Source organism: Coffea eugenioides, chromosome 1 (genome assembly GCF_003713205.1).
Source record: "Coffea eugenioides isolate CCC68of chromosome 1, Ceug_1.0, whole genome shotgun sequence".
In the NCBI taxonomy this organism is placed as follows: Eukaryota; Viridiplantae; Streptophyta; class Magnoliopsida; order Gentianales; family Rubiaceae; genus Coffea; species Coffea eugenioides.
Window position 1 is genome coordinate 13,779,337 of NC_040035.1, and position 61,916 is coordinate 13,841,252.

The 61,916-nt window shown below is 38.5% G+C and overlaps 2 protein-coding genes across 2 annotated transcripts; one reads left to right on the forward strand and one right to left on the reverse strand.

Annotated features, from left to right (window-relative positions):
- Positions 1-30,226: 30,226 nt before the first annotated feature.
- LOC113782777 (30S ribosomal protein S9, mitochondrial) lies at positions 30,227-35,514 on the reverse strand. Its single transcript, XM_027328702.1, has 4 exons — positions 34,708-35,514; positions 32,081-32,521; positions 30,998-31,078; positions 30,227-30,684 (listed from the first exon to the last, which is right to left on the reverse strand). Exons 1-4 carry the CDS (start codon positions 35,375-35,377, stop codon positions 30,593-30,595), a joined length of 1,284 nt encoding a protein of 427 aa, XP_027184503.1. The 5' UTR covers positions 35,378-35,514; the 3' UTR covers positions 30,227-30,592.
- An 8,229-nt stretch (positions 35,515-43,743) lies between these two features.
- On the forward strand, positions 43,744-44,421 carry LOC113768290 (protein FAR-RED IMPAIRED RESPONSE 1-like). Its single transcript, XM_027312578.1, has one exon. The coding sequence runs from the start codon at positions 43,744-43,746 to the stop codon at positions 44,419-44,421; it is 678 nt and encodes a 225-aa protein (XP_027168379.1).
- The last annotated feature ends 17,495 nt before the right edge of the window (positions 44,422-61,916 follow it).

Here is a 61,916-nt window from a genome sequence, read left to right on the forward strand (position 1 = left end):
AAATTTCCACCAATTATTGTGCTACCGATCAATTGATTTGCATTACGGCATGGTTGCTCCTCCTTGAGGCCTTGATTCATAAGATTTTGACTTACGTTTCTTCATCGATTTCAGCCATGAGTACCTGCACAGAGAGCTTGCCAAAGTACAACATGAATTTTATTTTAAAATATTGCAACTACTACTCATGGAAAGAGCAGTGTGAATGATTTGAAAGTCTTGCTTGACTCTTTGATGAAATCCTCAAATGGACTATAAAAATATTTGCCCCAGTGTGGGCTTATTTCCCGAAATCTCACAAATAAAATTTGCTCCAGTGATAGGCCCATTTTGCAAAATCTCTTAAATGAAAATTTGTCCCAGTGTGGACCTATTCAATTGCAAAAATGTGTTTGGATGACTTTCCATTTATTTGAACACTATGTTTCCTAATAGAAAATTTCATGATGAATTTCTCAAAATAATACCAAATTACAAATGATTCCGTCCTTACTTTAGCATTGATGCTTGAGGTAATGGGTCACCACTCCTTGTTAGCTCATCTTTCAGGACCAATTAAGTGGGTATTATTTCTGATTTGGAAGTGGCCAAAGGAAATGGGAGGTCAAAATTTGTCTCATTTTTGTGCCCAAATTGTATGTAATCCCTTCAATATCACATCTTAGTGAAAGCAAAGAGTTTGTCACCCTTATTTCTTAAGAAAACTTAGTCAACATATAAGCTTTATAAGCTTGCAACACATGAGTAGAAACGATAGCTAAACATGTGAAAACTGGTCATAGCCTTATGGTCACGAATGATTGATGGACTCCTTAGAAGCATGACCTTTGTTTTGAGTTGTCATGAAGGAATAAGTCAACGATGGACTTTTATGGGCTTGTAATGTGGCTTGAAGACGATAGTTAAAGAAATAATTTTCAAGGACATTGCACCGAAGATCGCGTTTTTCTCAAAATTGCCCTCATTTTGGACTCCAAGATCTTGGACTTTGTTTGACTTTTTTCATCACTCAACAGGGTCTTTCAGCATCAAATCTTTTTGCATTTTTCTTTTGCATTCATTTCGCTCGTTTTTCTTTTTTCTTTTCCCTTTTTTTTTTCAAAAGTGCTCTCGCGGGGTTTCACATGAAGAGCAGTGTCAACCTCACACCTAATCAATTCAGAAATACATTCAAAAAATTTCTGAATCCAAGAAAATTCCTTGACGGAGATATTGCAAAGAACAGAAGCCAGGACTTTCGGTTTTGTAATGGGGTTTGGTGGGGTGCTTAGAAAAGTTAAGGCTTGAAAGCGGAAAACGGGTTTTCCAAAAGTGGTTTAAATGATCTGAGATCGCATTATTGTATCAACCCTCTTTTAGGGTTAAATCAGAACCTGCCCCAATTTATTCTCAATTGAGGCTTTTTTTTTTCATTTTTCCTCTTTTCTATTTTCGGCCTTCTGCCATTCTTTTGAACTTTCACAAAATTTGCCCCAGTTTATTTTTGAACTGAGGTTCTCTTTTCTTCTTTTGTCTTTTGATTTTGTTGCATTATCACTTTTTCACTTCTTAAAACTTTTCCCTTTTCAACTCAAACTTGCCCCAGTGTGGGGTTTGCGATTCTCAGGGGTTGTCAAACGAAGTATTTTATTCTGAAGGTTCAAAAAGGATAACTAGGGATAGAATGTCTGATTGGAAAAGATGAGGGCCTGACTTTTATTCCATTCCTTACATTAACTCTGAAAGGAAACTTTCATTAATGCGAAATTTCTTGCATGTATCTGAATTAACTGACTGAGGAAGACTCTTGTTCATCCATCTCTGTGAAACATAGGCGATCCGCCGGACAAAACTCTTTCTTTTCTTTTCTCTTTCTTCTTCTCAAAATTGAAGCCCAGGTAGAATCAAATTTCCCCAACTTGCAATTCTCACTTTTCTTTTAATTTTATCATTTTTGTTTTTTCTTTCTTTTGAAAAATTCTTCAATCTCCCTCCCCAATGTGGGGTGCGATCGTAAGTGCTTTTGAAAAGAACCACCAATTTTAGCTCAAATGAGGATGCAAGGGATAAATGGTGTTTAGGTCGTAGAAACGATGGCCACAGTATCATTCTTACACCTCATGGCAACCAAAGTAAACGAATGCTCATTGAGAATCCATTCCCTTTTTGATATTTGAGAATTTTCCAATGTGGGGTAATGATCATCGATGCACTTATTTGAAACGAAATTATTCTTTTAAAGGCTCAAATGGGAGAGCAAATGATAAAATCTGTATAGGTAGAGAAACGAATGTTCAAAGTATCATTCCAAATTTTTTAAAACAAACAAAAATAACGCACGTTTTGCTTTCACTTAGATGTGAATTGAATTTGGTTAATCCAGTGGGCATTTCTCAAGCAAAGATCGCCCCAATTTGCAATTTATCAATCAATGTGACTGATTTTATTTTGTGGTTAAGTGAAGGAGAAAAGGTATCTCATGGGGTCTTTTGAGTGACCTCTTTTCAATTTTGAGCACTCTTATTGTAAAGATTTTAAAAAGCATACACTTGTGAATTTTCAGGCTAGAGGTTGAAAAATCTCAGTTTGAGCTTATTTCTTAAAATTCATCATGAAATCTCTTAATGAGCAAAAATAAACAATGAAATGTATATGAATATATATACAAAACAATAATTGTCCAAAGCTTTATTGCTGAAAAAGTTTAAAACAAAAATTCTCGTTCAATTATAATACAAATGAGAAGAGGAAAACTTCTAAAAAACTCCACATATATACACTTTTTGTCTCCATTTCTTTTGGAACAAAATGTATTAACAAATCAAATAAACAGAATTTTCCTTTGAAAAACCAATATAAAGTCTCTCAGAGACTTTAGCCTAGAGCTTTCAGATGGATCTTTCATGTTTTCATTGCAAGGTCTGCCCAAGAATCAAGTAATACTTTCAGACTTTATCGGATCAAAATTGTTATCAGATATAGAAAAATATTCTTTACCTTATTGAAGCATTTTTATGAATGCAGGGGAGGGGGAAAAATAAAAGAAAAATACCCAGAGTTAGTAAGCAAAATTGTAAAATCGGTATGCATGTCCTATGGGGAAGCCCTTTTTGTGCCAAGGGTAGGCCTAGTATGAAAATGCAATCCTCTAGGGTAGGCACTATACAATACCTGATGAATCCGATCAAATGATTGAGTGAAAAATGATTTGAAAATTTTGGCCAATTGGAGTGAGAAGAAACATTTGTCCTAAAAAATGAGGACAAAGTCCGAACGGATTGCTTACTTTGATCAACACATGATATGTGAAAGAGAACTTACTCTTGAAATGATTGCAATGCCTCGATTAATTTATTCAGTGAACTTTAGACTTAAACTCTAAAAAGGAATAAGCGGATCAAGAGGATAGGATGAAATTGATGATTTATTCAAAATTGACTAGATTGCCTTAAAAGGGTAAAAGGGTCAAATGCATTGCATGAAATTTGATTATTTATTCAAAAATTGAATGGGTAACCCTAAAAATGAATTAAACTAATCAAATGAAGTGAATGAAATCAATTGATTAAGTGAAATGATGATTTATTCAAAATCGACCGAATTGCCCTAAAAATAGGTAAACTAGTCAAATGGATCGGATGATTTATTCAAAATTGACTAGATCACCCTAAAAAAGGTAAATTGGTCAAGTGAGTTGAATTTGATGATTTATTCAAAATTGACCGAATTGTTCTAAAAATGAATGAATTGACCAAATAGATTGGATGAATTTTATCAAATGAATGGAAATGATGGTTTATTCGAAATCAATGGAATTATCTCCCCTTTGGTAGTTTTTTAAAAAAATGCATTGCGATGCATTAGCCTATGAGCCTCCTACAATCAAGATTTGGCCTCAATAAGTTTACCATCTCAACAATGAGGAATTATTTGCAAATTTCTTCAAATTAATGTCCTTTAAGCAAGGGATTTTTACCAAATATGTTAAAAATGGCCAAAGAATGATCGTTGGATGCTCACATTCTAATGTACCAAAGATCGCCCCAGGGTCATGGAAAAGATCGGATCCTACCTTACCTTGGGCACTACCCCTTTGGATGGTACAAAAGTATAAACGTGCAAGTCTCCTTGGATTAAATATCCGAGACACAGGGCGGTTTTATTCCTAACACGGGATTCCCTATGTGGCATTCCCTTCTAAGGCGGATGCATGATGCCAGTTTATTAAAGCAATAAACATGCAATTATATCATGACCTAAAGGGACCTTTTGTATGCCAGGGTAGACCTAGAATGATGTGCATCTACAATACTTTGAAATTTAAACATGAAATAACCTATCTAAGAAGGTAGGCTCTACAGAAGATCATGCCAGATCTCTTATTTCTAACGTTTGTGAATGCAAAAGACAAGAAGACAAAGAAACGTTAGTTCAACTCATAATCACATAACACGTTGGGCAATCAAGTAATAAATATAGAAAGCAAAAATAAGGAGAGAGGGTTGGAATCCCTCCCCTCGTGCCTAGTGTCCCTAATTCAGGATAAGGTCGATTCTACCCTAGGCAATTCTATTATGCATGCATGAGGCTTGGTTCACTAATGCATCTAGACTCGATAAGGCTTCGGCTCCCAAGCCTTCAGACCTAAAGGCGAAGGGTCATCACTCCCAGGGCCTTTGGTCGGTGGCTCGAGTGATCCCTTAGGTAGCGCTATGGGCGCAGGGCACACCATCTGCCTACCCAAGGCAATCGATCCTAATCCTACAAGGAGGTGTGGGAAATGCCCACGAAAAAGGAAAAAGAAAGGGTAAATAATTAAAAGTGTATGCACGTATGCTAGTGCTCGTTTGGAGGGGAGGGATCGAGAACCAACGCGAGGCTCTAGGGTAATGTCCCCCCACCCAAATGCAATGCAAAGCGCAGAATTACATACATAAACCAATCATCCATCAAAACAATCGTACGCCAAATGGGTGAGTGAGTGAGTTGATACGCACGAAATGCAAAAATCCTAATAAAAGAAAAAATGCAATCCTAAACATCCAAATGTAATATATAAGAAGGTTAAAAGAAGAAAATAATCGACTAAATCAAATGCTCGGACTCTCTAAGTCCCCAGTGGAGTCGCCAACTGTCGCGCCCCATTTTTTATAAGAAAAATAAATAAATAAATGGTTGGAAAGTGAATTTTTGATTTGAAAAGTGATTTTTGATTTACAAAGAAAGTGGGTCTAAATGGGACTTGAAAATGCGACGATTTGACCCAGAAATATAGTTTAAAAAGGGTTTTTTGAAATAAAAATCGGAGTCGCCACTTGGTATAGAGTTAAGGTGTACCAAGTCACCTAAAAATGAATTTTTTAAAGGAAAAAGATAGAAAAGAAACCCCTTTTAAACGACTCCTAGTCTACGTAAACCAAAGAAAAAGGTTCGGGAGTCACATTTGAAGAGAGGGAAGGCAAGGACGAGGTCCAAGGCACCCTCTCAACCAAGCCAAGGCTAGTTGCGCGATTTAGTCAAAGATTTTCTTATTTTAACCTAAAAATTTATTGCATTTGGATGTACTATATGAATGCAAAACCCTAGATCTAATGATGAATCGAGTGGGACAAATATCTCTTAGAGGTTCGATTGGACTAAATCACATAAGTTGTGATAGCCAAGGATGAGCCCTCCAAGAGGTCACGAATAATGCTAATGACGTAAGAATGAGTGGAATGAATGTATGTAATGCGAAAACATGAGCTTGTGTGAAGTGAAAAATAATAATAAAAGATAATGGTGTATAAGTGAGAGTGTGCAAATGAGTGTGCAATGTGAGGTATGTAAGGTGATAATGTGAAAATGTATGTGTGATAACATAAAGTGCATGTGTGCAAGTGATAGTATATAAAGTGCGAGTGGTAGAGTGAAAATGTGCAAAAATAAGAGTTGTGAAGTGAAAATGTGGAAAAATGGATAGAATATGAAGTAAGAGTGCAAAATGATAGTGGATAAATGAAATGCATGAACCCTAGAGGAATGCAAGCGAGACGGGTACGGGGAGACCCTAAATCGTGACTTTTGCTTTTCCTTTTGGTTAGAAGGGAAAACTAGCGTGCTAAGGCTATGTGTAGCCATACTCGCTCGTTTCCCTTACCAGAAGGGTGACTACCTAACCTACACAAGCAAATGAGCTAATCTAAATGAAAATGTAATCCTAAACGTGTAAGGGAAAGGGAGTGAAGGGTCATGCAAAAATGCAAAAACTAAAAGGAAAGAATGAATGAAGATGTAATGAAGGCATGCAAGTATGTGCTAGCGCGGGGACGGCCCTAATTGGTCTAGCATTGGACTAGCCCTTTACTAACGCTTTTTCACAAGCATTGGACTTGCGAGAGTTCGAGGGGGAAGACCATGACTAGCACTGGACTAGCCACGGTGACGTACATTTGCATCCATCATACACATACGTAAGTAATGTGCATAATTAAAGCAAGTAGACATGTGAGCACGTAATTCACATAACACATAACACATAAGCATGCATATCTAGATGCCAAAACCTAAAAAAGCGATTAAACACATAGCACATAGACATGCAAAACACACAAGGCAATTAAGGCCCTAACTATTACATTTTTGGGGGGAAGGCCTACTACAATCTAAAAGGGGAAATAAAAGGAATAAAATGATTAAATCCCTAACTATTACAATTTTGGCATTCGAGTGCCTCCCAAATGATCGAAATTGAACTAAAATAAAGCAAAAACTAAGCAACTAAAGAAATAAATAAAGTAAAAATGAAATAATCACGTAAAGTCATGCAAATTGCACACATAAGACACATATACACACGTAGGGTCAAATAAAGTCAAAAATAAGGGATAGAATGTACCTCCCTTGAGTTGGAGCCCTAATGGGGTGAGTTACTTATTTACCCTCCAAAATAAAAAGAAAAGGTCAAGGCATCATTTTAATTGAGACAATTAAAGAAAATATGCAAATACAAACTCACTTGATCATAAAGCTCTTAAAACCATGAATTAAGTGCAATTCAAACAAAGCATGATAGTTAATTGAAGCAAACAAGCAACGAAAAGTTGTAAAATTAGAGCTGCCAAAGACCAAATTGAGGAAATTATTCAATTGGTTGGGTCACAGTGGAACAAAGGGAGACTTGGGGGGCCAAAAAGTAATTTTTGAAAGTTTTTCATGCACACTCCATTGAAGTTAACGTAGGAAAACATTTTACAACAAAACTTCAGCAAACTGATGAAGCTCTCGGCAAGGTTCTGCTGCATATTTTCATGCACAAGGTTCCGCAATTTCAGCAAAGCAGATTCATACAACCATCTCAAACCACAAACCCAACCTCTAGTTCCTATCAAGCTTATCATGCATACAAGGGAATGTTAAAACCAGAATGAAGGATTTTCATGCCAACTCCATGCAAGCTACGAAGAAAAAGGATTTCTGCAATTTTTCCTATGCTTTGAAACTTTTCTGGTTCGCTAAAACATTTCATTAACCCGCCAACCATTTGCAAGCTTATCTTCATTTAGCCGAAACAAAATCCCAACTCACTCAAGTATTGAATGCGAGGACTTAAAACAAAGGGGAGAGGGGAGATCTAATGAACCTTTGAACACAAAATGCAATCAAATGGCCTGAAAACTTGCTAAACTTCGACTATTCAAACTTGCCAAGAAAGGGAGATAAAGAAAACTAATTGGCCTTTGCTCCTATGTTCCCAACACGCACACGGCATCACATTCAAAGGGCAAGCAGATCAAACACTCCAAACAGACAAACACCGGCAACCAAAAAGGAAGGAAAGGCTGTCTGTAATAATTTTCTGCCGCAAAAGATGTTTTCTTTTAAGCTCCAACTCACGAACAATGCACAAAACAACAGAAAGAAAGGAAAAAAAACTGATTATCTGACAACTTAACTCACGGACTTCACCAATCATCAAGCTCAGATTCGGAACAACAAAATACAGAAAATCAATATCCAAACAAGTAAAAAACAGGAACGCAATCGTCTTGGCAGAAACTTTCGACAAAGTCTGATGCTTTGGCCTCAACAACCTCAATCAGCACATAAAGCATATGTGTTCAACCATCGTGGACAATCACAGAAAAATGGCAATAACCGATCCACAGAAACATGCTTGGGGTTGGGGATTTTCCAGAATTTGCACTTGAAGAAGTCAAACTGAAATTTAAAGGAAAGAATGACTTACAATGCTTCCTTGGTGAAGAATTTACAGGCGGTGGTGGTGGCTTCCCGCGAGCGGCAGCGGCTTCGGAAAATTCTGGAGCTGGCAAGATTCAGCTCGTCCGCACCGCTTTTGCCTCTTCGCTGGCTTCTTCCCCCTTTGTCCGTTGCTCATTTTCTCCCTGAACAGGTCCCTCATCTGGGCCAGTGACATTGGCGGCCTTGGTACGACCACTATCACCTTGTTCCACTCCAAACTCGACGGCTTCATCCTTGCCCAGACTGCAAAACCCTCCACCGCCGGCCTTAATTCCATAGCGGTGGACGAACAAATTTGTGCCGCTGTCAGTAGGAATGATGAACCCAGAGCTCTTCTAGTCATTGAACCACTTGACACAACCCTTTGCTTTCTCGGCTTGCCTCTGCTCACCGCCCTCCTCAGCAGCCATTTTCTTCCTTCAAACCCGCCACCAGCCCGTAGCCTTTCTTTTCCTTTCTTTGCTTTCAGCCCAACCGAAACTCCCCTCTCTAATTGTTCTTGTTTTCTATTTTTCTTTGCTGCCTTTCCTTTTTTTTCGCCAAAACTCTCCCCCTCTATCAACTCCGCCGCCTCCCCTGCTTTTCTTTTCATCCCCTTACCCTCTATTTTTTCTCAAAAACCTCCGTAGCTTTCTTTTGTCGGCTATTTTCCTTAGCCCCCAACCGAGAGCCTCCTTCTCTGTTTTTCTTAGCCTTTCGTCCCTCTTTTGCTTTTACTCTATTTTTCCTTCGGTTTCTTCCTCTCCTAGCTCTCAGACGAAACCCCCTCCATTTTTTGCTTTGTTCTTGAGCCGCAATCTCTCTCGGCCTTTTTTTCTAGCCGGCTCCTCTCTTGCTTTTGTTTTCTTTTTTTTTTGTTTCTGGCTCCCCCCAGACGAAAACCTCCTCCTCGCTCTCTCTTGCGGCTGTTTTCATTTTAAAGGCACCCCAAAGAAACCTCAACCTAAGATGAAAGGCCAAGATTTCAAACTCCAGAACAGGCTTAGGTGTCTTGTTCTTGTCCCTTTGATTGACTTTTTCTTTTCCTTTTTCTTTTTTGAAAATTTTGTGCAAAAAACTCTTAATTCAATTAAAGTAAGGCAAGAGACACGAATCAAAACAAAAAATCAAATAAAATGAAAACCTAGAATCGAAACAAACAAAAATAAAAAAATTAAATGATTAAATGATTAAAGCTTAATTATATGATAAAAATGACTTAAAAATAAAAGACTAAAAGTAAATGAAATTAATCAAAAAATAAAAATAATAGTAAATAAAATACCTTAAAAATTTGGTGTCTATAGTCGGTAGGATTGTGTCGGGAGTAAGAGATAAACAAACCATGCCAAGAAACAAAGATACCAACAAAGGTACGACTCTCAATTTTGACGAAGCCACACCGCACTTAATGACCCATGAAGAAGTCCAGGCTGACCAACCCCTCACTAGCACCCATGATTCCATGGTTGGTATTGACACTGACACAATGAATATATCAATGGGCAACCTATTGGCTCTTCAAGCTAGGGTTGTTGAGACATAGGAGGCTCGTTGGGAGGCTATGGAAAAGAATCGGGACATGTGCTTGGTATAGATGATAAATAAAATCATCGATCGCATGATCGATAAGTTCAATCAGGAAACCCAGGGGATGAAAGAAGTGTTGATCCAAGCGACTTCATCCTTGGAGGAGGAAGTCTATAAACTCCATCAAGAGACGAGTGACATGGCTAACATGATGGGGTCAAAATTGGACATCTGATGATCTTAACAATTTGCTATGTCATTTGAATCTCAGACTTGGAGTAGGTAAAGATGGTGACAACAAGTCCTACTAGCAAGAAAGCCATAATGGTCCTTAGTAAATCAGCAGGTGATCACAGTCCAAAAGAACCAATTATAATGCAAACATCTAAGCTACGGACTAAGCCTACCGTTGTTGGGAAAGGTAAGATGGTTGTGACCAATGATACCCAATAATCAGACAAAAAATCAAAATTAACCCCCAGGTATGTTGAGGATAGTAGAAAGAGATCACGTTACCGATTGTCAACCCAAGGGCAAAACCAACACCATCAGTCAATTACAAGCAATAGATCGAGAGAAACATATCACCTATTCTCCCTCTTGAGTGATCGACAGAAGTGGGTTGATCAAGTGACGTCAATAAGTGATCAGTAGAGATGGGCCAATCAAGTGATAACAATCTCCACCGATAAAAATGCTATGTTGGTCCCTAATAAACCTATAACTGACCATGTAATGAAGGAGCCCATGGTGACCCACCGGCTTGGATTCACTCGACGAAGGGAAAGAGTGAGTGTAGCAAAGGCCAAGTAGTGACCATAGAGGATGGACACCGATCAGTAGAGGCCAGTTCCTCTCACATTGTAGTAAGTAAGAAATCAAACCTTCCACCAGGCATACTGAAAAATTCAAAGTTGTCACTTACCAAAAATTAGTTTGGAGGCCAAAATCAGTAGTCAAAATCAATCTCAATTGGCAAAACTGATGGTCAATGTGATAAAAGTGATGGCAATTCCAATCTTATGCCGATGGGAAATCAATTGCGAAAGGTTGATCAGGTTAGGCAATCTCAATATTTGCCTAATATGTTAATCAGCCTTTATATGTAATCCTATCCATTAGTGTAGGAGATATCAGCACAGATGCCATCAAGTGTTCCTGGCACCATGATTGCCTGATATTGATAGGAACATTTGATGCACAAAACAACCTTAGCCAATCCATGATATAGCTAAATAGTAGATATAATAGTACTACCCAAGGGTAGCTATTCACCATTAGGATTGCTAATCTGTGAGAACCCGTCAAAGTTCTTATTTTCTAGGCTTTATTTTATTTATTTGCACGCTTCTTATGCCCTTTCTTTATTTGGAAAATTTTCTAGATAATTTTTATGAACAAATAGGGTTTTTAAATTATTTGTCTAGTATAATTTAGTTCATGAGATTTTTGGAGCGTATACCGGGCGTGGGACCCGCTAGTGCAGTAAGTTCGGTAAAATTTGGCCAATTAGGTTAAGTTTTGTGTACTGGGATTAATTTGCTAGATGTTAAGAGATAATTAGAGGTTTCTTAGATGGTTAATGATGGAGAGACAAAAGGATAAGTGTTACAATTAAAAGGTGCTAGGTGTCGCGACCCGATTGGAGTTGGACTTTGACTCAACTTTCTTACCTTTACTAAATACCAAAATTTGACCAAAAATATCCCATTTCTTCTTCCTTCTTGGCTGAACACTTGAGAGAAAGAAAGAGAGGAAAAGTTTCATCTTCAACTTCAAATCCAAGCCAAATCTTAAGTTCCAACCATTGGAAACTCAAATTACTCCATACAAAGTGCTAGTTAAGGAAGATTAGGAACTTGAATGGAAGGATTTTTGGAGGACAAAGCCTAAGCTCCTACCTTTCTTATGGTTTTAAGGTATTTTGCCAAGAACATCCTCTTTACTTCAATTAATTGCTTATTAGTGATTTTTAGTTATTTTAGATGTTGTTTTGTGGAAGATTAACACTTGAATGCATGAATTCCAGATTAGGGTTTCACTAACCCCTGTTCTGCCCGTTTATGTTCGACCAGGTTAGAAGCCGAATTGGCCTTAGTACAAAACATAAAAGTTGTATAGAATGATATTTCTAGTTGCCTGCAAATTTCCAGCCCAATCCGAGCTCGGTAGCCTGAGATAAGACGGAAATACCCTGACTGGTCTAGGTAGGAGTTCAGCGAATAGGGTTGTCATTTCACCCAATCTGACCGTGACTTTTCACCATGATCCTTACCGAATTAGATTTTGGACAAAACATGAAAGTTGTATCCAATAGTATAAAATAGTTGGCTAAAAAATTTCAGTTTGATCCGACCACTGTAGCATGTGAAATGACTGAAATACCCTTGACTGTCCATGAAACCTGTTTCGCGCCCAGAATTCTGTTTTCGTGTAGTTTTCCATTTTTTATCATGAAAATGCATGATTTGGCCTTGGAGGTCTTTATAAGAAATGTAGGGTTGTGTTTTAGCTTCGAAACACCATAAGATACACTTCAATCGGACTTCGGTAGCCTGAGTTGTTGCTGTTTAACAATTGTGTGGTTAGCCAACCTGTTTGTGAGATTCTGGTTTCGTATATTTCAATTTTGACCTGATTGCACTAGAAAATGGACTGAGTAGCCTTCTTCAACATTGTAGTACTATCTCTTAACTTCGAAATGGTGTATCTTGCACCTCCATCCGATAATCGTAGTGCTAATAGTGTAAAAACCGCAAAATGATGTCAAAACTATTTTTATGGTTTAGAGCTTAACTTTCATTTCCAGACTTTTCCCTAGCTTGAATTGTACTTGTACTACTTGGAGCTTACTGAACGGCTATTGAATGAACTTATTTTGTGTGTGGCTTTGGGACTTTGGGACTGGATGAGAAAAATAATGAAGCCATAAATGGCTGGAAATAGGAAAATACAAAGGGCGTGCTGCCCAAATTTTCGCTCAAGGGCTAAACTTCTATTTGAACTTGTATATTTTCGTTTGGCAAAAACTATGCCCGTTTTCCCTCTTAATACATGATACCTTTTCCATTTGAACCTTCAAATGTTTATGTACTACTTCATACCAAAATATCGAGGTATGACCTAAGGTTTTCTCAGTCAAGACATGTAGGCCATAATACCTACTTGAATGTATATCGATTTTGAACCACATACACGATTCCAAAAAATAATATTTCTGAGCCTATCTAGTTGGATTCCGACTTGACTTTGATTCAAGTGTTTTCCATTGGAACTGTTATAACCATTTGAGTTTGGTTTATGACACCCTAGTTGTTTCCGTCCACAGATCCAAATGGCTTTATTTTCACTTTAAAGTCACCTTTATCCGTTTTACTCGTAACTAGTCGAGTTCCTTGATTCCACTTACTTGTTTTGCTAGATGAATTGTAATATTCTTTCTCGTCGAATCATAGGTTTTCTCGGTGACCGAGGGTAAGATCCGATAGGACATTTTGGACGTTATTTTGCATAATTCGGTGAGTGTTCCTTGTTTGCTATATTTTCTTGACTTCATGACTCGTATTATTGTTTGATAACGTGTTAAGTGCTTTCAATGATTTCCAAAACGAGTTTTCTAGGCGGGTGTGTACTTTATCGCACCCGACCTAAATAAATGTGAAATTTTCAAAGATTGAATGATTGGAACGTTACTTGTGCATGAATGTAAGCCTTTTGGCTGAACTGGGCCCTGCCCCTTGTTACCGATCGACTCGAGCCAGAAGCGGACTCGGTCGGGCGATTTGGTGACCTGGGTGAACGTTTGGTATACTCGAGTATTACCTTGTAGGTTGGTGGAGGTTGGTGGAGCCTGGCCAATGTCCAGGAAGGGTTGAATGAAATGAACGAACGAACGAACGAGGGTTTTATTGGTAAATGAAAAATGCATTTGCAAACGAATGAAGGAATAAGGGGAATGACAGGAGAACGAACGAATGAACGAACGAACGTATCCTTTTCATGTGTGACTTATTGTAAATGTTGTAAATGTTTCTTGACTTATTGTTTGATTTATGGCTTGATTCTATGTTCGGAACCTCACTGAGCTTTTAGCTCATCCCTTTAGTTTTGTTTTCCTTAACAGGGGAAGGCGAGCAGGGGCGAGAGCTCTGTATCGACTGGCTAGGTCTAGTTTTGATTTTGTTTTGGTTCTCGCCCTAGTGCTTGGCACGGGCTGGTTGTATGGTGACTTGAGAACTTTTGTATTCTCGACGGTTGTACTTCTTTCTGAGATAGCAATGTATATAAGTTTTGTTTAAGTTTTGGATCCTCGTTTTGCTCTTTCTTGTGGTTCTATTTCTGATTTGTGTGAGTGAACGACTGAGTCCCGGCGAGAGTTGGGCAGGCGGTCCGCTGAACCCTCTGGTTCGCCGAAGGGGAAAGTGGGGCTGTCACATAATCTATAGGTTGTAGCTAATTAGGACCACCACAATATGAGGTGTTAGTCTAAGTGGACACTATTGATAGGTGGAATGGTTAAAGAAATCAATACTGAGCCAATCCATATTCCAATAGAGGAAGTGTCCAAAGAAATACCTGCAATGCAGCAGATGAAGGATAAATAAATTAGCAAGATCTCAAAAAAATGATTGACCACATGGTGACTGGTCCATTTGATGGTGTTACATACACAGATAATCACTAGGGGCATTTTTGTAATAAGCAGACTTGCATTCTTTCTGTAATTGTTTTTCTTGTTTGATTTCTTGTAACTACCAAACAGAAATAGTAAGTGCTATGCATGGGTAGGAAATTAGTTACATACAGGTCACATGCATGGCACGAATATGGAAAGGCGGTGGAGTAGTTATAACTAACTCTCCTTTCACCACCTCTCTACATGCATAAAAGGACAGGAGTTGAAGAAGATAGGCAGCGGATGTTTGGATCATTTCAATTTTTCCAAATTCGCTCTCTCAACTCTAATCTTCAATAAAAAGTCTTCCTTTCATCACCAAGGGGTGTTCTCTATTTCCACCCTTTCTGATAAGGAAATTTGGTCCTTTTCTTTCTTCTGTTTCAGTGGTATCAGAGCTAGTTCATCCCAGCTCGGTAGGAAAGTCCAGTGAGAATGGCAGAAGGCACTAGGGGTTAAGAGAACCAGAAGTTCGAAGAGACTGTCAGGAATTTGCTGAAAGAACAGAGGGAACAATTCGAATGGGAGTTATAAGCAATCAGGAACTTAGTGGTGGAAGTTTGCAGCCAATGGAGTCAATGACAACAAGAATCCCCACGCATTTCTGGAAATGATCATCAAGGGAGTCATGGGGGTAGTTATCAGGCTCCGACCAGATTCTCTCAAATCGAGTTCCTGAAATTTGGAGGAGACGACTTCAAGAGCTGGTTATACAAGTGCGATCAATTTTTTGAAATAGATGAAACACCGTCAGAAGCGAAGGTCAAGATTGCTGCGGTGCATTTGGAGGAGAAAGCTCTTCAATGGCATCAAGTTTTCATGAAGGGTAGGATTTCCAGAGATCCACCCTCATAGGAGGAGTACGTGAGGGCGTTAGGATCGAGATTTTGAGACTGCCTTTATGATGATCCCATGGGTGATCTGAAGAGCTTAAAACAGACCCGGACTGTGAAGGAGTATCAGGAGTCATTCGAAGAACTACTGAATCGAGTGGAACTCCCGGAGCAATATGCAGTAAGTTGCTTCATAAAGGGGTTGAAGGAGGAAATTCAGTTGGCAGTAAGGATGTTCATGCCACGTGATCTACAGCATGCAGTTGGTCTTGCCAAAATTGAGGAGGCCAAAATTCTGAGTGCCTGGAAACGAAACAAGCACCTGGACCATCGAGAGTGCCCACCTCCTATTCCTCAAATGCTGGCACCAGTATGAACTACTCCAGGCAAGGTAGCTCGAACAACACCCCTATATTACCGAAACCAAGAGAAGGGGAGTGAGTAATTTGGAGGGGCAGAGGTGAAACTCCAAGTTCTTAAGCACTGCAGAGATGGATGATAAGGAGCCAAGGGTCTTTGTTACTGGTGCAATGAACGGTATAGCCCAGGCCACCAGTGCCAGAGAAGACAACTCTATAGGATTGAGTGCATTGAAGAAGGGATTGAGGAGCAGGAATCAGGAAGCTTGGAGGATGATGATCAGGTATTGTTGGCAGAAGGCAATCTAGCTCAAATCTCCATAAATGCCATGTGCAGCTTGATGGTTCCTAATTTCAGGACTATGAGGATACATGGTCAAATTGACAGGAGAGCCTTCAGTATCCTTGTAGATTGTGGAAGCTCCCACAATTTCTTACACCTCAACATGGTGAGGAAATTTGGCCTAAGAACAGTGCAAGTCACGCCTGTTAAAGTAGTGGTAGCAGATGGAAACTCCCTCATTACAACCACCCTATGTCCAGGGTTCCAGTGGAGAATGCAAGGACAGGAATTTGAGGGAGACGTACTAGTACTACCTGTATTTGGTTGTGAAGTAGTCCTGGGAATGCAATGGTTATCTACTTTAGGGGATGTCAAGTGGAATTTTGCAGACTTGAAGATGGAGTTTGTTCAAAGGGGCAAGAGGGTGGTATTGAGGGGGTCCAGGCAACACCCAGTCCAGGTGGTTTCCAAGAAACAAATGCAGAAACTCTTGAACAAACCTAAGCAAATTGAATCAGCTCAACTATGTCTGGTAACGGCAGAAAATGACCACCGTGAAATGATTGCAAATTATGCCACCATGGAACCTGACGTGAAGGTAACCCCTTACAAGCACCAACTTGACTTACTTCTGTTGAAATACCATGAGGTGTTTGATGAGCCTGTGGAATTACCTCAAGCTAGAATGCATGATCACAGAATTTATCTCAAGGAGGGTACACAACACATCAATGTTAGACCTTATAGATACCCTGCATTTCAAAAGGGTGAAATTGAAAGATTGGTGACTGAAATGTTGAATAATGGCATTATTAGACCTAGTAATAGTCCTTTTTCATCTCCTGTTGTCTTAGTAAAAAAAAAAGATGGAACTTGACGAATGTGTGTGGATTACAGGTAACTTAACAAGGCTACAGTAAAAGACAAATTTCCTATACCCTTGGTGGAAGAGCTCTTTGATGAATTGTTTGGAGCTGTTATATTTACTAAACTGGATTTGAGGTCGGGATATCATCAAATCAGGATGCATACAGGTGACATTGCTAAAACTGCATTTCGAACTCATGATGGACATTATGAGTTTATGGTTATGCCGTTCGGTCTCACCAATGCTCCCTCAACATTCCAAAGCTTAATGAACGACATCTTCAGACCTTTCTTGAGGAAGTTTTTATTGGTCTTCTTTGATGACATCCTAATTTACAGCAAGTCCTGGGACAAGCACCTTCAACACTTGACAAAAGTGTTTGATACATTACGCTAACACCAACTCAAGGTGAAGAAGACTAAATGCTCATTCGTTGTTGAACAGATTGAGTACTTAGGACACTTAATTTCGACAGATGGGGTAAGTGCGGACCCTCAGAAAATTGCATGCATATAGCGATGGCCTATACCTGTTACGATCAAGGAACTAAGGAGTTTTCTGGGATTAACAGGTTATTATCGCAGATTTATCAAAGGTTATGGACATATAGCAAGGCCTTTGACTGATTTACTCAAAAAAAAATGCATTCACATGGCATGACGGAGCCACTGCTGCATTTGACCAGTTGAAGGCTGCTATGACTTCTCCTCCAGTATAACCTTACCAGATTTCTCTCAGGAATTTGTGGTAGAAACTGACGCCTCCAACTCAAGCATTGGAGCTATTTTGCTACAAAAGGGGAAGCCACTAGCATTTTTTAGCAAGGCTCTGGCACCTAAGCATCAAGGCTTGTCTATTTATGAAAAGAAAATGCTAGCTATCGTCAATGCAATACAGAAATGGAGACCCTATCTGCTAGGAGGACATTTTGTTATCAAAACTGATCATCAGAGTCTCAAATATCTGATGGATCAAAAGATCTCGACACCAAGTCAGCAGAAGTGGTTGTCCAAATTGATGGGGTATGATTATGAGGTGTAGTTCAAGTAGGGTATTGAGAATGTCACTGCAGATGCGTTATCCAGGCAACCTCATACAACAGCCACTTCTTGGGCACTCCATGGTATTACCACGGATTTGTTGGTTGAGATACAGCAGTCATGGCAATCAGATCCTAAGGTACAGGATATCATTCAGCAGCTGATCTCAGGGGACCATTCCCGGGCCAAGCACTATAGCTAGGACAACCAAGTGTTGAGAAGGAAGGGTAAGCTAGTAGTGGGAGCTGACCGAATGCTCAGAGATAAGATCATAAAATTCTGGCACACTTGTTCCTTTGGAGGGCACTCTGGAGTCTTGGTGATGTATCATAAACTAAGGGGAACTTTTGATTGGAAACACATGCATAAGGATGTTTACAATGTCGTTGTTGCTTGTGATATCTGTCAAAGACATAAGGCAGATTTGGCAGCGTACCCAGGCCTCTTACAACCATTGCCGATAACTACTAAAGTATGGGCAGATATTTCTATGGATTTCATTGAAGGCCTGCCAAAATCTCAAGGAAAACAAGTCATCTTGGTAGTAGTAGATCGTTTGAGCAAATATACACACTTCTGTGCTTTATCTCACCCTTATATAGTACTGGAGGTTGCTCAGTCCTTTATGAATCATGTCTTTAAATTGCATGGCCTCCCTCAGACCATTGTGAGCGATAGGGATTCTATCTTTCTCAGCCAATTCTGGACGGAGCTATTCAAGCTCTTGAAGGTCCAATTGCACTTTTCTAGTTCCTATCACCCACAGTCAGATGGGCAGACTGAGGTGGTAAATAGATGTTTGGAGGGATATTTGAGATGTATGACAAGCGAGCAGCCCCGTACGTGGCATTCCTGGTTACCTCTGGCTGAGTTCTGGTATAATACGAACTTTCATTCAGCTATGAAGATCACTCCATTTCAAGTAGTTTATGGGCAACTGCCTCCTATTCATGTCCCATATTTACCGGGTTCATTTGTGGTTGAGGCAATGGATAGAAGCTTTAGCTGCAAGGGAAAAGATATTACACCTCTTCAAGCACAATCTTTAGAAGGCTCAAAATCGCATGAAGCAAATTGCTGATAGCTGTAGGACTGACAGGGAGTTCGCGGTTGGAGACTTGGTTTATGTCAAATTGCATCCGTATAAACAACACTCCCTTAAATCCTCCAATTGTCAGAAGCTAGCTCCAAAGTATTTTGGACCTTTTCCAGTCATAGAGAGAGTAGGAAAAGTGGCCTACAAGCTACAACTTCCTAACCATGCACGCATCCATCCAACTTTTCACATCTCATTGTTGAAGAAGAATGTGGGGTCTCATACTGTTGCACCTCACTTACCGTCAGCTATCACTGACCAAGGTCACTTGTTGCTCGAACCCATAGCCATTCTGGACAGGTGTATTGCGAAGTGAAGAAATGAAGCTGCAACTCAGGTTCTGGTTCACTGGAGTAACTCATTCCCAGAGGACACTACGTGGGAGTTCTTGCATGATTTAAAGTAGCGGTTTCCTACCTTTAGTCCTTGAGGACAAGGACTTTCTTGGGAGGGAGCATCTGTTACATACACAGATAATCACTAGGGGCATTTTTGTAATAAGCAGACTTGCATTCTTTCTATAATTGTTTTTCTTGTTTGATTTCTTGTAACTACCAAACAGAAATAGTAAGTGCTATGCATGGGTAGGAAATTAGTTACGTACAGGTCACATGCATGGCACGAATATGGAAAGGTGGTGGAGTAGTTATAACTAACTCTCTTTCCACCGTGTCTCTACATGTACAAAAGTACAGGAACTGAAGAAGATAGGCAGCGGATGTTTGGATCATTTCATTTTTCCCAAATTCTCCCTCTCAACTCTGATCTTCAATAAAAAGTCATCCTTTCATCACCAAGGGGTGTTCTCTATTTCCACCCCTTCTGATAAGGAAATTTGGTCTTTTTCTGTCTTCTGTATCAGATGGAAAAACCAATCTTGCTTTTGGATGGGAACTAAGTTTTTACCAGACTCAATCAAGGATTAGGATCAAATGAAGGAAGCATCTCATTGGTGCATTCCCAGTTCATTATTGACAGTGAAATTTATCGATATCAGTCACAAGCTACAAAAAATTGACAAGATGACAAGTCAATTTCTTAGCCGATTTAGACCGACAGCATTGTGCTGCAAAGCTACAGTGGTCGCAGAGAAGATCATGGGTGCCACTTCAACAAGAAGGCTATTTGATTCGAACAGATCCAACAAAATAGAGCTAAGTTGAAAGAAGGATAGTTTTAAGGGTTGGCACTCAAAGACACTAACTATAATATGTCCACACACGGGGGAATGCCAATTTCTTAACTACTGAGGAGGCAGATGTAGTGAAAGTCATTGGCAACCACAAATTTTTGGTTTGGCCAAGAATTTTGCAACTAATAATGTGATTATCCACATCAGCACTAAGAAGGGAGTCTATCGATGACAATAAGAAAATCATAATATCATCAAGAAAGACCTCTTCAAGTTCGCAGATAAAAGCAAAGTACCAATAGAGTTTATGAGGAACTCATTTTAATAGTTTACCGATATCGGCATGATAAATATCTGTACCATGATTAGATACAAAAAGACTAATGTTGATCAAGTATCCACTTATGTGGTAATAAGCAACTCCATAAGAAGACTCACCGACACATGGGGCATTCGAGCTATTGACATATAGTTCTTGCTATTATAGAATGATCAATATGTTGCAGTGGTATGTACTAAAGGAAAAGAAATCAATAGGATATGTAACATGAACAATTCGCAATTGTGCATGGCTAGCATTCCTTTTAATGGGAAAAATAAAGCAAGCGAGCTATAGCATGATTTATAATAAGCAAAAGGAAGAAGATACAAAAAAGCCATTGATTGTTTATGCTGATGTCATAAATGAAGAAGATTATGAAGAAATATTTGTGGTAATGAATTGCACGAGTTATCAACAACTTTGGCCCGCTTCAATTATGTGAAGATGGATGTAGAAGATCCAGAGATGCGTGTTAAGGAGATTTTTCTATCCCCATAGAACAATCAAGCACTTTATCAATTGTCCAACTATTTCAGGGGGACATCTGTTGGTGCAATATTTATCATTTATCGGAAGATAGGTAATCAGCCATAGTACCACTTATTAGTCGATAGATAATTGGCCATATTGTGCCGATAGGTACAATTTACAGCTAATCGATGGATAGGAGTACATGAGGACTTGATTGGTAACAACTCTTCATAAGTCAACAACCAATAATTTATCATCCACGTTACTAGCTCAAAGTTAGGGTTGACAGGTGTGAGTAGTAAAGGTTCCATAAGAGATTGACAACAATGGCCGATATTTATGTATTGATCTATGCATGCAAATACAGGGTTGCTGATATGTTTGAGAACGTCGATGAATTGGTTAGATATTGATTAAGGATAGAGCCAATTGTGGCAATTGGTTCAAGAAAAGATATTTGCATCAACTCATGTCCCTAAAAATTATGGATGTGGTGGTTACATTATCTCTAAAGTATAGGAGTGGATAATTACCACTACCCATGATGAAGTTAAAATAAATGACATGGGCCATGAAACTAGTAGGTTCATCAAAAGAAACTACTCTTGGTTTGGGAGAGAACTTCCCATTATAAATATAAAGAGAAGCATGTTATGCTTTGAAGTAAAAATTGTATAATTGACAGAAAAGAAGAATTTGAGGAGGAAGGTTGAGAGAGACAGAAGAGAGAACAGGCAAGAGAGAGGCTTGAAGAGAGAGAAAGTGAGAGGGAAAGCAACCGAATCTGTTATTCATGAGCTGACTGGACAAATGGGTCCCACGCGTATTTATACAACAATTAAGCCTAACCGCCTTTAACTACCGTTTGAATATACAATAATTGGAACGACATCGTTCTGCCCAATTTCCCTAATTTGCTGACCCAATTTGCTGATCCAATTACTCGAGCCTAACAATTCCTTCCCCATAACCCTAGACTTGTCCTCAAGTCTGAAACTCAGGAAACTGGTTCTCAATGAAGGTCTTATCCTCCCAAGAAGCTTCGTCATACCCCAAGTGATTCCATTTGATTAAGAACTGGATGACAGGCCTTTCCTCACGCATAATGACCCTTCGCTTTAAAATAGTCTCTGGCTTTAACGGACATTGATCACGCTCGTCTAGCTCAGGCAGCTTAGGAGAGCTGCATTGTAGTGGTCCAAGTTTCTTTTTCAACAGGGAAACATGGAACACAGGGTGAATTCTTGCATCTGCTGGTAGTTTGAGCCTATATGCCACTGCTCCCACTTCTCCTCCACCTGAATGGACCATAATATTTTGCTACCAACTTGAGACATTTCCTCACTACTACAGTCTGCTGCCTATAAGATTGCAGCTTCAAGAACACCCAATCTCCCTCAAAAAAACTTCTCTCAGTCTTATGCTGATCCGCATAATGTTTCATCCTTTGTTGAGCCTTTGCCAGATGGTCCTTAATGCAACCTGAAATTCTACTTCTCTCCTGAACCATATCAGTCACTGTAGGCACTACTGAGTCCAGATAAGGCCCCAGTGGCAGTGGTGTAGGCTTGTATCCAAAAAGTGCTTCAAAAGGTGTCATGTTCAGGCTGGAGTGATAAGTTGAGTTGTACCACCATTCTGCTAATGAGAGCCATTTACTCCATTGTGAAGGAAGTTCGCCAGTCATGCATCTCAAATAGCTTTCCACACATTGGTTCAACCTTTCACTCTGACCGTCAGTCTGGGGGTGATAGGATGAAGAGTAGTGTAGCTCCACTCCCACTAACTTGAACATTTCCTTCCAGAACACACTAGTGAACACCCTATCTCTATCAGTGATGATAGACTCTGGCAATCCATGCATTCTGTAAATATGATCTAGGAAGTTCTGAGCAACCATCTTAGCTGTGAAAGGATGAGTAAGCCTGATGAAGTGTCCAAATTTAGTGAACCTGTCAATCACCACCAGAATAGTGTCATACCCCTGAGACTTAGGTAGTTTCTCAATGAAATCCATAGTGATGTGAAGCCACGCTTGCTTAGGCACAGGAATTGGCTGCAACAATCCAGGATAAGGAACATGCTCAGCTTTGTTCTTCTGGCAAGTGTCACAGTTCTGTACATAGGCTATCACTTCCTGTTTCATTCCAGGCCAATAAAACAGAGATTTGAGCTTCTGCCAGCAGTTCTTCTGACCTGAATGCCCTCCTATAGCTGAGTCGTGTAAGGTCTGAATTAACTGACCTCTGATGTTGTTGGCACCTCCTACATAAATCTTCCCCTGGTACTTCAGGATTCCATCCAGCAAGCTGTAATCAACATGGGAACTGGGATCTAGAATTATCTGGCTCAGGATATCCTGGCATTGGGAATCACCCTCATAGCTCCTCTGCAACTCTTCCATCCAACTAGGCTTAACAGAGGTGATAGCTAAACAGGACCCCAACCCTTGCTGGTGTGCAGGGTCATGCCTCCTGGATAAGGCATCTGCCACCTGATTGTCAGACCCTTTCTTGTATTCGATTTTATAATCCAACCCCAAGAGCTTAGTCATCCACTTATGTTGGATAGCAGTGTTCAGCTTCTGGTCCAGGAGATACTTTAGTGACTGGTGATCTGTCCTTATAATAAAGTAATTTCCTACTAAATAATGCCTCCATTTTGTGACAGCCATTACTAATGCTAAGAGCTCCTTTTCATAAACTGAGAGCCCCAAGTTCTTAACTGAAAGTGCCTTGCTCAGGAAGGCAATGGGGTGGCCTTCTTGCATTAAGACAACCCCAATTCCTCCTCCACTAGCATCTGTCTCTACCACAAAAGGCTTTTTAAAATCTGGTAACTGAAGAACTGGTGCTGAGCACATTAACTTTTTTAAGTGTTCAAAGGAATCCTGAGCTTGGCTGTTCCATCTGAAATTGTCTTTCTTCAACAACTCAGTGAGTAGCTTACACACAAGGCCATAATGTTTGACAAACCTCCTATAGTAACCTGTAAGCCCAAGAAAACCCCTCAATTCCTTAACTGACTGAGGCACAGGCCATTGAAGGATGCTACTGACTTTTGAATAATCCATGCTGACACCCTTATCTGTGATGGTATGGCCTAGGTAGTCAACCTTTCTCTGAGCAAAGGCAGACTTAGATTTCTGCACAAAGAGCTGATGTTTCCTCAAAACCTCAAACACAGTTCTCAAATGTTGGACATAAGTATCCATGGTAGGACTGTACACTAGAATGTCATAAAAAAAAACCAATACAAACCTCCTTAGATAAGGTTGAAACACCTGATTCATCAGTGACTGGAATGTTGCTAGTGCATTAGTGAGTCCAAAAGGCATGACCAGGAACTCAAAATGTCCACAGTGAGTTTGAAAAGCTGTCTTAAAGGTGTCGTGCTGCTTAACTCTGATCTGGTGATATCCTGTTGTGAGATCCAATTTTGTTTTATAGACTGAACCAGCTAGCTCATCCAACAATTCATCCACATTAGGTATTGGAAACCTATCCTTGATGGTCATTTCGTTCAATCTTCTGTAATCTACATAAAAACGCCAAGTTCCTTCTTTCTTTTTAACTAACAACACAGGGGAGGCAAAAGGACTGTTACTGGGCTCAACTATACCCTTTTGAAGCATTTCTGCCACCTGTTTCTCTATTTCCTCCTTGTGGCAATGAGGATACCTGTAGGGCTTAAGTTTGAAGGGCTGTGCCTCTGGCTTGAGGTGAATTTCATGATCAACACTTCTGCTAGGGGGTAAGGAGCTGGGAGTTTGAAACACATCCTCATAGCCTTGAAGCAACTCCAAAACTTCATGTGGTATGGCCTCTGTCCCTTCTTCTGTTCTACTCTTACAGTTCAGTGCCATGCACATTTGTCTCTTGTACTCGATGAATGTCCTCAGATCCTTCCCTCTAATTAAATCCATATCACAGTCCTCTGCTTGTCCATGTAAATGAATTTCATTTCCTTCATTGTGCAGGGATATCCTGAGTTGTTGAAAGTCAAATGTGATAGGGCTGAAGTGTGTCATCCAGTCTACCCCCAGTATGATATCCCAACCTCCTAATTCCATCACCTTTAAGTCGAATCTGAAACTATGCTAGTTGATTTTCAATTGCACATTAGGACAGATAGCATTGCTGGTCACAGTGGTGCCATTTCCCATAATAACAGAGAATGGTTGTTTCACCCATTTGTACTCAATATCCATGCCAATAACCAACTCACTGTTGATATAACTATCCGAGCTCCCAGTATCTACCAATATAAAGACCTTCTCCCCATCCAGGATTCCTGTCAGTGTAATTGTTTTCCTCCTTAGAGACTTAGACAATGCATGTAAGGACAGTTCCATGGTTTGCCCTGGATTTCCTGTCTGTTCATCCTGCTCCCCTATTGCATCTTCAAAGGCAGCATCCTCTTCATCCTCTAGTACCATACAGTTCACATGTCCTAACTTGTACTGGTGGCCTATGCTGTATTTCTCACCACATTTGAAGCACAGTCCTTTACTTCTCCTGAATTGTAGTTCCTGTGCTGAGATCTTTTTCAGTTCCTTAGTGTCCTCCTGCACTCTGTTACTGAACCTAGAAGGCTTAAGAGTATTATTGACAGGAACCTTATAGGTGTTGCTGCCTCCAACTATGGTGTTCCCCCTTGAAATTCCAAACCTATTCTCCCCAGACTGTTTGGAGCTTCTATGCTGCACTTTGAGCGAGTACTCTTGCCATTGAGATAGCTCAAAGGCCTCAGTCAATGTAGCAGTTTTCAGCATTCTAATCATAGGTTTGATCTCTTCTTTTAAGCCACTAATGAAACTAGAAATGAAGTAGTTCTCATCCAAATTCCTGTTCTTAATCAACATCAATGGTTTTAACTCCTCAAATTTCTCTTGATACTCCCCCACACTGCCTTCTTGTTGCAATTTGTTAAATTCTTCTACCACATCCTGGCAAATACTGTCTGAAAATCTTTTGCATAACAGATCTCCAATTTCAGTCCAACTCAATCCAGGTTTTTCAAGTTTTACCCCTTGGAACCACTTATCAGCCTTTCCATCTAAATACATCTCTATAATTTCGACCTTCTGATGATCCAGAATTTGATAGTTCATAAAATATTTATCACATTTGCGCAACCACTCCCGAGGATTTTCCCCAGTAAACAACTGCAAGTCTATCTTAGGTGGATTAGGAAGCTGAAACTTACCCCAATCTCTTTTGCAGGTATTCTGTTGCTCTCCTTCAGGTTGTAATCTCTGATGAGCTGGAGGTGTAGGAAGAAGTGGCGTCTGATCCACCGTCATTCTTTCCTCTCTATCCGTGATCTTGTCCTTCGCAGAAGTCATCCTTGATAGGAGTGCGTTGAACTTTTGATCCAAGGAATTGCTGAAGTTCTGCTCCATCCCTGTCAACAGACTCTCCATTCGCTTGTTGTTTTCTTCCAATTCCAATTTCAAACTGTTTTTAAGCTGTTGTTGCTCTAATTGCTGGGAGAGCAGAGATTCCATCAGTTCTTGGAGCTTGGCTTCTTGCCTTTTTACTTGCTCTTCCAATGATCTGAATCGCGTACCTTCCGCCATGAAATTTGCTCGTACTCCGAGGATCTAAGCTCTAATTACCAATTGTTATGCTTTGAAGTAAAAATTGTATAATTGACAGAAGAGAAGAATTTGGGGAGGAAGGTTGAGAGAGACAGAAGAGAGAACAGGCGAGAGAGAGGCTTGAAGAGAGAGAAAGTGAGAGGGAAAGCAACTGAATATGTTATTCATGAGCTGACTGGACAAATGGGTCCCACGCGTATTTATACAACAATTAAGCCTAATCGCCTTTAACTACCGTTTGAATATACAATAATTGGAACGACATCGTTCTGCCCAATTTCCCTAATTTGCTGACCCAATTTGCTGATCCAATTACCCGAGCCTAACAAAGCATTAGATTGAGGATACCACTTTCACACTAAAAAAATATGGCAAATCTAATGCTTCTTTCTTTTTAACAACTTTCTTAAAAGTTATACACTAGAATTAGGGTTTTTCAATTTGTTTCCTAGAATTATTAGGCTAAAAGTTAGGATTTCCAGAATTTTCATGTAATCTTTTGATTCTCAATTCATGTTTTTTCAACATATTGATGCTAGTTTTTGTACAAATTAGAGAGTTGAATTCGAATGTTCATTCCACTTTCAAGCCATCTGCATGAGTTCACTATCATACTTTGTTAGCTCATCAGCTTTAGTTTACTCATCAGCTTTCATTATTAGCTCTTGTTCTTTTATCCTTTCCTGATAAATCGGTTATTCCTATCACGAATTTTAAGTCCTTGAGACTACTTAAGGCGAGACGAGCAGCAGTTGTTTTAGGAGTCAGAAATTCATCAACGCTATCTCATCCTACACCAAAATTGATATGTTTACAAGGTTTTCTTGGTTTTTCTCATACAAAGTAGGTGACAGCTAGAAAAATGAACTTCAGCCAGAAAAATGAACCGCATCGGCAATAGTTTGTCCGCCAGAAAAAATCTGCATAAACAACTTCGTTACAAGTCTACTTAAATTTCTGTCTAAATGAACTACCGACGCACAATTGTCTAATAGATACCACATTATAGAGTGACTAACACCCTATGGTATGCCATTAGTTTATTAATAAACAAGGTATTATTTATTTTAATTTTCATTTCTAGTGGTAACTGAGTATCTCAGGACATAGTTTAATTTGTGCTCAACAAGTTTGCAAGTCATACAACCAAATTGAGCATTTCTAAATAGAAGAATGCAAAACAGATCAAACATTAACTTTCTCATCAAGCCCTTCCCTTTCTCCCTCAGTCTGTAAACTAAAAAAAATGTTAATTATAGTGGGCATGAAGAATTTTTAAAGCAATGCCATTTCCTCCCTCCCAAAATAGATAAATATACACATATTTGTATGTATATACACATACATGCATACATACATTCATATCTATTTTTTTATACGTGTAAAAAATAAATAAAAATTCTAGACAATTAAGTTTATTTTCAATAACAAATTAAAGTAATATTGCTTTATCAAATTAGAGAAGCCTATAAACAGCTAGTGCTCATAATTGATCCGCGTTACATTGAGGAAATAAATCTAATGAATACTGTAAATTAGGTGAACTTAAATTTTCTAATTTTGCAGCCCTAGATATTTTAAAATTGTCCTTTGACCTTTAGATTTCCCACCTTTTTTTTGTTCTTGTTTTTACTTTTTACAATTTAGGTTCTCCCTCACTGCCTCCTCGTATAAAGAAATGTTTTAACATTATACTGCGTGAAAAAGAGTAAATCTCATTATTCATATTGAAACTTTTTGCTGTATCACTTTGATATCCAAATTTTTGAAGTTCTGTTTGATTGGGTTAAACCACAATTCCAACCAAAAAACTAAGTGCTTCTTTAACTTTGGCACATGCAAAATACAGGCCAACGATAAATGCGCAAACACTTAAGGAACTAGCGCAGGTTGGAGGAGGGGCGGCGACCTTCAGAGTTTAGGATTTTCTACCTAAATTCTATTACTCTGCAAACACCCCCCCCCCCCAACCCACACCAAAACCCCAAAAAAAATCTTTTTTTGTCCCTTCTAGTTTTTCTTTTACAAATTGTCACAATTAAACCAGCTCTTGATTAGTATGACGTAACACATATAAAAAATTATTCAGAAGGAAATAAAAGATAAGCTAATAAAATTTAAGCGCTATTACAAGCTAGTAAGTGTCATATAAAAGGCCAACTCTGACTGGTTAGAGCACCTGCAAGCAAGAAATGGACAAATGGGAAGCAGTACAGCAGAAACAGGAAGGCATCAGGAAGATCCAACTGTGACTCAGCAAGATCCAAGCTTGATCAACATGAGGGTGGCAGTGCTAAAACGGGAAAGAGACAAAAACATAGGCATTGGAATTACTGCAAAACAATTGGTTGGGTCAAGAAGTGACAGCATGGTCGCTTGGAGAAAGAGGATCAGGGAAGCAGCTACAAGATCAGGCAGAAGCTGTTAGACTATGCATCATAAAGGCAATTGAAAATGGATGGAGGAAGGTTCAAATAGGATGCTCATCCAAGATGCTGCTGGATCAGATAAAGGCAAAGACATCAGTAGGGATCGAAGCTGCTACAATTATAGAGGATATCCAACAATTAAGTCACTTGTTTCACATGTGCTCTTTTGTTAGTATTCATATAAACAATGATGAATTATGCTCGGGTCTTGAGAGAGATAGTTCTAGACAACTTGTGTGATATGGAATGGTCCTAAGGACCTATACTATTCCTTTTTGCTAAATGCACAGATGTAAAGACTAGGGGCCTTTGCCCCCCTAACTGTACAGTTTTGTCAGCAATATATAACAATTATGGTTTCAGGGGGATAAAAGACTTAGATTCAAACAAGTGTCAGTACTATCAAAAAAAAAACAAAAAAAAAAGCATCAAGAGTAAAAACGTTTACCAAACTCATCTTTACGTTTTTAAGCATTGACTCCCCCCAAACTTTGTCATTAAATTTTCAAGTATTCACTTTCTCCCAAACTTCATCGTCTATCGAAATATTTCTTTATCATTATATACTCAAATTTTCGCCCATACTAGACTTAAATGTTGATTCCGTCTACATAAGCAAAGGCTTCTATTCTCCTCTTGGCTTTCTTCCCCTGCCTTGTGGTGGCTGAAAACTTGGTTCCCTCAACGTCTGCCCACTGTTGGTCTTCTTTCCAAGAAGCCTCCCCGTTTCGGAGTGGTGTTCCCCGTTTTGGAATGGTGTTCAACTTCTTGCTTATGAACCTTGGCAATTTTAGCTCTGTATCCAACACAGAAACTTTATCAGTGTTCTCTTGATTTTACTGTCTCTCATGCTTTTGTTAGTACTCGCAAATTGCATATTCCATTGTTTATCAACTGTCAAAGCGAAGCATAATTGGGATGAACTTGTAACATTGAGGTGCATTGTGCCTAAAATAAAATGTGAATGCGTAATTTGATAGATTTTGATGACTTCAAGTGTAACTTGTCCAAAACATAAGTCTAGTGTTCAGAGTCAAACGTTGAATACGTAGAGAGTGCAAAGGTAAAGTTCGATCTTTACTGTTTAACCTCGGCTATCGTTTGGTCTGAAGATTTCTGCAAACGAAAGTAAGGACAGGAAACATATAAAGTTTAGGTCCATCTTCAATATTTCGATAATTTTCAGAATTGGTTATGGAAAAATAATGATTAAAAACTAGCAATCTACTCAAGTTTAAAAAAAAAAAAAAAAAAAAAAAGTGAATGATAATACCTCACAGTTCAAAGACATGGGGGCTTGAATCTTTAGACTTTACCAAACAATCATATACTTCTAAATCTTCAATAATAGAAGTTGAAGAGAGGGTGCAGGTAAAAGATAAGCACAGAATAGAACTGAGGAAGAAGTTGAATACACTATCAAACTGGAAAAATCCATTTCCAGTTAAACAGCAGCAATTCAGTTGTCTCGCCAAAACATTGCTTTAAGCAACAGGTTAAAATTGGTACAAAAAATGACAGCATTCAACTATTTCACTGACTTGTTTGACAACCAAAACCAGCTGGGGGGTTTCCAGGGTGATGGGTGCAGGCGAACATTAATAAAATGAACAAATTGCTTTGACAATCACATCAATGCCCATGCGCTGCCATTGAACACTCCAGTTACAAGCTAAACTACGTATCAGGCGTCCAATTTAATTTTATGTCAACGTATTGTAGCAACGAAACCGTGACATAGGCAAGACTTGCTCTAACGCTTGACCCACTGGAAGCTCTTTCTTGCTTTTGCTTTTCCAGGCTTTTTCCTTTCAACAACCCTCGAATCCCGTGTCAAAAAACCACCTAAAAATGACAACTGACAAGGTCAAAAGCTCCAAATTTGACATATAACCAAACGTGAAATGCAAGAAGGCAATGTTTCAGGTCGCAATAGAACACACATTTGACGTACAATTATACAAACAAAATAATAGATTACTTTTGATTTAATCATCATGTTTTCAAGATCAGTACATGCATGCTTGTACTCCTTAAAAAAATTCAGATTTGGTGAAGAAAGACCAAAAATCTAGTCTTTCCCTATTGTAAGATGGAAGAAGCAGCAAAAGGTGAAGAAAACAATTAAGAAAGATAACACTGCTCCAAGTAAATGTACCTTCTCTCAAAGGAGGACGTAAATCTGGTGCCCAGTTTTGCAGTGCCCGGCTGACGCCCAATTGAATAGCACCAACCTGACCTGTTCCGAAGAGCGAACAATAACAATTAGCTGATAACAGGAGAAAATTGCTAAAGTTGAATTGAATCATCAAATAACTCGTCCTAGGCAGGTAGAATGATTCCACACACAGCTTGCATGATTAAGGAACCATGTGGTTTTAAATTTGCTCAAAAAATTAATCCCACAGTAAGGACTAAAACCTCAAACACCACCAACCAACCTCCCAAAAGAGACCCCAAAAAAAAAAAAGCAATAATAATAATCAAAGAAGAAAGACTGAAGCAGAGCTAAGTTACATAAAAGAAACACTGGGGTTTCATTGGTTATCAAAGAGCCGCAGAAATAGCCTAGGATTCAATGCAGCCAAAAGAGCACCAAAGAATAGGGTCAAAAGAGGAACCAGGTCCAGATGTATTTCACTATTTTGAATCTCAACAAGTCTTCTTACTGAAACCTGACTGAATTAACCCTAAATTAACAAGAGAATTCATGCAATACAATGCTCAAAGATTTCATAATCAATATAATTCACATTCTTTCAATTTGCCTTTTTCGGCTAAATTTTATATTTGTACAACAACTCCTGAGCCAGTAATAACATGACTAGGAAGAAAAGTACATAAAAGTGGAGGCCAAAAGGAAATAGTGCTCTGATGTTTATATCAATTTTAACAACAATACCATGCAGGTTATAACTATGAAAAGAAGCTCGTGACCAGCAAATATGCAAGATGCTGCAAATTTGAATTCAGTAAAACAGCAATAAGAGAGTATAAGCAGTTTTATGTGCAGCATGAATCATTCAGATTAATATTAAGAAAACACCAAAACACACATCAAATGCATCTTTCCTTGTAAACTAAGTCTAACAAGTGCCAAAAGAAAGAAAAAATGGCAAATCAAATTCCTTTAAAGCAAACCACAAAGTGTCTTGCTTTCCATAAAAGATATATTTTAGCGAAAGATTAATATAGCACATAATTTTCAGGCCTGCGAGAAGTAAGTCAATGGCATCCTTACCTGATACACCACCCCCTTTTACAGTGCAACTCACGTCCCACATACCCAATGTCTTAGTTTCAGAGAAAGGTCGAAGAAGGGCAGCTCGATGATCAAGCATTGGGAAATAGACATCGAACTCTTTGTCATTCACTACAAATTTACCATCACCAGGTAGAACCCATACTCGAGCTATACTGCATTTCCTCCTTCCTGTCCCATATGCCCTTCCCTTATCATCTACTTGCCTGACTCGCGCCTTTGCAGCCTCCTCCTGCTTCTGGCGCTCGATTTCAGCTCTTGCGGATTTTCTTGTACTCTTTGCATACCGCATATCTTCAATTTCTCGCAGCGGAGGAAGTCCTTGAATTCCTTCAAGGTCCTTCAAAGCAATCAAACTATCCAACATAGCTTCTGTGATTCCAGAAGCTGCAATAAGATCTCCAAATGCACGATTTGGACCTGCAACAAGAGGATTCGTTAAGTGAATCCAGATGCTAAAAACAAAAAGATATGCATCACTAAGTCATGCAGCTGATTATTAAGATTTTTTGAACTGATAAAACTATATGTGAAGCTTCTACATCAAACATACTGAAATGCTTTGAATGATGTGTGCAAAAAGTAGAATTTGTAGGCACTACCTGCAGGTGACAAACTTTAGCCAAGGTCTTACTTCCATAAACCGTTGATTGAAAGCAAGTACTAGTTCCTACTATATTTGTCTGAGCAGGCCATCTAGCTAGTATATTCACTAGTGAAATTCAGGAACAATGTTCTACTAGGGAAATAATGCTATTAGTAAAAAGATGGCCAATTCCAAAAACTGCCAACTAATATGGGTAAAGCAAAACATGGACACTATGAGACAGTTATGAATAGGAAAAACAAAACTTAAAAGTCATCAAAAAGACCATTATTTAAATGAGGATGATTAAAATCTATCGGAAAGCCAAAAAAAGTGCATAAGTAAGAACAAAAAAATCTAAGCATGAGTCTATAGATAAATTAATCATAAATGGATGACATTTTTAGCCTCATAAAGCTCAATTGAACTTTTCCAATGTCAGTTGTATTCAAAAGTCTGAGAAAACTTGAATTTCTATGCCAAATCTGTTAGTTTCAGTTGCTCCAAACATATAAAAGTGTATTAATCTTCAAATCTATTATTTGCAGTACTTTTCCAAGAAAAATATCTTATTCTTTCCGACTATTGCTCTCCTTAATGTATTTTTTTTTTTTTAAATGTTCAACCCCACTTTGGACTTTGGTTTTGGAAGTTTCTTTGACTTAAAAGAGTAGTATTCTATGCATCAAGTAATTAATAATCAGGATGTTAGGCTGCAATACAGATCAAAGATGCAAGTTTGCAAATCAAGTCTCAGCTATTTAGTTACAAATTATGGTCAAATCTTTATATACTTTTCGCTTTTTATTCTGACAAAAGAAACATTAAAATGTCTTTTATCACTAATTCTAATCAGCAACCATGCCAACTGTGTACCAATAATTGCTGCCATTAGCGTTACTCTTTTCTGCGAAAAAGAAGCAGAAAAAGGCTTTCTCAAACTTTTCCACATGTCAAGATCATGTCTGTATAGTAATAATGTGGCAGTAATCCATTTCTCGAGCATTTTTACATCCTGTCAAGATCATATCTGATAGTCAAAGCTGACGTTAACATTTATAACCTCAGGAAACTCATCGAGTCTAGAAAATTGCGAAATACTCCCATTCAGAGCCATGGGGTGATAAAGTTGTTGCAGTTAAAACTGCATCCCCAGTATACTTCGGCCCTCAAGACAGGAAGGAAGCTGTAAAATTAAAAGCTTTCTCAGGACAGCATGAAGGAGCTGATTTCAGCCAATACACAGGCTACATGGTGGTGAATTTGAATGTTCTGGAGCTTTTGTTATTAGTTTGATGAGTTGCATCAGAATTTTTCCACCAAACCTCTAGCGCAGTGGCTGAATGGAGTTACTAGGATTTCAAACTACTATTAGCTTCCATTTGCCTCATCCTTCGGGCATTATGTAACTCATGCCTATCAATTCTTTGCTTTCATATTTTCCTTTATTCTATTAGAGCCATTTCTTAATAGCATTCATTGGAATATAATTAGCCATAGTAAATCCTAAACTGACCTCAAATGCAATTCAAATAGCATGTAGGCAAGTTATAGACTCCAAACCTCATTAGCCTGAAATTTCCAAATATATATATATATATATATATATATATATATATCTATTATGTGGCCAAGAACCTCGATAACACACAATCAGCTCAAAACGGGAACAAGCTAGATAGCTTTCAACAAGAACAGTCCACTTAAGCATCCATACTTAAAATACAGAATCCTATACAATCATCATAACCACCAAAGGGTTGAAAACGGATAAAAGTGTATTATTTCAAAATGCCCCTGTTCAACAACTTTTAAGCATTGAATCCCCCACATAATCGTCAGAACTAACCAAAGAGGGTTCATCATGCACGAAGCTGTATATACTAAGAAAAGAAAATTAGAAAACCCGCTTGGGAATCCATAATAGAACACAGAATAATGTCTACCCAAATATATCCCATAAAGCCGTGAATTTGTACACATAAATATGCATCTACTACGTCAAAGCCATAAAATTTACCTTTAAGAACATCAGTAAGAGCTTTCTCCTCAATTTCCAGCTGCATCTCCTCCTCTGCACTCCTCTTCTTTACCAAATCCTCCCCTCTAGAACCCTCCAATCCCCACTCCCCACTTTCTCTTCTTTCCTCCACTCCTTCTTCCCCTCCGACATCAAACAAATTCCGCTCATCTTCCTTATCCTCCCCAGCAAAACTCCACGGCTTATACCCCTCTGCTGTTGCCCACCCCTCGTGACCATCTCCACCACCCTTCACTTCTTCCATCACCCCTTTAAATTTATCAACACCATCATCAACGCCGCCACCCGAATCCAATGATTCTGCCAACCAAGAGTCAGACCCATTTGCCGATTCCTTCACTTGCTCCACGTGTTCATTATTTTCCTCCGATTCTACCCCGAAAATGGACTCGATGGAATCGTCTGCTTCGGACGACAGCTGCCACAGATTTGGAATCGAGTCTTGCCTATCACCATTGTTGTTGTTGCTATTGTTGCTGGTGGAGTAGAAATGAGGGATTTTGGAGAGATTGGGGTGCGGGTATATGGGTTTGATTGAGGTTAACGGGTTTTGTGGAAAGATGGGATTAGGGCTTTGAAGGTGAATTTGGGAGGAAATTAGGGTCAGAAATCGAAGATTGGAGGATTTGCTGATTAACCGAGAAAGCATGGTTGCTTCTAGTGTGGAAAGTGGAGTGAACTCTCCACCGCGGGCAGAAGAAGGGATACCTTTATGGTAGTGTCACGGGCTGCTTGTTTTTCGGAACCTGCCTATGATAGGAATGCCGGCACAGAGCGACACGAGTTGGGTTGCAAATAGTCCAAACCGATACGTTAAAGTGTTGGAGAGCGCGTGGAGAGGAAATCAAGCAGAATCGTGTGCGGATGGAAACAAACAGCACACTGACTTTCGTACTATCTCGTAGGTTGGGACAGGAAGTGTTATTGCAGGCTAGAACCAGAGGCATTTATGTATTTACAAATGTACCCATTACCAATGAAAAAAGAGTGAATGGCCCAAAAGGTCACTAAACTATTAAAAATGGCACCCTTTGGTCACCAAACTTTTTTTGTGACCCAAAAGGTCACTAAACTCACAAAAACACGCCAGCGGAGTCATTTAACCGATTTTCAGCGGTTTCTCATCCGGTGGCATGGACAATGTGTAGTGGAGGAATATAATAAAGGGGCAAAAATGTCCGAAAGGTTATTGGAACAAGTGAAGCCCAAAATTTTTCGTTCCCAAAGTTGACCAACCTCCACCCATAGATTGACTTCATCTCCAGCAGTAAAAGTAGTGACTGCAACCACCTCTAGAGCAAATCAAAATAGGAAATAACGAGATTTACAGCCTAATTAGTTCATTGATTCCTTTTTTTCATCTCACACAAATCTTCGTTCAGTCTGAGGAATTGAAGAAAAAAAGCAGAGAATAGAGAAAAAGGTTCAACAGGGAGCAGAAAAATTCCATCTCAAAGCGAAAAAAAGCTGGACAAAGGGAATATTTTTTTCCCCAGAAAAAGGAAGAAATTCAATCGCAAGCGAAGACTTGGGAGGGCAACCGCAAGACATCAGATTTGGAGAAGCAGAAGTCATCGATGGTGTCGATGGCCTAAAGCAGCCTTATCATTCCCTTCATAATCAGTGGCTTCCTAGCCCATTCATTACCTTCCTTTCCGTTAACTATTGAGTCGATTTCATCTCATCTCCTTCGACTGAGCTGCATCTGTCCTTTACGCATTTAATTTCTTGACGAAATGCCTTTCACTTTCGATCGAATTCCTCTGTTTTCCCCTTCGCCGGAGCTTGACTAGAAAGACGAAATAGCCTTGACTTCATTCAGTGCGCTACCTAGAATTCGATTCTTGACTGGTGCTATCTATAAACCAACAATCTAAAGCCTTGGGCAGAGTCTGAGCTTATCTTCCGAGGGTTAGGTTCAAGGGCTGGTCTCCTTCGCTTCTTCAGAGTAAGACTCTTAGCCAACCGCCTGTTGACTACTATTTACATTGCAGAAGGGAAGAAAGTGAAAAGGCCGATTGCAATTGAATATGATTCCTTTGCTGCGACATCCAGTCTTGGTGGATGATCTCCCAACAAGTCAAGCTTCCTTTACCCGGGGCTAGAAATCCTTCTCACGAAGGAAGTGGCTTTTCTTTCGAGTGCTAGCTTTCTACTGCGGCACCACCTACATTTGGCGTTCAACGAGCACTCGGATCTTGACCTGACATCAGTGCAATCTCAGATTCTCCCGCGAGTCGAAGCTTTAGTGACGTCGCTTCGGGGATTGGTGCGACAGATTTAGGAACCACGAATAGGAGGAAAATAATGAAGGAAAGATGTAAGATGGGGCGGTGGCGGAGATGAAGGATGGATTTAGATTTGTTAGTGTGAGTATTAATTGACATTTTTTAGGATTTAATATTTGGGCTTGCAAATTTGAAGGCGATAGCTAGGGAAATGATCAATTGGTCAACTTTTGGGAACGAAACAATCTATGAGTTCACCTGTCCCAATAATCTTTTGGACATTTTTGCCCATATCAGAATTTTCATTCAACTCAAGACCCTTGGAACCGGATGAGAAACCGCTGAAAATCGGTAAAATGACTCCGCTGGCGTGTTTTTGTGAGTTTAGTGACCTTTTGGGCCGCAAAAAAAGTTTGGTGACCAAAGGGTGCCATTTTTAATAGTTTAGTGACCTTTTGGGCCATTCACTCATGAAAAAATGATGCAAAAGCCTTGGACAAAAAATGTACGTAAAGAAGGTACCGAAATTTTAAGAAATAATAAATGATTATCGCACACGCGTGGGGGATAATCATTTGGAAGAAGGAAAAGTGGAAGTAAACGAAAGGATTGAAGCCTTCATTATATTTATATACATATATAAATTTAGTACCAAGTGTTGAGCTTAAGCATGTGGGAAAATGGAGTAGTAACTATCGTTATGGAAAAAAACAGTTTTAGACATGATATAATAGGTTATAATAATTTTAGCAACCATTTGATTACCTGTTGGACTTATCCACTTGAATAGGATTATGCGTAAAAATAAGGAAGTAAGTTTGTCATCTAAAATAGTAAGTTAACGTAATAAACTAGTTACTTTTGCAACCCAAAAGGTGAATTGAAAGTATTATGAAACATACTTTTTAAAGAGATAAATTACAATTTTTATCCTCAATATACTTTTGATGGAGTAAGTTTTTACGAAGTAATAGTATGTTTTTATACATAAATAATTATTTTAACTTATAACACAGTAAATTTGATTAATGACAAAAACATGCTAATTTATGACAAAAATATTCTATTATGCTTAAAAAACTTATGCCAAGCCCATAGTTTAGTGTTATTTGAAATAATACTAAAATGTTTTATTAATGATTAAAATTGAGTACCGTACGTAGAAAATACTGTTAAAATACTTGTATAAATACTTGATCGTATGTGAATAAATTAGTATTTTTGAAATTTATATATAATTAAATTTTTTCTGTTGCAGTTAAAAAAAAAAAGTAAGCGAAATTTTTTGTTGCGCAGAGCACAAAAATCCACAAGTAAAAATAGTTGGTCTGAAAGGGAAAGATACAGCTAAATATCATTGTTTAAAGTACTAAACAAATAGATGTAAAATGCTGGTTAAAAACTGGTACTTTGACATATAATAAAGGAAAGTCATAAAAAGCAGGTCATTTATGGAAAAAGTTTTCATTAATAAAAATACCAACTCTTCACGGCTTTCTTACCCGTCCTCCAAAGTATGAGCAAAGTGCCAATAATTGAAATAGTGTTTTTTTCGATTTATACAGAATTAATTTGTTTTTTTTTTGCTTTTTTTAGAAAATAATGAAAATTTTTTATCAGAAAGCACATAAGTCAAAAGGATTGGTCTAAAAAGGAAAGGAATAACAGATATGTACAGTACTTGTATTTCACGTTCGAAGGACTACAATGCTGTTTTTGAAAAATACCCCGAAAAATATCTAATCCAAACGGAACCGATTCTCCATTGTTTAAAATACCAAATCAGTGATTGTGTTTTAACTGTTATTCATTGGTATCCTCAAGTATCATTTTTTCATCAAATACCACCTCTTTAACAACCATTTTCCCTTAAAAAATTTATTTATTGGATAAAATAAAAATAAACCGATTTTGCAATAAAACAGTACCTTTTTATAGCTTTCCTCCATTATAAGAACAGAGTACTCAATTTTTCATAAAAAAATTTATTTATCGGATAAAATAAAAATGAACCTGTTTTTCAATAAAACACTAACTATTTATGATTTTTCTCCATTATAAGAATAGAGTACCCATTTTTGAATAGAAAAATTTATTTATCGGATGTTATAATAATAAACCCGTTTTCCAATAAAACATTAGTTCTTTTTGGCTTTCCTCCATTATAAAAACAGAGTACTCATTTTTGCATAAAAGAATTTATTTATCGAATAAAATAAAAATAAACCCATTTTCTAATAAAACACTAGTTTTTTATGACTTTTCTCCATTATAAGAACAGAGTACCCATTTTTTTCATAGAAGAATTTATTTAGCGGATGAAATAAAAATAAACCCGTTTTTCAATAAAACACTAGTTCTTTATGACTTTTCTCCATTATAAGAACAAAGTACCCATTTTCTCATAAATAAATTTATTTATCGGATAAAATAAAAATAAATACATTTTTCAATAAAACAGTAGCTCTTTATGACTTTCCTCCATTATAGGAGTAGAGTACCCATTTTTTCAAAAAAAAAATTATTTGTCGGATAAAATAAAAATAAATCTGCTTTCCAATAAAACACTAGCTCTTTATGGCTTTTGTCCATTATAAGAACAGAGTACCCATTTTTCATAAACAAATTTATTTATTGGATAAAATAAAAATAAATCCATTTTTGAATAAAGCACCAGCTACTTATGGGTTTCCTCCATAAATTATGTATTTTCATAAGTTAATTTATTAGTTGGATAAAATTAGAATAAGATTAGGTTGAACAACAAATTACCCTTTAAGATAAAATTGAAATACATGAAAGTAACCTATAGCAAGTTTTAACTCCATTTCCAATACAAAAATATGCTACAAATTCTTTTTGCAAACGCAAGACACCTAATTCAAAAAGTCTCAAGAAACCTTTACAACCGTTATGCAAAAGCAAAATTTTTAGCATCAATTTGATTATCTGTTGGACGTATCCACCTGAATAGGATAATATGTATTTTCTGGGACACGAGACATAATAAGAATTAAACTTGTATTAATGTAGACCTAACAAAATGAGAGAAATAGCGTAACAATTAATACAATAATAAGAATAACAGAGTTCGTATAATAAAATTAGTATAGTCTAGAATTTTTTTTTTGTTCACATAGTTCACGAATATGAGATTGAACGACTAAAAAACAGACATGTATATCTATCTATATGTATTGCAGAGGGAATTTTGGATAAGGAGCTTTCCAAATTGTCATGTTGTCTAAATACTATTTTATTAGAATTTTACATTTCTAAAATTAAGAAATGTTTATCTAGCAACTAATCTTATAACTGCTCATACAAATCCTATAATCATGCTCATGTTTTTCCCGCATTTCCCTCACGTTTTCCCCATTAACCCATAAAATTAAACTCCTAAATTAGGTAACAGATAATAGCCACCCATGTAAAATGATATCTGCAAATTCTAATTAATGTCTCACATTTACTGCTGACTTTACTGATAGTAATAACTAACAGTTATTATTGACATTCACATCTCACACTTACCACATTACTCATACTAATAACTAACTGTTAATTTAAGAAATTCGCAACTACGAAAGCCACATATCCAAAATTTAGGAGCATGTTTAAATTCTAATTTTCACAATTCAACGTATTTTATTGTCATAATATAGTTTACTCTCATAATCATTCACAAAACTGATGCTTACTAATCCAATTGACCCATTTCATTTGGCATCATATAAATTCAATACAGTGAAAAAATTATGTAGCATACATTCACCATGGATAAATCTCAGTTACAAACATTTCAGTCAGTGACAAAGCCAAGAATTTTTTTGTAGAGGGGCTAAAATTTTTCTAGAGGGGCTAAAATTGTAAAAACTTAGGAAGGCTAACTTCGTTTTATACAAATAATTACAAAAGTGAAATAAAATTTTTAAAATTTGAGGGAGAGTGGAGTTATGGCCCCATTAGTCCCTATTGGTTCCATCATTGAACTCAATGGCGTTTTAATTTCAAATCTGCAAGATTACAAAGGAGAAAACAACTAATCATAAAACGAATTTATACTATAGTGATGGCACTGAAATATTTTAAGAAGGTTCAACAAGTTCACTTATAAGAAATACAGGTCTCACTGAATACTTGTTTGTAGTATCATGAAATTATTTTTATGTGTTATGTTCAAAATAATTTTCATCTATTTAAATATATGACATTTAAAAAAATCAAATATTAATTATAATTATAAAGAGATGTAAAAAATAAATAACTTTTTAAGAGAAAATTAATTGAAAAGTAGTAATTCACACAAACACGCGCGCATATATATATTCTTATAATATAAACTAAAATTATAAAAATTAGGAGGGCTAACGTCGTTTTACACTAATTTTTACACAGTATGAATTACAATTTGGAAAACTTGGGGGAGGGGGGAGCTATGCCCCCCATTAGCCCCTATTGGATCCAAACATGATTTCAATGGCATCTTAATTCCAAACTTGCAAGATTACAAAGGAAAAAATAACTAATCACAAAACGAATTTTACATTATGGTGATTGCATTGAAATGTTTTAAAAAGGTCAAGCAAGTTCACTTCTAAAAAATACAGGTATCACTGAACATTTTTTGATAGTATGAACTGCACAAAACATTCATTTGTATCCATGTATCATTCGTTTTGTAATAAAAATCTTTATTATTATTTTAAGATCCATGTTCCACAGAAATGCAATTCTTAAATGATCTACAAATTTTGTCATACTTTAAACTATTGGAGAGTACGTTTACTTCAACTAACATTAGGTTTTTATTCATTGATACTAAATCTTAGTAGTAACATGGTAAATTTTATTGACGATTAACACTTACTAATTTTTGCTTTAGTTTGAGAACAATTTTACACTAAAAACTATTCTCAAACTAATATTATGAAGTTTATATCAATTAATGATAAGAGGTTTTATTAGTCATTAAGGCTGCAAGTACCTCATGAGGGTAAGTACTCGAAATGTACCTATATAATAACTGATTATAGATATTAATTCACTCTGTTTTTATAATGAAAGAAAGCCATAAAGAGTTAGTGTTTTTATTGAAAAATGGATTTATTTTTATTTTATCCGATAAATAAATTTGTCTATGGAAATATGGGCACTCTGTTCTTATAATAGAGGAAAGCCATAAAGAGCTAGTGTTCTATTGAAAAATGAATTTGTATGTATTTTATCCGATAAATAAATTTATTTATGGGAAAATGGGTGTTAAAGAGGTGGTATTTGATGGGAAAATGATACTTTAGGATACCAATGGATAACAATTAAAACACAATCACAGATTTGGCATTTTAAATAATGAAGAATCGGTTCCGTTTGGATTACATATTTTTCGGGGTATTTTTCAAAAACAGCACTATAGTCCTTCGATCATCAACTATAAGTACTATACGTATCTGCTATTTTTTTCCCTTTTGACTTATGTGCTTTTTCATAAAAGATTTTCATTCAATTTTTTTAAATGAAAAAAATGAATGAAATATGTATACATCGAAAAAAATATTATTTTAATTATTGCCACTCTGCTCATATGGCATGCAAATTTGTACATATAGTGAATAACAAATTGTGAAGAACGGAGAGCGGGAGAGGCGAAAAAAGAAGCGCCACAACTGCTTTGGAAAACTAATCCAGAAATAAAGGTAACGGACTCTGGGCACTGTAGCTTGTTTACTTTCAGTGTACCCCCCAAAACACGACTGAACCGGGGAAAAATTTGTACATAGCTTTACCGTCATTCGTTGTGAATCTCCAACAAAGTCTGCCAAGGTACAGTGATATTTACCTGTAAGAACATTGTGTATATCAGAAAATTGTTCGTCACCTATGATGGCATTGAATGATTAGCTCCATCCCTTATTTTAGGTTTCTGAGCTTATTTGCTGTCATTGAGTCGCATGGTTCAATCCCCTGTTCGTCGCGGGTTCTTTGGAGGTAAGGCAGCAGTGGAGAGTGTCAATTAAGAAAGCGTATTCGTAAGTGTTTATGGGGGTGTTTGGTTTTTGAATGTCGTAGGGGAAAGTACCATGGAAAGTTCCGCATAAATCTCGCACACAATGGAGACATGGTATACAATGTGTTTGAATGGTAGGTAACGTCGGGGCTGCAAATGGAAATGGTGGAAGGGCATCCATCGGGCAGACGGTATGCTGCCGCGCATGCCGAAGTTGAAGAAAGTGCTAACAGATTAAAAATTGTCCATTCAACAACGAATTGCAGAACAGAAGGGATAACAGGGCAGGGGGCTGTAGGGGAGCATGTTGGTGAGGATGGGGCAAATGTAAACGCTGCATTCGAAGGTATTGATGATATAGATGTAGGTAGCATGGAGTTTGAAAGTACTGAAGAGGCAAAATCATTCTATATGATGTACGCAAGAGCAACCAATTTTAGGGTGCGAAAAGGGTGCAAGAGAAAAGATAAGAAAGGGAATGTCCGAGTAAGGTCATGGCTTTGTAATAAGGAAGGCGAAAGACTTCAAAAGCACCTGAACAGAGGCGACCGAATAAGGGAACCGAAGGCAGTAACAAGAGTGAACTGTCAAGCACGTTTGAAGATTCGATTAGATGAGGTGAAACAGAAATACGTTGTTGTAGAATTTGTTAGTTCACATTGCCATCGTTTGTGCAGTTCTGAAAGTGTTAGTTTCATGAGGTCTCATAGAAAGGTTGGGAAGTCGGACCTGCAACAGGCAGTAGTTATGCAATAAGCAGGCGTAAGAACAAATCACATTATGAGACTACTAACTGTACAGGCTGGAGGATACCACAACTTGGGTTTCCATGAGACTGATACGTACAATGCGCTAAATTGGCAGAGGCAGGTAGCAGTTGGTGATGGGGACAACAATTCGACAATTGCATTCTTGTCAGGCAAGCAACGAGGCGATCCGAATTTATTTTTCAAATATTCTGTAGATGGCCATGGCCGTCTGAATCGCCTGCTTTGGGCTGATTCAGTGTGTAGAGATGACTACAGATGTTTTGGTGATGTGCTAGTGTTCGACAGCACGTATAATACGAACCAGTACAGATTTCCATTAGTTGTGTTGTGTGGGGTTAACAATCACTACTCCACATGTATCTTTGCGTGTGCTTTTATCGTTCGTGAAGGAGATGAGGGATACGATTGGGTTATAAGTACATTCTTAGAAGCAATACATGGAAGACAACCGATAGCAGTTGTGACAGATAGGGACAAGTCAATGCGAAAGTGCATTAAAAAATTAATGCCCACAGCTAAGCATAGACTTTGCAGCTTCCATTTAGAAATGAATGCAGCCACAAATGTAAAGGACAAAGAGTTCCTGCAGGCATTCAAGACCTGCATGTTTATGAATTGTACAGCAATAAATTTTGAAACGAGGTGGGCAGGGGTTGTGAGACGTTTTGGGTTTGAAAATAACGAATGAGTTAAGAAGATGTACCGGAAGAGGGAGCTGTGGGTTATGACTTTCCTGAGAGGCAACTTTTTTGGAGGAGTGCGAAGTACTCAACGGTGTGAGAAAATGCATCAAGTCTTAAAATTACATCTCACCCCGAAGTTGAAACTTTTTAAGTGCTTTCAAACATACGACTTGGCCGTGGGCCGTTTGCGGTATGAAGAGAGGCGTCAAAGGGCTGTGACAGAGCACAGTACCCTTGTCGGAGCGACACATCTACAGGCACTGGAAAAACATGCTAGTGAAGTGTTCACTAGATCCACTTTTGTTGTGATACGGGAGGAAATGAAAAAGCAAGGGTTATTTTGTAGGATTAATGGCACGAATGATGGAATCACCGTTGTCCACTTCATGAAGCATCCGTACAATTATTCGTATTATACTGTGGTGTATAACAGGTTCACGGGACATATGAGTGCTCCTGCTTGAAAATGGAAACACATGGGCTGCTTGTTATCACATGTTTCGTGCAATGCTATTCGAGGAACTGAAAAGGATCCCTTCAAACTGCATCATGAAGAGGTGGACTCGACAGGCAAAGGAAGGCATAATAAGTGACGAGGCGGCTGAAACAAGCAGCCCACACCTCACAGAGATGTCCAGATATTCTACACTGCTGTTGGCAGCAAATGATGTATGTAGGAATGCGTGCATGACGTCGGACGGATTCACAAATGCATTGGAACTGTTCCACAATGAGGCAGTTCGAGCTGAAGAGCTGCAATGCAAGGGGCACAGAGGCGAGGGCTATGCAGCTGTGCAATTGACCAATGAAACAGGGGGTTAAAGGGATTGGGTTAAGGACCCCGAATTCATTGGAACACGAGTCATGTGTCGAGGGAAAGCGAGGTAGGCAACAATATCTATGGCATGTTAGTGGAACATCTCATGTACAATGCATTTCGGCACACAATGCAACTGTGTATACATAAATAGGCATACATAACATATGTTACTTACTATGGAACACAAAAGGGTGAGTGTGCAGTTTAGTCCGATTTGTTTTGTTACTAATGCAGGGGAAGAGGAAGTGAGCTAAACGCGTCTTCAAAGCGCAGAGCCACAGACAACGATGTTCATCATGCAAACAGTAGTTCCACTGCTTATGCACAACTAAGTAATACGGGGACGACATCCGCTGGCCGAATCATTGTGCCTAAAAAATGGAGCTCCAGCGACCAATGGAGCCCATTGTACGGATTCAGGTTGGAATGGATTTTATGTGCAACATATGGACTATGGTCTGTATACAGCCCTCGCTACCTTTGCTGCTAAGTTCTGCGTACAATTAAACTCATGTTCATGCCCTTCTAACTAATGCGTACATCTTTTCGTCGAATGGTGACATAGTTGACAAGTTGTTGGCTTATTTTGATAATGTAGGAAGTAATATGATGAAATGAACATAATATCACTAAAATTGGTGGTAGGTATAATTTGTATAGTTCGGTGGCACTAAGTGACACCGGTAAGGTATTTCAAGGAGAACACATTGTGTTCTTTAAATATTAGCCTGAAACCCTGTGCACTCGTATACGAGCGCGTGTGCTAATATGGGATGTGTAACTGGTTGCAGGACATGGATGTGGGAGGAGCAGATAGCGTACGGCAGAGGAAGGCAATGGAATCGATAATGACTCGTTCGTGTCGCATGTCAATACTTTTTTTAACTGACCACCATTATTTGAATTGGATTAGGGAGGACCGGGCAGTGTGGATGGGTTTTATGGCTTTATCCTGCATTCACCATGCCCTTCCTCGTATGAGGTATTCATGCACATTGTAATATTTTTTGAATGTTTGGCCATGCAGTGGACAGATGTGTAAGCAATCTGTAACTGTGTTCGGTATGAGGTAATTTACATACTTTGTAGCCAGGTTGGGTAGGTTGATCAACCGCCAGGTGGACCTGCTGATGCCTTTGTACCAGCATCGACCGACGTTGCTGATTGGTGAAGCATGTTGTTTTGGGTACACTGAATTGGCAGTTACTTTTCTGTGGAAATGTGCACCGTTCACTACTTGTTTGCGGTTGACAAAAGTAGGTCGGTTGTTGTGTACTAATGTGTGAATCTAAATATACTTTTGTACTACTATTTGTGTTGGGTCTTCTGTAATGTGCGAAGTTGAACTATATGCATCCTGCATTTGCAATTCGTTGGTAAGAATTCATGTGGTTTGTAGTCCGGCTTCATCAAATTAATGTGTAATGGGATAAACGTTCAGGTGTAACCTTCATGTGCGACCTAAACATTTTGCAGTTGCATTTGTTTTGACACCTCAGTCACAATGCAACCGGCATTTGCATTCATACCTCAATTGGTTGCATATAAGCGATAGAAGTTAGTACATGTTTGTTTAAAAGGGGCCTGTGCTGCCCAAGTTTAACTGACAATGGAGATTTACGAATTTCACCGCATCTCCCGCGTGTGTTAACTGCAGCGACGTGAACATAGGCAGGGCAACAATCGGTTCCATTCAAGAGTTGTGCACCTGGTCCTCTCAAGCTCCCAAAATGTGTCGACAATACGTTTAACGAGCTGTGCACATACGGACTCAACCCATGAGATCGGGTTGAATGTGCATCTGTGCATGGGAAGACATTGTAAGCCACACTAACCAGGTTACTGACTTCATATTTCAAATTAACCTCTATTTACAAAAACAGTAGTCGTGGCCCTAAAATGAATCTTGACAATTGGACTATAACCGTAAAAAGTACCACTCCACCCTAATAAGGCAACACGCATGTTTAGGTTTGTTCGACAGATTTGAGGAATACGATATTTACAAAGCAGGGGACAAGCACCGAACACAATAACCGTCGTAGCTAACTGTCCAGACCTTTCGTTAACAAAACGTTCTATCGTAGGGGTTGTCTGTATGATGGCATTAGATAATGCAAGTTCCCAACCTTTGGCAAATGGTGTGCATTCCAATAGTAGGCCAACGCAATGACACCCACACACACAACACTTAGTACCAAGAAGCACTTGTTGTAACACCGTAGCTTCCTGTACAGCAACTATTGCTTCTCTCCGCATTCTCGCACAACCATTCACAAACCTTCATTCCCCTTTTCCAATTCTGCCACCCTACGCGTCAAACACTGATTCCAGTCTATGGCATGGACGTTCGTCGCCTGCAGAGCCAAATTGGCTTCCTTTAGTGTACATATCTTCTCAGCTGCTAGCCTAGCGAGTGATCTTCCCCTGTTGCAGCAGCTATCAACATCGACCCACCTAAAAAAGAGCATTCGTGTGGCAGCATGCAAAGGGGGTTTGTGGCCCCTCCAGTATAATTGCATAAGTAGATGAGCTATGTATAAACTTTATGTGATAACAGGGAACAAATCGGGTAATTACTGCATGCTGCAAATCTACGACTTGGGTTGCTGTGCGTGAAAGAAGTTTGTATACGGACAACCAATCTACAGCGACATCGCAGCTCTGATGTCGCGGTGGAGTCTTCACTTACAGCTGCAAATGTCGCCATGTGAAATGTAGATGTGGTTTACAATGAATGGGGGTTCAGTACCAGGGAATTGGTACTTTCTTTGTACAACCGCAGAGATGTTACCCAAAGGCAACTGTTGCGGTATGATGTTATATGTACTTCGTGAAAAAGTGGATGATGGATACAAGAGGGAGAGAGGAAGAAATGAGACGAATAAAGAGTGAGAGAGTGAGAGAGACCAAAAGAGAAGGGACGCGACAGTGGCAGTGGTGGTGTATGGTGGCGACGGTGGTGGTGACAAAGAGAAGAAAGGGGAGGAATGAGATGGAGAAGAGGGAACACGAAAAAAGGAGGAAATGAGATAGAGAATTCGTGAGACAGAGAGAGATGAGGAGGGGGTGGTGGTGGAGCGGATAAAATTGGGAGGAAGGAGATGGAGAAGACTGAAAAGGGATAAAATCGAAGCACGGAGGGGGACACCGAAACAGAGGGAGAGGGAGAGAGAGACAGCAAAGGTGATGGCGGTGGCGGCGGGTGGTGGCTGGAGTGCTTGTTGGAGGGGGAAGAAATGGGAGGGGAAAAGAGGACAGGGAAAGATGAAGAGAGAACGGGGAGAGAGAGACAAACACAAAGACAGAGGGAAAGAAAGAGAGAGAGAGAGATGTGCAGACAGAGAAATAGACAGACGGAGAGGGCGGCAATTGGGGTGGGACTACTAGTGGCTGTGGGTGCGGGGTGATGGCAGGCATAAGAAATGTTGAGATGGACTAAATAAAAGGGAGCAATGACAGGGAGAAGAGAGCAGTATGAAAGACGAAGAAAGAATGGAAAGAAAGAGACAGAGAGAGACAAAGACAGAGACAAAGCATTGCAGACAGAGAGAGAGGGAGAGAAAGAGGGGGTGGCAGTAGGTGGTGGTGGAGGTTCAAATTCATTATAAAATATCTGAAACAAATGTTAAATTCTTAAAAATTTCCAAAGTTGTACCGTAAATAGTGCGTTATGGCTTTCCTCCGTCATAAGAACAGAATTCCCATTTGAAGTTAAAGACATGCATTTACCGGAACTTCTATAAATAATATAGCAGCAGACTGTGTGTTGTTAAAACACCAGCTCTATATGCATTTCCTCCATTATAACAACTGAGCAGCCATTTTTCCACAATAAATTTAATTTATCGGATCACCAAAAGAGTTAACCCATTCCCTTGTAAAACACTAGCTGTGTGTGGCTTTCCGCCTTCATAACAACAGGCTGGCCATTTTCCCATAAACCATTTTTTGTTAACCGAAAAAATAATAAACCCGTTTTTGGTAAAACACAAGCTCTATATGGCACGTCCAAAATCTATAACAAGACTGTGTACCTATTATCCCTACAAAAAAATCCATTGTTGACACAAAAACAAACCACGTTTTGCATCAAACAGCAGCTCTATATGGCTTTCGTCCATTATAAGAACAGAGTATCCAATTGACATATATACAAATTTATTCTTCGGATAAATTGTTGCCGAAACCCGTTTTGCACTAAAACACCAACTTTTTATGGCTATCCTCCATTACAAGAACAGAGTACCCATTTTGCTATAGGCCCAAAATTACTTTAAGGCATGAAGTTAAATGAAACACGCTTTCCAATAAAGGCACATGTCTTTATGGCTTTTCTCCATTACAAGAACAAAGTATCCAATTTGCTGAAATACAGATTAATTCATCGGCTACATTTAAATTAAACCCATGTTACAATAAAACACCAGGTTTTTATGTCTTTCCTCCATTACAAGAATAGAGTACCCATGTTGCCTGCGCGCCAAAATTAGTTGATCGCATAAATTTAAATTGTACCCGTTTTTCACTAAAATACCAACTCTTTATGCATTTCCTCCATTACAAGGACAGAGTACTCAATGTCCCCATATAAAAATTTAATTTATCGCCTACATGTATATTCAACGCATTTTGCAATAAAACACCAGTTCTTTATGACTTGCCTCCAATGTAAGAACAGAGTGCCCATTTTGCTTTCCGGTGAAAAATACTTTATGGCATAAAATTGAATTGAACCCGTTGTCCAGTAAAACACCAGCGGTTTGTGGCTTTCCTCTTTTACAAGAACACAGTACCCATTTTGCTTTCAGACGAAAATTAGTTTGTGGCATAAATTTAAATACAATTCGTTTTCCACTAAAACACTAGGTTTATATGGGTTTCCTCCATGATAAGAACAGCGTACCCAATTCATATACACACAAATTTATTTTTCGGATAAATTGTTGCTTAAACCCGTTTTGCACTAAAATGCCAGTTTTTTATGGCTTTCCTCCATTACAGTAATAGAGTACCAATTTTGATTTCGGTCCAAAATTACTTTACGGCATCAAGTTCAATTAAACACGTTTTGCAATAAAGGCACAACTCTTTATGCCTTTCCGCCAGTACTAGAACAAAGTACCCAATTTGCCGAAATACAAATGAAGTCGTCGGCTACATTTTAATTAAACCCGTTTTGCAATAAAACACCAACTTATTATGGCTTTCCTCCATTATAAGAAGAGAGTACCCTTGTTGCTTTCGTGCCAAAATTGCTTTATGGCATAAATTTAAATTTAAATTCAACCTATTTTCCACTAAAACACCAGTTTTTTATGTCTTTCCTTTATCAGAGTACTCAATCTCCCGAAATAAAAATTAAGTTATCGGCCACATTAAAATTATACCCGTTTTTCAATAAAACACCAACTCTTTATAACTTTCCTCCATTATAACAATAGAGTACCCATTTTGCTTTGGCCTCAAAATTGTATTATGGCACGAATTTAAAGTAAACCCCTTTTCTAAAAAAAGTTCAACTCTTTATGGCTTTCCTCCATAACAAGAACGAAGTACCCAATTTGATGAAATAAAAATTAATTTATCGGCTACATTTAAATTTTACCCGTTTTGTAATAAAACACCAGTTTTTTATGGTTTTTCTCCATTATAAAAATAGAATACGCAGGGAAACATAAATACAAAGTATTTGTCGGGAGAAATACAAAGTACGCAGTCTGTGGCCCCATAAAAATCCAGCTCTTTATGCCTATCTTGCATTAATTTAACAACCTATCCACTAGCCTAAAAACTAATTCAGTTATACGATAAATTAAGCTGAAGGCCCATTTTCCAATACAAAACCTGCTCTTTATGGGTTCACAATAAGATTTGCATCCCTCTAACTGTGTGTTTTTGCCCTCCAACAAAAACAGTTTACTACCTCCCAAAAATTTGAAAAAATTGGAAAGCAGCAGACTCAAACGGAAAACCTTTGAATCCCATCCTGACCCGTACTCTGCCACCACCAGTCGCGACTTGGTAAACATGCCCCCCGCCGGATTTTCACCTCTTCTCGTAAGTTCCGTCACCATGTTTAATTTGCCACAATTTCATTGATGTGTGATTCAATTTGTTGTGTATTCGTTTGCGTTTGACTGGTGGCAGCTGGCTCGTGCTTCAGGCTTCACGCTCGGGTCGTCTACGCAAAACTGAAGCTTACGTATCTTAAGGTATTTTTCATTAATGTGTAGACAAATTTTTATCTACTTTTTAGAAAATTTGCTGTTGTTTAGGGTTGTGTGATTTAGAGTTATTTTTTGGGTAGTTATTTTGTGTCGGTGATTTGGGTTTACACACTTAACATGTAAGGATCGAAAACAACCTAAGAGGGGGGTGAGTTAGGTGGTTAAAAATACTAGCCAAGATTTGAGTCACTTTTTGTGAACTTGCCCTCTTTTTCTAAAAGACCACCTAACGGAGCAATTGATGAGGAAGAACAAGTGCTTGTTAGTAGAAGAAATAAGCAGTTTATATTGCAAGACAGTAAGTAAAAAGATAGAATAGCAAACCAAGCTTCAAACTCCACTTGAGTTTGAACTACACTTTATATAGGAAGTTTCTTTAAGTTGATCAACTTACAACCAGTCTCTTGTATACAAAGGAAGGATCACTTCCTCCTTGCCCCAAGCCTCACTTGGTCAAGTAAGGAAGTTTTACAATCTCTCAGATAATCCTTACAAAGCTACACTATTGAAGAAATTGAAACACACTTGAAAAGCTTATCGAAAATTACACAACAAAGAGTACAAATCTTCTTTTTGGAGTATTCTCATACTTGAATCACTCAAGATCTGATGTAGTCTCAATGTGCGAAGTTGTTTTGAAGTGGTTGACTTTGCTCTATTTATCGGAGACCAAAAAGTACTTCAATTAATGCCGTCAACGGATAGAAGGCAGTTTAAGAGTCAACTAGCCGTTGCTGGTGTCGGACGTCCGATAGGCTGGTTTTCCGTGTCCGATCGCAGGCAGTGAGTTCAAGAAGTTTTTCTTGAAATGTTTAGGACATCCGGTACTTCAATGTTTTGCGTCCGAAGTGTTGCAACGTTTGTCGGACGTCCGGTACTCAGGTGTTGTACGTCTGAATGAAGTCAGTGAGTTTAGAGAACTCGGTTTATTATTTTTTGAACGTCCAAGAGTGTGTTCCTTATGCGTCCAAAGTCACTCGAAGGTTGTCGGACGGCCGATGCAGACTTTTTGTGCGTCCAACTCATGCTTCAGCATATGTTAGCCTGTTTTGTTCCAAATCTGAAAACATCTATTTAGGGAATATTAGTAACATCAATTTGTTTTGTAATCATTAAAAGATACGGACTGAGATGAACAATCTCCCCCTTTTTGATGATGACAAAATAATGGATAGAGCAAAAAATTAAGTACAGCTCCCCCTTACTTAATGCATCTCCCCTCGTTGCTTAAATATAAAGTTTAAGCACAACTTCCGTTCAGAATAATGTTCACCCCCATGTTTACTCAGAAAAAGATGACTCCCTCTCACATAAAGACCTCATAGAGAATTCATTTCCAATCCATGTGAGCCCTTTTTGTCATCATAAAATCAATCATGGCCATATTACCAACAATATCATCCAGCAACAAACAATATCAGACATTAAGTGCCAAACATTCGTCCAAAAATCATAGGAATAATAAAGGGAAAGGGAATAACCATAGGAATATCAAAGCACACAAGATATCCAAATATTCTTACAAACCAGCAGTGAAAGGGAAAGTGGAAGTTTTAATACAAAACACTTAAAGTTTGAAACGCAAGGGATGCCAAGAGCCTATTATGAACTACCATGAGGTGCATGTGTCTAGGGGTGCCTAAAATGTGATTTTGGAGGATCCAGATCTTCTTCTAACTAGACGAAACTGAGCAGGGTCTTCTTCCTCAGTGTCCTCATCCTCATCATCATCATCCTCCTCTTCAGTCTCTTCTTCAGTTGCCGGAGCTTTTCTCTTGTCCTGTGGTTGTGAACTGGAGGCACGGTACTCTGAGGTAGCCTCAATGGTTGGCTCAGTTCTAGGCTCCTTTGGGTGTGCATTTTCATTTTCTGGAGGAATGGTGTGACGGCCCCACCTCCCCCTAAGGCGAACCAAAGGGTTTAGCGGACTGCCTGCCCAACTCTCGCCGGGACTCACTCACTACTACATTCCTCAAGTAAATTACAAGGTACAACTCGAATAATACATCCAATTCTCCAAAAATTACATATCATAAGCGAAGCGGAAACTAGGTCTAAGCGTCGAATGTAGATATACATCCGATTCAATTCCAAATATTTATACAGGTCCAAAAGTACATAAACCAAAACCAAATCTAAACTATACAAGATGTACGCCATCCAGCCACACAAAGATCCAAATACAAGTTCTTCCTTTACTTCGATCCCTGTGGGGAGAAAACGATAATAGGGGGTGAGCTAGAAACTCAGTGAGTGACCAGTAAAATCAACAGCCAAGTATATTTCACAATAAAGCATTGATATGATGTCATGATGCAGTAATCAAATGTTCATTTATTACTCATGTGAGCCAGTGAAGTTCTTGTACTTAAATATCCAACGCTCGTTTAGATCAGGTAACCGGGAAACAGAAGTAAGGAGCCATCGTGCTCCAAAGAATGTGTAAACAGTAGTGGAGACATTGGTTCTAAACACAAGACTTTCCAGGATCTCATTGGAGCCAAATTATGTCATGGCACACCCCCAAACCCAAATGATATGCAATGGAGTAATAAATGCAAGAATTAGTTCAAAAGTAACTTTGGAAATAGTTGAGGGATCACTCACCAACCACGACTCACGAACCTCATCCATCATTTATTATTGTCTTGCTCAAGTCCAAGTAGGGGTGGCAATTCCTGACACGACCCGAAAACACGACACGAACCTAACACGAAATTAATGGGTTTGGGTTAAGGTTTCGAGAGTTTGGGTCAGAATCGGGTCGAACCCGATGAACCCGAAAAGAAAACAGGTCAATTTCGGGTCAACCCGTGGTGACCTGATATGACCCGATGTGACCCGTTTACGAATTAAAACTAATTTAATAAACATAAAAATTATTTTATCTAACTAAACTAAATCATTTTTTTTCCAAAGGCATTAATTACTTAATCCTAAATGAATTTATTTAACTCGTGTGAAGTTAAAATTATTATATTTGGACAAATAATATATTATGTTATTTTTTACTTTTATGCTGTTTTAATTTATTTTATATTTGGTTTGGGATAAAACACTTTTATGGTGTTTAATTTATTTTAGATTTGGTTTGAAATTATTTATTTAAATTTTTATTACTTGATGATGTAATTAATTTTGTGAAAAATTGATTTTATTAGAAATTACAGTGATAAATTAATAAATTAAAATTAAGTTTCGGGTCATTTCGGGTCGACCCGCCAACCCGAAATTTTCGGGTTCGTGTCAGGTACCCTGACCCGTTTCGGGTTGGCGGGTCGGGTTCGGGTCAGCAGGTTCTTTGTTATACTTAAGCCTCAACCCGACCCGCCAACCCGAACCCGACCCGATTGCCACCCCTAAGTCCAAGCCCTAGATCACAAATGGAAATAAGGACTAAAACGATCAAAGCGGAAAAACAGTAAAGGAATGCATCGGGCGTGCGCGGAAATGAAAATGGTACAAAACGGTTTACACGATTTTGCCCATAACTGGAGCTGTGATTATCAGATCAAAATGTACTAGGCAATGTCTCGAACCTTAGACAAAGAGTTACAACTTTCATGAAGACAGCTCAACCTATTTTTCAGTATATCCAAGTCAAATTTGCCAAATATAGAACTAGAACTCCAAAGGCTAGTTTATCTTTCTCGTGAAAATTTGGCAGCATTCCCCTTGTGTTTATCTAATTTTCCAGCCATTTATGGCCTCATTATTTTTCCTCAGCCAATCCCAAATTCATACATATCATAGATTCAATTAAATAGCCGTTCCATAGGCTCATAACAACATAAGAACAAAAATCAAAGTGATAACAAGTGTGGAAATGTAACCTAGCAAAAGACAGATTTGACGTGTGGTTGCGGAAAGAACACATCCGAGGCTATGCTTATCGGATTGAGGCGTAACTTATACCGTTTCGAAGCTAAGACACAGGGCTACAATTTGCATGAAGATCACTTAGTCCAGTTTCCAATGCAACCTAGTCAAATTCCCAATTTACAGAACCAAAATCCAACTAGTCGGCTAATTAACCGCACTGCACTGGAATGGTCATATCTCAGGTTACCAAGGTCCGATTAAGTTGTTCTTGGAGGCGTTTAAAAGCTAAGACAGAATAATAAAACTTTCATGTTTTGTCAAAAGGCTAAATCCCAACGGATTATAGTGAATAAACACAACCAAATAGAATAAACTGTCCACGCGGAACTCTGGATTGTACCCTAGAACAGCGAGGGTATTTTCATCTTTTCACAAGCTACATAGCTCCGATTGAGCTGAATTTTGTAGGCACATATAAAGTACCATTCTATACAACTTTTATGTTTTAGGCCAAGCCTAATTTGGCCTCTAAATATGAGTTCCAAAACCAGGCAGAACTGAATTAGGAAATTCCAGAAATCTGAAATTTTTGGTTTCCAATGAAACTCTCTTCAATTCCTTGTTCCAAACTCTACCAAAGCCCCTTATATAATCTTATATATAACATCTATCAACCATACAACAAGTTTAGGTAGAAATTAATCAAACCGTAACTTGCTTAAATCATCCAAAATTCATCACAACAACTTGCATATCTTGTAATCAAGCCAAAACATGAACTAGATAGCATCTTAAACCAAAATAAAAGAATCAGAGCCATAAATCAGACTTTATACCTCAAAAACAAAGCTTGAAAGAGTGATACTTCACCTCCTTTGGAATTTCTTAGTTCCCCAAGCTTCCCAACTCACAACCCGCACTTTAATCGGTTTAGAATTTTGATTCTTCACTTGGATGATGTAAATCAAGAAGAAAATGGTGCAACTCTTGCTCTCCCTTTCTCTCTCTCTATTCTCGGCCAAGGAGCAGAAAAAAATGAAGAAGAAAGGCTGCTCATGGTGTTAATTAAGGCAAGAGATTAGGATGAATCTTGACCACAAGCTTTGCCAACACTTGGCTCACCCTCCACCACAAAATTTTCTCTTTCTTCTCCTTGCATTTTGGCCACATATTTCGGTCAAGAGATAGCTATGAGGGGGAAGATATTTTGCTCAATTAGTAATGAGCTTGTACGGTAAGAAAGTAGTGGTCAAGTGGTGCGTTCAATCGCTAGTGCGCGGTACCCGCCGGTTCGCGCCGTTTTTCTTAAAAACACACGTACTAGGGTTTTCACTTCCTATTCACTAATCTTGTATCATTGCTTCTAATCACATATTATTTCTCACTTAAAAGTCATTTTTAATCACCAAATTTGATCCTTGCTTCGTACCGAAAATTCATCCGGCGAAAATCGCGAAAACCCTAATTTTGCTCCAATCTTGAAACCAAAAGTGAAACCCTATTTTCTAGGTTCATTGGCACTTATTGTGGGGTGATTGAGTAGTAGGGCCATTATAAAATGATATTTGTCAAAGAAAAGGGAATTTTTAAGAAAAATATAAGGAATTTGCACGGCTTCTGGCCGGATTCTCCACAAAACACTATTCACCAGAAATTTTTCCCTTTTCTTCTGCCGCGGGGCATCACAAACTCCCCTCCTTAAAAGAATGTCGTCCTCGACATTCCAACTTGTACTAATCAGATCAAAATAGTTCTCGAAAGTCGATCACGTATTAAGAATCATGTCAATCTCGCTTATCATAATCAAATACTAATCAGATCAAATATCTCAATGGTTAATCACATACTAAGAATCACTCATCACAATCAAGTACTAAAAGTACTCCAATCCAACTTATCAAATAATCTTGATCCAATAGATAGTTAGACGAGTAACTGGATACATATACAAAGGGGCTCGAAATCGGACTTAAAGTCCCTGATATTTGGAAAAACAATCCAGGACATAACGATGTCTCAGATCAGAAATTACCCCTAGTGGTGCTTGAAAACACAACAAGCTAGCACTCAGCTATACTTCACCAGAAAGTCTCAGGAATTTGTCCCCGGTGGTGCTTGAAAACACAACAAGCTAGCACTCAGCTATACTTCACCAGAGCCTCAAATGCAAGATTTTGTCCATGGCGGTGCTGGACAACACAACAGGTTAGCACAACGGCTATACCTCGCCAAAGAACCTCAGTTCAAAATTTCATCCTTGGTGGTGCTTGATAACACAACAAGTTAGCACAAAGGCTAAACTTCACCAGAGGATATTAGCTCAAGAAATTGGCCCTGGTGGTGCTTGAAAACACAACAAGCTAGCACTACGGCTAAGCTTCACCAGAGAGCCTCAAGTCAAAGTTTCATCCCTGATGGTGCTTGGAAACACAACAGGCATGCCTCGCCAGAAGAATGGCGGTGCTTGAAAACACAACAGGCCATACCTCATCAGAGAGGTTCTGTTCAAGAATTTCAATCCCTGATGGTGCTTGAAAACACAACAGGCATGCCTCGCCAGAAGAATGGCGGTGCTTGGAAACACAACAGGCAATGCCTCACCAGAGAGGTTCTGTTCAACCGCTACAGAAGAGTAGTAGCCGGTCTATAACCAAACAAGTACGAAAATGTTCAGAAACAGAGTCAAAAGCAGGGTTCAAGTGTATCGGTTCAAAAGCGGGGTCAATTATTTCAGATTCAAAGAACAAGAGTACGAGTAGGAACTCACTTGCCTAGCTTATGCCCAGTAATTCACACTCTCAAGCAGTCATCAAACTCAAATCCACATACAGATCATATATGAATCAAGATACTTGCTCAAGAGTAAAAGAGATACCCTATTTTCAGTCAGGTCAGGTCTATCAAGTATACGTAAGGGTACACTAGCCGATACAAATTCAAGTCTCAAATGAGCTCAGTCTAGTCGGTCTTAGACAGTTCAAATATCTCAAATCTTAACATTTACCACTCGGGTGGTATAACCTTAATCAAACAGGAAATTAGAAGAAAAATGCAAACCAAAACTTTTCTCAACAATTCCGGCCACCACCATAATCTATCAAAACCCTAGCCAAGAATCCAAAACTAAGAAACTGTACAGCTCAGGCCGTACGCTCTCAAGCGTAATTCAACCAAATCATATCTTATGCGTACCACTTTCAAGATTCACAACTGACGCTCCAAAAGAGCATTGAACGTACAAACCAATCCCACAGTCCGGCATCCTAAACTTTAAGCCTAGGATACACTACAAAGATCGGAAGCCTAAGCTCTGATACCACCTGTGACGGCCCCACCTCCCCCTAAGGCGAACCAAAGGGTTTAGCGGACCGCCTGCCCAGCTCTCGCCGGGACTCACTCACTACTACATTCCTCAAGTAAATTACAAGGTACAACTCGAATAATACATCCAATTCTCCAAAAATTACATATCATAAGCGAAGCGGAAACTAGGTCTAAGCGTCGAATGTAGATATACATCCGATTCAATTCCAAATATTTATACAGGTCCAAAAGTACATAAACCAAAACCAAATCTAAACTATACAAGATGTACGCCATCCAGCCACACAAAGATCCAAATACAAGTTCTTCCTTTACTTCGATCCCTGTGGGGAGAAGACGATAATAGGGGTGAGCTAGAAGCTCAGTGAGTGACCAGTAAAATCAACAGCCAAGTATATTTCACAATAAAGCATTGATATGATGTCATGATGCAGTAATCAAATGTTCATTTATTGCTCATGTGAGCCAGTGAAGTTCTTGTACTTAAATATCCAACGCTCGTTTAGATCAGGTAACCGGGAAACAGAAGTAAGGGGCCATCGTGCTCCAAAGAATGTGTAAACAGTAGTGGAGACATTGGTTCTAAGCACAAGACTTTCTAGAATCTCATTGGAGCCAAATTATGTCATGGCACACACCCAAACCCAAATGATATGCAATGGAGTAATAAATGCAAGAATTAGTTCAAAAGTAACTTTGGAAATAGTTGAGGGATCACTCACCAACCACGACTCACGAACCTCATCCATCATTTATTATTGTCTTGTTCAAGTCCAAGCCCTAGATCACAAATGGAAATAAGGACTAAAACGATCAAAGCGGAAAAACAGTAAAGGAATGCATCGGGCGTGCGCGGAAATGAAAATGGTACAAAACGGTTTACACGATTTTGCCCATAACTGGAGCTGTGATTATCAGATCAAAATGTACTAGGCAATGTCTCGAACCTTAGACAAAGAGTTACAACTTTCATGAAGACAGCTCAACCTAGTTTTCAGTATATCCAAGTCAAATTTGCCAAATATAGAACTAGAACTCCAAAGGCTAGTTTATCTTTCTCGTGAAAATTTGGCAGCATGCCCCTTGTGTTTATCTAATTTTCCAGCCATTTATGGCCTCATTATTTTTCCTCAGCCAATTCGAAATTCATACATATCATAGATTCAATTAAATAGCCGTTCCATAGGCTCATAACAACATAAGAACAAAAATCAAAGTGATAACAAGTGTGGAAATGTAACCTAGCAAAAGACAGATTTGACGTGTGGTTGCGGAAAGAACACATCCAAGGCTACGCTTATCGGATTGAGGCGTAACTTATACCGTTTCGAAGCTAAGACACAGGGATACAATTTTCATGAAGATCACTTAGTCCAGTTTCCAATCCAACCTAGTCAAATTCCCAATTTACAGAACCAAAATCCAACTAGTCGGGTAATTAACCGCACTGCACTGGAATGGTCATATCTCAGGTTACCAAGGTCCGATTAAGTTGTTCTTGGAGGCATTTAAAAGCTAAGACAGAATAATAAAACTTTCATGTTTTGTCAAAAGGCTAAATCCCAACGGATTATAGTGAATAAACACAACCAAATAGACTAAACTGTCCACGCGGAACTCTGGATTATACCCTAGAACAGCGAGGGTATTTTCATCTTTTCACAAGCTACATAGCTCCGATTGAGCTGAAATTTTGTAGGCACCTATAAAGTACCATTCTATACAACTTTTATGTTTTAGGCCAAGCCTAATTTGGCCTCTAAATATGAATTCCAAGACCAGGCAGAACTGAATTAGGAAATTCCAGAAATCTGAAATTTTTGGTTTCCAATGAAACTCTCTTCAATTCCTTGTTCCAAACTCTACCAAAGCCCCTTATATAATCTTATATATAACATCTATCAATCATAAAACAAGTTTAGGCAGAAATTAATCAAACCGTAACTTGCTTAAATCATCCAAAATTCATCACAACAACTTGCATATCTTGTAATCAAGCCAAAACATGAACTAGATAGCATCTTAAACCAAAATAAAAGAATCAGAGCCATAAATCAGACTTTATACCTCAAAAACAAAGCTTGAAAGAGTGATACTTCACCTCCTTTGGAATTTCTTAGTTCCCCAAGCTTCCCAACTCACAACCCGCACTTTAATCGGTTTAGAATTTTGATTCTTCACTTGGATGATGTAAATCAAGAAGAAAATGGTGCAACTCTTGCTCTCCCTTTCTCTCTCTCTATTCTCGGCCAAGGAGCAGAAAAAAATGAAGAAGAAAGGCTGCTCATGGTGTTAATTAAGGCAAGAGATTAGGATGAATCTTGACCACAAGCTTTGCCAACACTTGGCTCACCCTCCACCACAAAATTTTCTCTTTCTTCTCCTTGCATTTTGGCCACATATTTCGGTCAAGAGATAGCTATGAGGGGGAAGATATTTTGCTCAATTAGTAATGAGCTTGTACGGTAAGAAAGTAGTGGTCAAGTGGTGCGTTCAATCGCTAGTGCGCGGGTCCCGCCGGTTCGCGCCGTTTTTCTTAAAAACACACGTACTAGGGTTTTCACTTCCTATTCACTAATCTTGTATCATTGCTTCTAATCACATATTATTTCTCACTTAAAAGTTATTTTTAATCACCAAATTTGATCCTTGCTTCGTACCGAAAATTCATCCGGCGAAAATCGTGAAAACCCTAATTTTGCTCCAATCTTGAAACCAAAAGTGAAACCCTATTTTCTAAGTTCATTGACACTTATTGCGGGGTGATTGAGTAGTAGGGCCATTATAAAGTGATATTTGTCAAAGAAAAGGGAATTTTAATGAAAAATATAAGGAATTTGCACGGCTTCTGGCCGGATTCTCCACAAAACACTATTCACCAGAAATTTTTCCCTTTTCTTCTGCCGCGGGGCGTCACAAACTCCCCTCCTTAAAAGAATGTCGTTCTCGACATTCCAACTTGTACTAATCAGATCAAAATAGTTCTCGAAAGTCGATCACGTATTAAGAATCATGTCAATCTCGCTTATCATAATCAAATACTAATCAGATCAAATATCTCAATGGTTAATCACATACTAAGAATCACTCATCACAATCAAGTACTAAAAGTACTCCAATCCAACTTATCAAATAATCTTGATCCAATAGATAGTCAGACGAGTAACTGGATACATATACAAAAGGGGCTCAAAATCGGACTTAAAGTCCCTGATATTTGGAAAAACAATCCAGGACATAACGATGTCTCAGATCAGAAATTACCCCTGGTGGTGCTTGAAAACACAACAAGCTAGCACTCAGC

Bases quoted from the DNA above. Each gene is read 5' to 3' on its own strand.
- LOC113782777 (XM_027328702.1), bottom strand. From the start codon at position 35,377: ATGCTTTCTCGGTTAATCAGCAAATCCTCCAATCTTCGATTTCTGACC. The intron at 31,079-32,080 runs GTAAGGATGCCA...TCTTCGGAACAG, and splicing joins AAAAGGGGGTGGTGTATCAG to GTCAGGTTGGTGCTATTCAA. The intron at 30,685-30,997 runs GTACATTTACTT...TGTCATTTTTAG, and splicing joins ACGTCCTCCTTTGAGAGAAG to GTGGTTTTTTGACACGGGAT.
- LOC113768290 (XM_027312578.1), top strand. From the start codon at position 43,744: ATGAGACTACTAACTGTACAGGCTGGAGGATACCACAACTTGGGTTTC.